The 55,450-nt window shown below is 32.1% G+C and overlaps 5 protein-coding genes, 1 long non-coding RNA gene, 1 other non-coding gene and 1 pseudogene across 10 annotated transcripts; 4 read left to right on the top strand and 4 right to left on the bottom strand.

The window, feature by feature from the left end:
• Window positions 1-7,461: 7,461 nt before the first annotated feature.
• LOC100812129 (dipeptidyl aminopeptidase BI-like) lies at window positions 7,462-15,506 on the bottom strand (annotated as a pseudogene).
• A 2,670-nt stretch (window positions 15,507-18,176) lies between these two features.
• On the top strand, window positions 18,177-29,797 carry LOC100811943 (phytochrome-associated serine/threonine-protein phosphatase). Of its 2 annotated transcripts, XM_041006024.1 has the most exons (11): window positions 18,177-18,437; window positions 18,960-19,106; window positions 19,192-19,259; window positions 20,641-20,698; window positions 21,364-21,474; window positions 21,632-21,682; window positions 22,318-22,461; window positions 22,540-22,635; window positions 22,738-22,809; window positions 23,564-23,618; window positions 29,676-29,797. In XM_041006024.1, exons 1-11 carry the CDS (start codon window positions 18,357-18,359, stop codon window positions 29,702-29,704), a joined length of 912 nt encoding a protein of 303 aa, XP_040861958.1. In that variant the 5' UTR covers window positions 18,177-18,356; the 3' UTR covers window positions 29,705-29,797. The 2 variants fall into 2 exon arrangements, with proteins under 2 accessions (XP_040861958.1, XP_003536761.1); XM_003536713.3 differs by lacking the exon at window positions 29,676-29,797 and having other exon boundaries at window positions 23,564-23,771.
• On the top strand, window positions 25,312-29,797 carry LOC100811413 (phytochrome-associated serine/threonine-protein phosphatase). Of its 2 annotated transcripts, XM_003536712.4 has the most exons (10): window positions 25,312-25,532; window positions 25,968-26,114; window positions 26,200-26,267; window positions 26,683-26,740; window positions 27,346-27,456; window positions 27,614-27,664; window positions 28,305-28,448; window positions 28,524-28,619; window positions 28,730-28,801; window positions 29,621-29,797. In XM_003536712.4, the coding sequence occupies exons 1-10, from the start codon at window positions 25,452-25,454 to the stop codon at window positions 29,702-29,704; spliced, it is 912 nt and encodes a 303-aa protein (XP_003536760.1). In that variant the 5' UTR covers window positions 25,312-25,451; the 3' UTR covers window positions 29,705-29,797. The 2 variants fall into 2 exon arrangements, 1 of the variants encoding a protein (XP_003536760.1); XR_001383325.2 differs by lacking the exons at window positions 28,524-28,619; window positions 28,730-28,801; window positions 29,621-29,797 and having other exon boundaries at window positions 25,327-25,532; window positions 27,614-27,748; window positions 28,305-28,439.
• Window positions 29,798-32,807: 3,010 nt separating this feature from the next.
• On the top strand, window positions 32,808-35,052 carry LOC100812494 (G patch domain and ankyrin repeat-containing protein 1 homolog). The gene is made up of 5 exons (XM_003536714.5): window positions 32,808-32,925; window positions 33,163-33,236; window positions 33,332-33,385; window positions 34,097-34,225; window positions 34,790-35,052. The coding sequence occupies exons 2-5, from the start codon at window positions 33,180-33,182 to the stop codon at window positions 34,919-34,921; spliced, it is 372 nt and encodes a 123-aa protein (XP_003536762.1). The 5' UTR covers window positions 32,808-32,925; window positions 33,163-33,179; the 3' UTR covers window positions 34,922-35,052.
• A 1,731-nt stretch (window positions 35,053-36,783) lies between these two features.
• LOC100813218 (uncharacterized) lies at window positions 36,784-42,921 on the bottom strand. 2 transcript variants are annotated; one of them, XM_003535727.5, is made up of 10 exons: window positions 42,713-42,921; window positions 42,413-42,638; window positions 42,238-42,333; window positions 41,967-42,136; window positions 41,610-41,749; window positions 40,656-40,833; window positions 39,966-40,560; window positions 39,489-39,601; window positions 38,169-38,412; window positions 36,784-37,313 (listed from the first exon to the last, which is right to left on the bottom strand). In XM_003535727.5, exons 1-10 carry the CDS (start codon window positions 42,886-42,888, stop codon window positions 37,068-37,070), a joined length of 2,184 nt encoding a protein of 727 aa, XP_003535775.1. In that variant the 5' UTR covers window positions 42,889-42,921; the 3' UTR covers window positions 36,784-37,067. The 2 variants fall into 2 exon arrangements, with proteins under 2 accessions (XP_003535775.1, XP_006589747.1); XM_006589684.3 differs by having other exon boundaries at window positions 42,413-42,616; window positions 42,713-42,853.
• A 4,945-nt stretch (window positions 42,922-47,866) lies between these two features.
• Window positions 47,867-49,150, top strand: LOC100813033 (CASP-like protein 4C1). Its single transcript, XM_003536715.5, has 3 exons — window positions 47,867-48,404; window positions 48,486-48,621; window positions 48,693-49,150. The coding sequence occupies exons 1-3, from the start codon at window positions 48,178-48,180 to the stop codon at window positions 48,912-48,914; spliced, it is 585 nt and encodes a 194-aa protein (XP_003536763.1). The 5' UTR covers window positions 47,867-48,177; the 3' UTR covers window positions 48,915-49,150.
• Window positions 49,151-52,206: 3,056 nt separating this feature from the next.
• LOC106795010 (uncharacterized) lies at window positions 52,207-54,620 on the bottom strand. The gene is made up of 2 exons (XR_001383326.3): window positions 54,304-54,620; window positions 52,207-54,160 (listed from the first exon to the last, which is right to left on the bottom strand). It is a non-coding gene; the product is annotated as an uncharacterized lncRNA (long non-coding RNA).
• On the bottom strand, window positions 53,935-54,007 carry TRNAR-CCG (transfer RNA arginine (anticodon CCG)). The gene has a single exon. It is a non-coding gene; the product is annotated as a tRNA-Arg (tRNA).
• Window positions 54,621-55,450: the final 830 nt, after the last annotated feature.

Raw genomic sequence — 55,450 nt, forward strand, 5'->3', positions numbered from 1 at the left:
GAAAAAGAAATAGAATGCGTTAATCGTTTTTATCACTCATCTACTACACGCTTTACTTGGATGATGAATGAGGCATACACTAATGTTTTCATTACGACTGAGCCTTGATGTCATTTTCATCCAATCCAACAACACATTCGATTTGTTTTACGGCCTCTTTTAAGTCTTAACAAGGGATTGGTTCTTTTATTCTTTACTTGGAGTTTGTTTTTTCTTTGGATTTTTCTGGACTTTTATTTTTGTTGTACTTGAAGAAATTCAAAAAAAAGGATTTGAATTTTTTTAAATGAGAAAACATAACAGATAAAATACAATTATAACTTTTAATTAAAATAATAATAATAATAATAATAATTAAGCTTTTAATAATTCTGTAATTTATTATCTATATTGTTATACTTTAAATAATTTATTTTAATCAATAGTTATAATTAAATTAGAATTTATTGATAACATCGTCTAATCACATATTCACAAGTTTTTTTTTAGAGGACACATATTCACAAGTTAAAAGTTTATTGATTTTTATAATGAATATTTTAAAAATCATAATCTTTTTATTGATTGATATTATATTTTTTTATCTTTCTAATATATAAAGATTAAACTCTTGTCTCATTTTTTTTATTGTGTTTATTATCACTCTTATTTTAAGAAAAAATAGTGGAAAAGTATAATAACTCTTATAAGAAGAAAGAGATAAATAAATAGTCAAATATATTATAAAATTAAACTCTAATATTTATAATTCATGTTTCACTTCTTAATTCATTTAGACTAAAGACACCTTACAATGATATCAATATTAAATTTATTAGAGTAAAACTTCTTGATCCTTGGATTGGCTTACATATAGCATATTCATGTTGCTATTGTAAAGCTTCAAAAATTAGTTCAAAGTAAAAGTTAAAAAAAATATTTTTTTTAAAAGTACGCTTGACATGTAAGAAATGGTAACCAAACATGTTAGTGGTAAGGTTATATAATTTGTAACTTACTAATATTAATAAAAATTAATAATCTCATCGTTACTAATTTTGTTTTTCAATAATTTTCTGCAGTAGAAGTACTACTAATAGACTCTTTAATACACATTTATTATTAATTAAAAATCATTAAAAACTATGAGTAAAACTTAACTAATAAAAAAATATAATTCATAAAATTTTATAACTTTTAATAAATTTCAACTCATACTAAATAGTATTCCAAACAGTGTATTAAAAATGTATATTACTGTCATTTATATCATGATGTGACAGAAAAAGGAATTATGTATACTATTTGGTGTGGATTCCTTTTCAATAAATAGTAATAGATGGAGCAACTATCACTATTTATTTTTCTGGAAGTAGGATGAATATTGAGTTTTCCCTATCAGTGAGCATGCTTAGCTTGCTTTCTTTACAGCAATGCAATCACCACTGTTTAGCATTTTAAAAAGCATTAAAATGGTCTATTTTTTTGTGGTTCCACATTTGGTCTTTCAATCCGGAATTTGTCACGCATTGACTATTATGTTTTTAATTATTATTATTAGTTTGGCTAATGCTCTCGCCGAGCAGCTTAGTGTATTTTTAGTTTTATTTTGTATAGTAAAAATTAATGGATGTTAGTTCAACTTGTATGATTAATCATGTTCAGATAATATGTATCTTTTACTAAAGATAATAACTTAAACAATAATTAAGATGAATTCATGTTTGAATATATTCGAAACTTGTAATTATGCAAAATCTTTACAAGTATCATTAGTCACGACTCGTTGTTAAAGATTTTAGCTTGCATATGAATACTTTTACCCACTACCTTTGGTGATTAAGAACTTTTTCTTTTTCCTTTTTTAAACATGTTAATGTTAATTTTTTTAGCCATTTATTTTCGGGATCTTAATTAGCATTCATCTCCTCTCATAGATATATTCATAGTCACCACCGTAATGTTGAAGATGATATTCGTTCCGTGACGAGCTTTTAATATATTTTTGTTGTCAAGAGGGTTGTATGTGTGTCTTTTAATATAATTTTCATTTTCTTTAAAATATGCATTTTTTTTAATACCACTCTTCCCGAGTGTTGTTAGCACTTAACAGAGTCCCCACCTCTTGTTGAATTTTTAGTAAAGTTTGAAATCTAAATATCAATAATTGAATATAGAAGTAGTAAGTAACTATTAGAAATGAAGACAAATACTTGGATAGTGTTCTTTTTCTTTTCTTTTCCCGTCTTTTGATGCAGAGTATGTGCACGAATCATCTACCAAACCTTAATTACCCTGTCACTACACAAATATGAGTTATAATGATATAAATTATTTATACCCATGAAATAGGATTTTGCATGATCTAACAATCTCTTTCATTTTGTCAAACAAAAAAATTATCTTCCATTATGAAACAAACCTTAAGATGATATGTACGTAACATGTGGGATTGAGAGACTAAATTTAAACAACAACTCAGGTAACTTAGGGCGTTGTTTAGTTTCATGGTGGGAACAATTAAATTTAGATGTTTAGTTATTATTAAATAAATTTGATTTTTGTTTCAAAATCTCAATTTCATCAAAAGTGATAAAAAAAATAACTATTTTGTTGGATTGATTTTTTTAAATTTTTTTATAGTAAACATGCTTTTAATATATAAACATCTAAATATAAGTAACTTTATTTGAAAACCAATTTTTATCGAAATCAATTTTACATGCGGTTTGACATCTTTCAAAATTGGATTCACAATGTTTGGTTTAACTGGTGCGAGTATTTTTTTTACCAACATAAGTAAACAGAAACAAAGATAGCAAATGAAATGATACAAATATTCTCCAGTAAAACAAAAAAAGAAGCAAAGATACTGAAAATCAAATTCATTAAAAATGTAAATGCTGATCTAAGCACGCACTTAATAATATAGACCCTCCATTTTGCGTAAAGCCATGTCTTGCGTTGCGACCATATACTAATTAACTTGCGTTCCCGAAAATGGATGAAGCACCTTTTACAGCCAAAATTGCCAGACAAGAGCAATTAGAGATACGATTCTTTGTCCACTTTCCTGTGCATTTAGTAAAACCAATTCCATGTTCAAAATGAGCAAGTGGTGGTTGGTTATGGTTAGGGTGGGGATGATTAATATATGAAATTGAAAACTAAATTCCGTATCTAATTTCAGCTAATGACTGCTTAATCACAATATTGAATTGTCTTATTAACCGTCTAATCACAAACACCATGGAGGCACTCAGCCACGTAGGTCCCCTCTGGCCAGTGGGAGTGATGTTTGATTTGGTGAATGAATGGTCAAGTTGTAGGCTAAAGCTTCACCAATTACCGATTTTTGTGTTTTTTTAAACATCCTAATTAAGACATTTTGTTATTCCATTAAACTTCGAGGTATTTCAACAAGTTTCAATTAATTGAGTTATTTATGACACTAATCTTTTATCTAAGTTTAGTCATATTAATTTAAAGATTTTCACTCCTCTCTCTCTAATGATGTATTTTTTTTAATCAAATTCATATTTTTTTCACTAACTCAATATGTCTTGATAACTAAATTATACCAAATGAATAAATTTTAGATTTGATTTAGATTTTTTTTTACAAATAGTTATAAAAATTTATTTAAAAGCAACATTTTTTTTTCTGAATGAAAGCAACATTTGATTATTTTTACCAATTTTTGAACAGGTGTTTAAAAAAAAACAATATCATTAAGAATAAATAATCATGTGGGTTACGGCTAGATTTGAGAGTGCGGGAGGTCAAAGTAACCTGCAGTATTATACATAGCTGATATTGTAATATTATATCATGTTTATTTTATATATCTTGATGTAACCCTATTTACCTATTCGATAATAAAAACAAATGTTTCAATCTCAAAGACATAAATACATTTATTGAATCTCAATAAATCAATGTTTTTGAAAGCATAATATGATTAAATAATGATAGTATTAATACCATCGAAAGCATGAATGAACTTGCATACAATTATTTTAGTTTAATTAGTGATTTTAAATCTTTGTACTTTTTGTATATAAAAAAAATTACACTTTACGTACATTATAATTAAATTCATGTTAACTATCCACTTGGTGATGAGAGAGGCGAAAAGGCGTTATGGCATTAAGAAGTGGCAGTGGATATGTTCATGTGCTGTAGTCTCTTCAAGTCTTGTGTGCGATATGTGACAATGAATGATATAGTTAGTAATAGCAGTGTTTGTTTTTTGTTTTGGGTTGGGTTATGTTTTTCCCGTAACTGATTGAAAATGGTGTTAGATTGCGCTGATTGCGCCATCAAAGACATTGGTCCATATGGGATGATTGTTGTTGAACTGAAATTTGGATTTTGGAGACTTTAAAGACAGACACCGTCCCAAATTTCTTAAAAGCTAAAATTATAGTCCAAACGGGTAAGGGGTCCTACACGTCATTCTCATCCACTCATTTACGTCGTTGGTTATAAAATGATGTTTGGAAATCTTGTCTAGAACAGACAGATTAGTTGCAGGTAGGGAACATGGGAAATAAGTTTAAGAACAAAAATATGATTTCTTATATTTCTGAGTTGTTTCAATTTCAAATGGTACTTGATAATGCCGTTGGTTTAGGTGTGTCTCCAGGTTCATTGATTTTATTTATTTGAATCTTTGACTCACTTCTTAAAAAAGGTATTTTCATTTTTTAATAAATAATATTATATGAATCGATTTTATATTGTTATCCAATATGATTTTTTCATCTATAATAAGTTATTTGACTTTCATTATAATTATATTAAGTAAGGATAATTTTTAAGGAATTTAGTTTTGGAAATACGAAAATAATAATGTTAGATTTGGATAGCCAAGTTGTTTCTTGTTCAATGAATAGTAAATGTTTTATCTTTTGTTTTGTCTAAAATTCATGTATGAAAATCTTGTCTAAAACACGCACAAATGCATCAACCTTAATTGCCACATCCTCCATTAGTAGGTATATTATAATTGCACCAATAACATGCTTTCTGAATTGCAAAGGTAATTTCAGATTTTACTCTGAAATTGTTGGCAATGTAATTCCAAAGATGATGATGGTATTTACGCAGATGATCCGAGTCAACCTGACTTGTCCCGTTTAGAGTCTTCATGATGAATGCATAAGTGAAGGCTTCTTTCTGGAGCTACTCAAATCTACATTCACATACAGCACATGAACAAAATAACGAACAAGAAATTACAGTACTCTGATTATATTTGAGAAAAAACTTTTTTTTTTCTCTTTAGTAAGATTATCTTTAAAGTGAGCAAGAGTATAATCATTCTTAAGTTTTAACGAGTTAAGATTACTATACATTTTAAATTGAGCAAACAGTGAATATCCTCATATTCCTCACTGTAGAGATAAAATTGAAGAAAACTCAACTTGGCTAAATGTCTCGATGATTACTTATTAAAAAAAATAAAATGAATCAATTTTTTATATAAATTAAAATCAATTTATGTACTTTAATAATTTTAGAAGTTTTCTCGTTTACTTTCTTCAAAAGTTAAAGGGCAGTTTGGATTTAGAAAATATTTTATGTTTTCTTTTTTATTTAAAAATGTCATCCTATATTTTCACTTTATTTCTTGTTTTCAAAATTTTGTTCAATATATAATGAAACAGCTTTTTATTGTTTTTATTACTGCCTGTTTATATTTTCAATTTTCAGTTTTTCTTATGAAATTTTTTAAAAATAGGAAATAAAGTGAACAGAAGATGATGTTTTTGTCATTAAAAATGGAAATATAAAACATTTTTGAACAAAATGGCCCTTGTGGTTCACAAGTTGATTCATTTTTACTTTCTGTATACAAATGTTTATTGAACAGTTTATTATTATTTAATGATGATGAACTGATGATGATACTTTATATATATATATATATATATATATATATATATATATATATATATAAATATATTATTCTTGCTATTTATATTTTAAAATTTGACTTACATTTAACAATACCGATAAAATACACCAGAAACTTGAGAGAAATTACCTTTCCGACTTAGAAGAATGCCCAGCACCAAACTCGCATTTAAACAGCAGTATGTTATCATCAATCTTCGATTTCCTGAGTTTTGCCACAAACTTGGCAGGTTCAGAATACAAAACCCGTGTGTCTACAAGCACATAATAAGAGATGCACATGCATGGATGATAGATTTGTGAACGCTACACATTTTTAAGATAAAACTAATCATTTACCCTTAAAAATTAATATCAAATCCAAACACGCAGAAATGCAACATCCTTAATTGCCGCATTCTCCATTAGTCAGATATATTACTATTGAATTAAAAAAAATATATATTACCAATAGAATTGCAGCAATGACATGCTTTCTGAATTCCAAAGATAATTTCAGATTTTCTTCTGAAGTTGTTTGCAATGTAATTCCTAATTAAGAGGACCCAAACGTCTGACAATATAAGCTCTCACTCAAAACCATGATGGTATTTACGCAGTTGATCTCACTCAAGCCATGGATGATAATAGATTTAGAGCCTTCATGATGAAGGCAAAAGTGAAGGCATCTTCCCGGAGCTTCTCAAATCTACATCCACAATGCATACAACATATGAAAGAAAAATTACAGTAGGCTTATATACTTGAGTTTTTTCTTTCTTTTAACTAAGAATATCTTTAAAGTTAGGAAGAGTATAATCATTCTTAAATAATCACACAAATTTAAACTATTACAAACCACATCAAATTTTAAAACAACGTTAAATTATCAAATTTTATATATTAAATTTAAGATCATGTTTTTTTGAGAGTAACCTCTTAATTCACACATAAACACAATGCTTCACATAATTTACCTTTATAATTTTCTTACTAATTTTAAAAGCTTTATTTTTATATTTTATCTTTAAATTTAATAAATATTTAATATAACCTTTAAGTAATTATTATCAAAGTGAATAAATTAACTATCCATGATAGTTTAGTTTAAAAACACAATATACCCTCCGTACATATCATATTTACACAATAAAATCATGTATCTTAAAAAAATATATAATAAAAGATTCCATTGTTAATAATATTTTTACACAACCATTTTAACTTATCACATTTTTTCTCTCCAAAGGGTGTCTTATTTTTTATTTATTTCAAACTACATTTTTTATAAAAAAAAAATGCTCATAATCCATATAAGAGAAACGTATTAATTTTTTAATTCAGAATACTATTTTAATTGATAAAAAAATATTGTGACATAGAACAATGTTTATCCAAGTCATAAACAAAAAGTTAAACTCTTCTTAGGATTTCTAATTTTTTTGGGTCTCCAGATTTCTAAATTTAATATTGTTAATAAAAAATGAGCAATGAAAAGTTGTCCTCTTAAACGGATTCACCCAATTCAACATGAATTAGTTTAAGATCTAATGTGACTCCAAATACCAAGGATCTAAGATAAAACGAAAATACTGTGGCGTATAGAAAATCATATTGCTAACCCGAATCCAGTTTAACACTAATTCAGACATTTTTTTGAAAGATAAGCAATTATACCAAATCCAAACACGCACAAATTCAACATCCTTAATTGTCACATCTTTCATTAGTAATTGCACCAATGACATGCTGAGATTTTATTCTGAAGTTGTTGGCAATGTAATTCCTGAGATGATGGTTTTTACGCAGTTGATCTGACTCAAGCCATGGATGCAACAATCGGTCTAAAGCCGACTAGTCATGTTTAGAGTCTTCATGATGTATGCATAAGTGAAGGCATCTTCCTGGGGCTTCTCAAATCTGCATCCACATACAACACATGAACATAAAAAATAAATTACAGTAGTCTGATTATATTTGAGAAAAAAAAATCTTTTACGTAACATTATCTTTTAAGTTATGCAAACACACACTTAATCATTTTGAATTTTGCCAGATCATATTAAATTAATAAAAATTGTTTTGATTCACATAATTTATCTTTATAATTTTCTTTTTCTTAGTTTTAAAAGTTTTATCTCTATAATTTATTTTTACCTTATAAAATAATTTTAACATTATTAACAATGAAATCTTCTATTATATTTTCTTTCTTTTAGGAAAAGTGATTTTAGCATTGTTCAATAACAATGATACTTTTTATTAATATATATATATATATATTTTAAAATTTGACTTCAATTTTAAAATACCGCAGAAAATACGAGAAATCTGAGGGTGAAAAATGTCCAGCACCAAGCTCGCATTTAAACAGCAGTATGTCTTCATATCCCTCAGTTTTGCCACAAACTTCGCAGGTTCAGAATAGAAAACCCGAGGGTCTACAGCATGCGCAAGCAGATAACATCATAATAATTAAGGTGCACATGTCACGTGTAAAATCAAAGTATATCTTTCCAACTAAATTATCAGTAATCACCACACAGAAAGAATGCCTTGGCTTTAAATATAAAGTTCAAAACAGGAACAGTTTCGTTACATGAATCACATGTGCCTACCATTTAATCCTTCTGTAACAAGAATGTTTGGATAATTCTGTGCCTTCGCCTGCATAAAATGAGGATTTAAAAAATTGATTCCTAAAACTCATTTCATACAGAAGAAAATAAAAAAATAATAGCCAATGAAAGAATACAAGGCATCAAGCACAGCAGCCATAAGGTTCTCACGTTATCAACGGGGGAATATGATTTCATGTAGAAGTAGAATTCCTCCTTTCTAGGATCATCCCATTCCTGCAGTAACACAAGAAAACAATCTCATGTAAAAATGAAAAACAAGAGAAATCATATCATAGACATTCTGTGGACTAGCTTGGATAATGAAATTCAAGAATTTTGATAGCACATATGAAGCCAAGACCTGCAGAATTATAATAATCTTTGAAGAATATTGATGGCTATATAATGCCTCTTATTACTATCAGTTTAAAAGGCAAATGAATGGTATGAGAATTAAAAAAAAAAAAGAAAAAGAACCTTCTTATTCATAATCTGAGACATTTTATGACAAATAATATGAAAAAGAAAGTTAAAACAATTTCCCTGGCTTAAGGTACCAGAAAAAAAAAAAAGTTAAAAACAGAAAAAACACACAGGGACTGAGGGACATCATGCAATGACCATGCATAAATCAAATTAGGAACACAGTATTTCAAAGATAAAAGTAAAAGCCAGGGTCCGGTTAAAGCCACAAAAAAATGGAAAAACGATAGGGTGCACAACATGGTTGAACAAGATTAGAGTATACTATTAAAAACAAATATGTAGAAGTAATTTCTCTAAACACATGGCTTGGCCAGACAAATTCATCCATTTTAGCAAGGAAACATTTCCAGCTAAAACACATTTCCAGAATCCAATTAACCTGTATTCAAACGTTTTCAGATATCCATATGGAAAGAGAGAATAAATGAAATAAAATTACCTCCCATTCTGAGGTAGTGAGAGGAATAGTTGGATCAAGCATTGTTGTCACAACATCCACAAAAGGTACCCCAGCAACAGCAGCCTTGCATAAATCTGGTCTCATATTAAGAACTGCACCAATTAGCAAACCACCAGCACTTCTTCCTTCGATGCAGTCTTTCCTTAGAACAGAATTTTTTTCAATCAAATACTCAGCACATGCAATAAAATCAGTGAAAGTGTTCTTTTTCTTCAACAGCTTTCCATTTTCATACCACTGCCTCCCCATTTCACCACCACCACTTATGAGCTATTGCATACATAAAACCCCAATCTAACAATGAAAGCCTTGCTGATTTGAAACTGGGATCTATGCATATCTGTTGACAATGTGAGGTCCACTAAATTATAAATTCTAGAAGAAATAGAAGAAGTTCAAAGGTGTAAAGACCAAAGGAACAAACAGGATAACAAATAGTGCCCACTGCTCATATACAAGGGGGAACATAAAAAGTAAACAGATAACTATATGCAATTCAGTACAAGTAGTAAGCATTAAATACTGATTGAGAAACAGCAGCAACTTTCATCCATCATCCAATACAAATCAAAGCATTGGATTCAGCATTGTTATTGTTGTATGCAATTCAATTTATATAAATTTCTATTCTTTTACCTCATACAATCCATATCCATAGAGTAATAATGGGTCTGATCCATCAAGTTTCACAAGATCTTTTCGGTAAACAATCAATATGGGAATCAAATAGTGCCCACTGCCTTTCAGTGACATAACGCGTTACAACAACAACAACAACAATAGAGGCATGATTACCTTAACTATTCCCATTAGTACCAAACACCTTTTCAGACCTAGATTTACATGTTCACCCGACTTATCACATGATTCATTTTATTAACAAATAAATATTATGATAAACATCAGATCCCTCTTACATCAGATGGAATTTGGAACTAGTTTGCACATTCCTAATACCATGAAATGAATATTACATCAGATCCGTCTTAAAAATGTTGAGTTAAACATCAATTTTGCCCCTTAAATTGACACTGAATTAATATGATCCCTAATATTATAGAAAAATAAATTTAGTTTCCAACTTTTGCAATTATCTATCTATTTGATCCGGGGAATTGGTGTTACTGGTCAATTTGGCTTCTTAAGTCTTAACATTACCAAATCAATCAATCAATTTAGTCCCCGAATTTGGCAACTTTAGTCCTTGAGAGTGAACCCTAGTGCAATGGTAAAATTGCACCTTGGTGAACCAGTTAGTCATGGATTCGAATCCAGAAATAGCATCTTTGCATACAAGGGTAAGGTTACGTACAGTGACCATCCCCCATACCCTCGCATACCGAGGAGCCTTTTTGCTCCAGGATACGTTAGTTTTGTTACTTTAATCCTTATTTCACAGTCATTAGGCAATTTGGTCCTTAACATTGTGGACCAATTTGACTTACGTATACCAAGTTAGGAACCAAATTGACTAATATGCACCAAAGTCAGAAACCAAAATGACTGATAGATGCCAACGTTAAGGATTAAAAGGATGGAATCTAATGTTAGGGACTGAAACGAATGATCATTGCCAATTTAAAGGACTGGAATTTCTTTTTTGTAATTTTAGTGTTTAGGGACTAGAATAAATGTTGATCATAATTTTAGGAACTAATTTGATGTATTATTCCAAAATATTGGTAGGTCAACCCTCATCATAGCTTTCTCCAAGACTTTCATTCCATTTTTCAAAACTTAAATTTTATGTCAAAATTCAAATTCTTTCTCCAAAACTTAGAATTTCATATGCTGTCTTTCAAAATCCGTCAAAGATCAGTAAATTCTTTGAGAAAAAACCAGAAGACAATAACAACTAAATATGAAATAGAATAGTCGCTTGTGAAATTATGGATGCCAGTCAGCAGAAAAAAATGAAGGAATTAATCCAGACAACATAAAACATTTTAGAAGCATGGGTCATGCATAGCATAGCAAAGGTAAAATTTATATGATACCAGAAAGAAGCACTTCAAAAAAAGAGAATAGTAAGGCTTGCATATAAAACCAAGAAATTTCCGTCACAAATTATTAAGACAGAAGAAAGACCAGATGCAAAATTGAGACATTGTGGAAGTTTAACTGTCCATTTAACTTACTGAGTCAATCTTCTTCAAAACAGAAATGCCTGCCTTCATATTATCATCATATACTGAGGAAGGAGTCCTCAATGAGCTATACAAAAACCCTAAAATACTTGATGGAAACTCTGAACCTGAGGATTCTGCTGAGTATACAGGATCAACAAAACTAACTGCCTGACCACTTTCAAGGCTCCTTAGTGGTTCACTAATTGGTGGAAGGTGATAAACTATTATTTTTGGTAGACCATTTTCTCTCTCATATACTACTAGATGATCACTAAAAAGTTGTATCTCCTGAATTTTAACACTAAAGAAAATTCTGTAAGTTTTGATGAAATAGAAAGACACAAGCTTCGAGAATTTCTCTTGTTTACATTTTATTCATTAATAATTTTAAATGTTGAGAGATGATAAGAATCATCACATAAATATATTGTGAGAGCAAATTAGTTCAATATAAACAGCAATGGAATCTAATATCGTGTCAATGAACAGCTCATCAAAGTTTATTTGAAAGGTGGCCTAAGACAGGTTTTTACATATCAAATAGTAATTAAGAGAACAAAGACCAGAGAGGCAGAGAAAGAAAATTGCATGAGCAGCAAACGATTACATACAAAGCATCTTAGAAAATATGCCTTCTATTAGAAATTTAGAATGCAGTCTTGACTATAACTAATATATGGCTTTTATTTAAAAATGAAACACTATACCTAGCATAAGAACAATTCATCGTGTTCTAGTAACCAAACCAAAAAGCTGGAAATCAGCGATAAATGACCGCATTGTTCAGAAAGCTTTTCACTGATATTTAATATACACTACCCAGTAGCTGACACATTCACAAGCCAAGTCATTATATAATTTATTCAAGATTATGGCCCAAAATAAACAAAACAACTGAGCAATGATACAGAGATTGTGTTACCTTTCCCTGTGAGGAATAAGAACTGTAGTTGAAGAGGTGTTATTGACAGCACAAGCTACAGCCTCAGAATTAAAAAACTGATCACTTCTCCTCTAAATAAAGAACTGACCTCCAATATGGCTGACAGTTGTGTCAATACCATCAACACTTGGTGTCAGAACTTTAAGACCCTCTTCAAGCTTAGAAACATCCAGATAGAAATTGAACCTTGTATTTTTACTCTCTGATGCAACAAACAAATATTTCTTACTCTCAAAAGCTTCAAGATCAAGAGAAAACATATCATCTTTTTCCACATAAAGACAAGTATCCTTTGATTGTTCTGTTCCCAGCACATGAAACCATGCCTGTATTACTTGAGATGTTAGCATAACAAGTAGACAATTAACAAGTGTAATAATGATTTAGAGATGTGACCAACAAAAAAAGGAAATTGATTATGGCACAAAATGTCAAAGTAAACATTGTAAATATATTCAAATACCATCTTGGAGCAAGGATTGGACAAACTTGTTTCAGATTTGAAAAAAACAACGATTTTGTGGTATGGTTCTTCTGATTTGTTGAGTTTTTAGCTCTGTTTTCTAAACTTATCTAGTTACTATAACTATTATTATTTTTATTTATTTTTTAAAACATTTTTCCCCTATTAAAGCACAAACAATTGAGCCCTTAATCAATCAGAACTTAGCGTCTAGCTATGAATTTAGCAGAAAACATTCAGTAACACTGCCAATTGAATCACAATGTCACACAGTAAACCATAAATCTCATATTCCTGTTTTCAGCATCTTTATCTGGCTAAACTTCAAATTCAATTTGGTCAATTTCGCTCCTAGTCAGATTGAAATTCAAAATGCCCATCCAATGGGAATGAGTTTGGAATTTGGTTGAGTTGGAGCTAAGATGGTCTAAATATGTGAGAATAAGACCAATAGAGGCTCCAGTTATAAGTGTCGATAAGATGTAGGATTGCTTAACAATTAAAGGTAAAGGTAGACCAAGAAAGATTGAGTGAAATCATTAACAGCTATCATGACTTAAATGGTCTTGCTGAAGAAGTGGGGGAAAGGTTTTGGTTGTTGCTGCCGCTGTTGAAAAAAGAAGTATCATTAGAACCAAATAGGTCAATAATGAGTCCAGAGGAGTATTTCCCACCTTGTCAGGCCTGAGAATCTCATCCATCATGACGTAAACTAGAGCATTGTCACCAGCCCATTCAAAGTATGATGTTACACCAACAAGAGGCTCTCCAATAGTAGCTTGAGTCTCAGCATCAATGACATACAGTATATATTTCATCTCCTTTGGTGTCTTCGGCGTATGCTACCAACTTGTTATTTGGGCTGACCTGAAAAGAAGTGAAGTTTGGAATAAAATAAAAGCAGGTCAGAACTTGGAAGTCAGGAAACAAGCCAGAAAAAAGTGAGAAAAAAATGCCATAATAATGATATGATCTAACCTTAAAGCCACCAATACTGTAGTATTGGTGCAGTATTGGTGATGTTGTGCCTTAACATTCACATCCAAAATAACATGCTCCGGAGGAGCTTCAGGTCCTGTGGGCATGATGTCATGCACATATGGCACCTTTTGGTTATCAGATATAAGGCGCCTGCAATATTGAACATACTCCTTCCCTTCCAAAGTTCTCTTATAATAGTAACAAGGCCCTTTGCGTAAAGGTGCAGAGACATCCTCCTCCTTAATCCTTCCTCTTATCTCAGCAAAAAGCTTTTATTCAAATTCCTTAGTTCCTAGAATTTTCAAAAAAAAAAATGAGTATAATTTTCGCTGATAATCTAAAGAGTGGGGGGTGGGTGTGGGGGGCTGGGGGTGGGTGTATATATATACAACAATAGTCTTTTGAATACAGTCGCTAGTCTCTACTATTAGTATAAATTTATTAGAAATAAAAAAACTCACAATGGGTCTTAAGGAGACCTACTGTGATTTTGTAGTTGTCAATCAATAGTAGCTCGCCTGTTGTTAGCACTCCTCAAGTTACCCTACACATCAACCTCCAGCTTGACAAGAAAGTAGAAACTATAGAAGGCCTGGGTGCATCTGATGGTGACGTAGTTTCTATAGCCATTAGGATCTACTGTCTGGGAGGCGTTTTGTCTTGTGCACGAATAAATTTAAGAAAACGTTTATAAATTTGCTACAAACTTAGAGCAAAGTAAGTACATTAGTTGTAATTAGTAATAGATAATCGCTAGGTCAGACTTGGTAATCATGTAGATGAGTGCATGCATTCAATTACTCAAATTAAGCCAACAATGCATTTTTTTTGCCACTGTAAGTTGTAGCCAAGGCTCTTAAGTAAATTAACACTTCCACAGTCTTTCTTACGGTGCGCTATACTTACATGCTCATGCGGATAGTATTTTCATAAGAACAAATAAAATTCAAAAGTGAGAAGAAAGAAAAATGGCGGTGAAAGCGAAAGAGGATAAGAAAAATAGGATTCGCACCGGACATAATGGAATCGGTGTACGCATTCTCCTCGTGGAGGTACGAGAGCACTTCGGGATCGGTGCGGGAATCGTCACGGAGCCAATAGTAGTTGCCGATTCTCACGTCGCCGAACATTTCCATCGCATGCTCTACCTTCTTCGCCACCGGAGGAGGCGGAGACTGAGACTGCGTTGACGGGTCCATCGGTGATGCGGAGGCGACGAGACGGCGGCGGCAGAAGGAAAGGGGACAGCGGAAGAGAGAAGACGGTAACGGTTAGGGGAATGCAGAAAATGCGAGCAAAGTTTAAGCGAAGATTTTGAAGTACCATTTGTTGTATTTTTCTTTATCGATCTTTATCTTTATTTATTTTTCTTGTACTTTTCTTTTTTAGTATTTTACTATTGTCTTGGAATCTGGAACGAGTGAAGTGTTGAGTTGAGTGTTTTCATACTTGTTTCTTTCTGTTCTTCTTTCTTCCTATATATGGATGGATAATTAATTGGATATGCTTCTTTGGGTGTTTTTTCAGTGCCGATGGAGTTGTAACACGCGCGTCCTCAATTACAAGTGCAAGAACTGTCATTGTGCAAGATATTATTTAAGTGATGCATTGGAATATGACTTCAACGGATTTTAAAACATATATAAATTGATTATAGATTTATATATGTTTTTATCTCTTAAGTTTAAAATGATCCTTTTTAGTCTTTCAAATTTAAATTTGTAATTTTATATTCCTTTCAAATTATTAAATATTTTTTTAGTCAATCTTGACTCTTTTCGGATGTTTTAATACACAATTTGTCACAATTTTTGTATGGCAAGAGGAGATAAAAATATATTTCACAAATTTAAAAGACTAAAAATACAAATTTAAATACGTATACTAAAAAAATAACCCACAAATTCAAGAGATTAAAAACATATTAAGTCTTGATTATTTACCAACATTTGTCTTGTTGCATCTTTTTTCCATGCCTTTTATTTGTATGAATTAATAAAAAAGTGTTTTTCTTAGAGAAAAATACTAGGCTTAATTTTATTTTTTGCTTCCAAAGTTTCATAATGTTGCGAATTTTATACTCCAAATTTTTTCCCGTGAATTTCGCTCTCTCGTAAAAAATTGCCATAATGGTTTATCTGTTTGAGAAAAAAAAAATACAAGTGATAAAGAAGAGTAAAATAAAAGTGTCTAATATTCTGATAAAAAAATATTTAATTATAAAGACAAATGAAGTAAATAGAAACAAAATTTTATCAAAATTCCGGCAATTTAAAAAAAAAAAAAACAGACGAAGTAAACAACAGGTTACATCACTATTTCATTAATAGAATTTGGATTTTTTTTTGTCCGTGAAAGAATTGGGATTTAAATTAAAAAGAAGACATTAACCTGGAATAAATTATGCAAATTCAAGGATTAATCGGTCAATAAAAGAGTAATCAATAGGATAGTTTTAAAACTAACTGACTTTGTGGGATTGAATGTGAATTTGTGATATAATTGGATTGGATTAGATATTAGATCGAATATGCAGTCAATCCAATGTGATTTCCTGACCTAGTGAGTTTGGATTGGTGACCCGAGTCAAATCATACAGTTTTTAAAATTATTCAAAATGATGTCATTTTGACATTAATTATAGAAACAAAGAAAAAAAAAGTGAGACTTGAGTATGATTGTATGACTCCTTCACAAATGATAAAGGTCCTCGATTCACAATTTTTGTCGATAACAATATTTCCTCCCATCACCATCGCCTCTGTCACACTGTCCATCCTTTGCTATTTTCATCTCTTTTTGTTTAAGAGTTTATGAACTATGATGTTTTCTCATAAATATGTTGTTAACCATATTTTTTTTCTTTGAGATCTCTTCGGTTGCACATTTCGCTTTATTTTTAAATGTAGTTATTGATTTGATTATGATATTACTTGTTCAATGTATTGTATTTAAGGAGCATTCATGTTTAATTATTTGGATAAATAATCATTTTATCGTTAAATGTGTAATTTGTTCATAAATACATCCCTACAAGATAAAAATATAAAATTTAGTCTCCAAAAATTTAAAATGTGCGACAAATACGCTAATAATATAGTTTATGTGACACAGAAGGACGAATTTGTTACTGAAATGATTGCCAACGTGACTATGCTTACTAGATTGGATGAAAATGTCAATAAAATATTTTTTAACGTAAATGTCAATAATTTTTTATTAGACAAAAAATGTCAATATTTTTTATTGGAAAAAAAATGTCAGTAATTTGTTTTGGACATAAATGTCAATACGTTTCATTTGATCAAAATGTCAATAAGTTATCATTATTTGTCAAAAATATCAATAATTTTTTATTGGACCTAAATATTAATATGTTTTTATTGAAATTTTGTTTCATTTAAGGATAAATATATAATTTTAGGGTAAATTTTCACCGTTTTTTACATAAGATTATAATAATCACTTAAAAAATATATTGGCAAACATAATTTAAAACAAAACATAATAATAACAATAATATTAATTATTAATCATGATTTGTCTGTCGCAATAGAAATGATCCAAAATAAGCATTGTAATAGTGTACCAATTATTATAAAATTTTCCAAATTATAATAATTAATCACAATTTACTATAAATAAAAAATAAATATATCTCATATTTCATTTATTCGAATTTTAACTATTTTATTAACGGTGACAAACAAAAGTTAACGTTCGGATATATTTGTCACACTTTTTACACTTTTGGAAATTAATTTTATATTTTTATCGTTCGAGACCCATTTGTGAGGTGAGTGGAAAGACGAAAAACCAAGAAAATATTATATAACAAATATGTTCCTAGGTTGACAATTAGATAGGATCACGTTGACAATCATTCCAATAACAAATTTGTCTCTATGTGCCACTATTTTATCCCGGAAGTTAATGATTTGGTATATTTTTTCCATTTTCGGGGAGTAAATTTTATATTATTTATCAATGAATTATATATTAAGAGACAAAAATGACTATTTATAATAATTATTTTAGGTACTTAAAACTATACTTTTGTTTATGAGTAATATTTTTTTTGAAGATTTTTTTTGAAGATAATATAAAATTTTCATATTTTTTTAATACATATCAAATTACACGGCTCAATTAATAATTTATTGGTTCGATAGTGACCCAATTTCTTCACCAAATCGGGTGAAGGGAATGATTTTTAAAACTTTGATCTGTACCAAAATCCCTATACTAATAAAGCAAAAGGCAGGTTCATACATGTATTTGTTAGTTTGTTGACTCCTTTCAACCTAACCCATCATCGTTCACACCCGTGGTTCTGGCTCTGCCCTATTTTCGGTTCCTCTCGTTATCGAAACAGAAACCATTTGTGGTGAACATGGATTTGGACCAGTGGATCTCGAAGGTCAAAGATGGCCAGCATCTTCTCGAAGACGAGCTTCAACTTCTCTGCGAATATGTACTCTTCTTTCTTCGATTCCTCGCTGTTACTCCAAAACCCCCTCTTGCCCAGCCTTTGTTTATTTTACCCCTTTTTTTGTTTATTAAATAGGAATCTGATTATGCATTTTGTTCCCATCGCATTTTCGATCCAAGCCTTTGTTCTTCTCACGGTTTTCTCCCTTTTTCTTGGGATTTTATTGAGGAAACAAAATTCTTAATGCTCTCTTTGCTTCTTAACTTCGTATTGTGTCTAGAGATTTTTTTTTTCTTTCACAGTTTTGCCCTTTGTCTTCCTTCATTCGGGATGGTGTTTTCTAAATTCAATTGCAACCTGTGCTCACTGAACAAATCATTATCTCATTATTAATTATTAAACATGAAGTAATTCAGTTACTTTTGCTTTAGTTCTAGTGATAGGTTCGTGTTTGTCATTTGTGCACCTTGGTGTTATTAAAATGTTTTATGCTAACTTGCACATTCTTTTATTTTAATTGAATCCGTAACAAACGTTTTATTTTTGAATTTTGCAATACCTCAGGTAAAAGAGATCCTTATTGAGGAGTCCAATGTGCAGCCTGTCAATAGTCCAGTGACTGTTTGTGGTGATATTCATGGTCAATTCCATGATCTAATGAAACTTTTCCAGACTGGGGGTCATGTGCCTGAAACAAATTATATTTTTATGGTATTTGCTACCCTTTTTTTTTCCTATTAACTTTGATGATTTAATATCTGTTTGGGAGTTCTATATTTTCCTAAATGCATTGCAGGGAGACTTTGTTGATCGAGGTTACAATAGTCTTGAAGTTTTCACCATCCTTTTACTTCTAAAAGCTAGGTATGCTCTTTTAATTCATGCTTGCATCTGTCTTGACTCTCGACTTGTTGTTGTTGTCTTTGCATGTATTGTTAATAAGACTATCACTTGGAATTTGTCCTAGCTTTGCAGGAATTTAAGAAGAGTTTTGAGATTAATTTGGTTTATTCCCCACAGTCAGTGTGATGGATTTTTACACTGTCAGCCAATTAGAAATTGTGCTTGATATGATTTTTTAAAACAATTATTATAAAAGTCAACTATCTCACCATAAATGACAATCCATGATTTGATGACAGGATAAAAAACATTTACACTGTCAGCATATTCTAATTAACTTCTAAGTTTTAATATCAAAATGCTTATGATAATGATACTTTCAAACAGTCTTTCATTGCTAGCATATTTGACTTTGGACAACATCCATTTGCAAATGGTGCAATTTTGTGAATTATCACATCATTCATTCAGCATTAGTTTTAAATTGTTTACTTCTATTTAGTTTTTTCTATGGAGCCTGTCCTTCCCATACGAACTACAAATTCATTTATTCTTCACTTCTTGTACTCAACTTCAGCATAGGAGCAATGATTGTGGTGCAAAGTAGGAAGAAAAGAAGGGTAACAGTGGATTAGTGTCATTTAGGAAAGGACGAAAGGTATGAAATACGGATGACTCATGTTGGGAATCTGAATTGTAACCAACCAGCCATCCAGCACACATGTTAAGTGGCGTGGGGAGTACTAGGCTAGGGGTCAGTTATAAAGGAGGTTATAAATAAGGGAGAGGCAGGAAAATTTTAAGTAAGGGGTTTTGGAACGAAGGAAGCAAACCCTTGAAGTGCTAGCAGTTTTTCTACATTTATTTTATGCTTTCTGTTTTGTGAGTGCCATTTAAGTATCTAATAAGATTTTGCAATGGACATGCAATTTTTTATTTCTTCTCCTTGGTGGAAGGAATAAAATTGATTTTTGAGACTTCCAAATATGTGCCAAGGCATTGTTTAAAGTTATCCTAAGTCTCAACACCATCCACTCCCCCGAAAATGATTTGGCCTTGTGAAATTTGTCAAAAGCTCTTCATAGATGGCCAAACATTAACATATTAATTAATTGGCTATTCTCTAAACATTTCGTTTACAGCTTAGCATGGCACCCAAAAACTGGTTGTTTTCAACCTCCTAGTGGTTGTAAACTTGTATATTTCATTGATCATGTTTGAAGCTCAAATGCTAGATCTGATGCAATGATAGTATTTTTCTGCACTTCATCTGTTTCACCTCCGTCTTTCATTTGCTCTATAATTTTTGGCTTTTGCTGAAAACAACTACTGGTGTGATTCTTATAGTTTTTTTTTTCCTTTGAAAATTTACATATCCTTTTATTTTTCTGTAATTTCATAGATACCCAGCTAATATTACCCTTTTACGTGGAAATCATGAAAGTAGACAATTAACCCAGGTACGCTTATTGAATGGAATCATCACATGAATCATTCTGAACTTGTAGAATTTTATATTTTTTTATTCAAACAGATTGTGCAACTGAGGAGTGGTCTAAAAAATATTTCTAATCCTGTCAGTCTAGCATGCTAGTTATAATCTTCTGAAATGTTAGTAGTGCAATTATGTGCCTCACTTTATTTCTTGCTAATTAGTAATTGCAGTGATGCCACCTTAAGTAATTTTTCAATATTGCTAGTATTGTTGAGTTCACTGAGGCAGGTTTATTTTCAGGGTCTAATAATTTCTGATGTCCAAAGAAAAGTTAACCAAGTCATTGACAATTTTAAATTTGGCCCTTTTGAAATTTTTAAGCATGAATTGGCTAAGCTAGAGGAGTTTCGTTGCTTTGAATTTTTTGAAGCTGTAATCAATGTTTCGGGATGGTTGTTTAGGTTGAAATTTTGAAATGGCTAGGAAAACTAATGTAGTTTTTGACTCATTAGGGATCTCATCTACCATGGATGTGAGACTGAAAAGTAAGGTCAGTAGTAGTCAGGTTGTGGTGCGGAATGCTAGATTTCATAATTCATAATGGAGATATGAATTGTGGTAATACTAAAACTAGAAATGCCCAAGTATCATACTGATTTATGTTAATTTTGTAATTTACTGTTTTGCTAGGTCTATGGATTTTATGATGAATGCCAGAGGAAGTATGGCAATGCCAATGCTTGGCGGTATTGTACAGATGTGTTTGACTACCTAACTCTTTCTGCAATTATTGATGGAACTGTAAATATCTTTCACTCCCTCCTCTTCAAGTATCTATCCCCCATGTGCCTCTGTGCATCTTGGTGGGTAGCTTACTGGATTTATTTTGACTTTTTATAGTTCTGTTTGAATGGTTCTTGTTCAAAATTAAGTTTTATATATGTTATGTTTGACCCAGGTGCTTTGTGTTCATGGCGGCCTATCTCCTGACATTCGAACAATTGATCAGGTCCTCTAGCCTCCTTCTTAGTTGTTGGCCAAAAACAATATTTTTATAGCTTAGACTATCTTCTCGTACATGTGTATTTTGTTCAGGTGTCTGATTATATCTTCTCAATTAGGATTGTGTAATTTTCAACATTCACATTGCACCATGGTGTCATCCTTATAAATGCCCATCCATGCCCTGTCTGTTTGTGGATACATCATATGAACAGTCAAGTTATATATTTGTTTCCATGATGTGAAATGTCTCTTTAAATTAAGATTGATGGTTCCCCATGATTTTCCCCATGATTCTCATGCTATTTAGACTTTAGACAGAAAAATGAACAGCTGGACATGGACACTTGCATATTTCCTTTTCTTTATTTTTTACTGGTAACTTAATAATGTGGCCCTTTTTGTTCGACTTCAGAAAGCCTTCAATGCTTGCCATTTTGATATTTTGGGTAAATTACTTCTTAAATTTAAACATGTTTGGAGCACAGAAATTACCTTTATTTTTTAATAATTACAGTAAACAAACACTTTGTTCTTAATTATTTGGATCATTTTTAAGTTAAATGAATTATTGTTTTCAGAGAGAGAATTATTTTCTATCTTGGTTATGGTTAAAAGTTAGAAATGAATTTTTTATTGCAGATAAGGGTCATTGATCGGAACTGTGAAATTCCTCATGAGGGTCCTTTCTGTGATCTAATGTGGAGTGATCCTGAAGATATTGAAACATGGGCAGTCAGTCCCCGTGGAGCAGGTTGGCTTTTTGGATCGAGGGTTACTTCAGAGGTAATATAATTTATTTGTTAATTGCTTTTAGATTTGAATATTATGCTTTAATCTTACCAGTGCATTCTTTTCATGCAGTTCAATCACATAAATAATCTGGATCTTGTTTGTCGAGCACACCAACTCGTTCAAGAAGGCCTTAAGTATATGTTCCAAGATAAAGGCCTTGTAACTGTATGTTTCTTATATGAATTACATAATTTTTCTGTTCCCTAAATTTTTAAAATATAATTTTGGGCTCTTGGATATTAAGTGATCGCCTTTGGAAATTTGCAGGTATGGTCTGCACCTAATTACTGTTACCGATGTGGAAATGTAGCTTCTATTCTGAGTTTCAATGAAAATATGGTGAGTCATCTGAAGCTTTTTGCTGTGTTTTAATCTATTTCCATGATAATGATGGTTTCTTCATTATTTGGTCTTGTGATATCATGGTGCTTTTCTTTTCCCTTGATGCATCAAATGGTACTTATTTCTTTAATGATTCTGTATGTGACGAGATGGAGAGCGCCTTGATGTCATGAGTGTTTTATACTGTGTTTGCCTCACTGTTTTATATGCTATCCAGTGCTAACTACTGAATTTACAGTATATCATGATGAAATTTCATCTTTTATCTTACCTGGCATTAAATTTTCAATCGAGTATTTTGCTAAATTAGATTTGATTTGATGGATGTGCCCAGGGATAGATTGTAAATGCAATCTTGGATGTCTCTCAATTTCACTCCAATTTAGCTAATTTTTGAATTAGCAAATGGATGGGGACTATTACAATATGCGTATTTGTTCTTAATGGGAGTTGCTTATGGGGCTCTTATGCAGGTTTACTAATAAGCAATTGACCTGATAATTGATATAAGAATTGTTGCTTATGTAAGCAATTGTTCCTAATAGTTTTGAAGATTTGTGAGACAGTTGTAGGATCTATTTTAAGTTTTTAAGGATTGCATCAGCAGAGCGAAAATTTGTTGTACTAGTAGTTCTTAAATCTCGTTATATATAGACAGAAAGTGAGTTAAGCAACTTTGCCATGGTTGTACTGGTGAAGTTGTACTATCGGAGATGATCTTAGTAAATAACTTATAATTTCTCTGTGACAGGAAAGAGAAGTTAAATTTTTCACCGAAACAGAGGAGAACAATCAGATGAGAGGACCCAGGACAGGCGTTCCATATTTCTTATAAGTTGGTGCAAATTTTTGTTTGAATTTATTGTAAAATTATAGCAATACAGTAAATGCATTTATGAATTGGGCATTGATAATCGTGTATTGGTGCTTTACCTTTTAAAGGCTGATTTTATTGATCATAAGATTAGCAACCCAGTTAAAATTTTCACTGATAATTTAGTAGTTAAATTTTGATTGAAAAATATATATTTTTTGCTTAATTATTACTACAAATTATCTTTATTTGAATAGAATTGTTAAAATTTCTTGGCATATTGTAAAAGTAATTTGCAATGTACTAATTGTGGGAATCAAACAAAATTTGATAATTGAAATAAATTTAAATGACACTTTACTCCAATATTTTAATGCATCTTTAGCTTATTTTCTAAATTACCAAAGAATTTTAGTTCAGTTGATTGGGTACGATATTATAAGTATTGTAAATTTTATGGTATTATGTTCAATTTTTATGAATTAAAAAAAAAACTTATTTTGTAAACTTTTGTGCCCGACAAATTTTCTACTGCCGAGTTTTTTGTTAATTTCTACGTGACGTCTGAAAAAAAAAATTTGTAGGGAAGTGGTTCATTAACAATAATTAAAGGCTGATTCTGAATTCGAACTAATGATGAATCAGTAATCAAGACACAACTTTACTACTCTATTAGGGTTTGCCCTCATTTAACCACAATATGATTTATTTATTTTAATGTAACATTTGTATTGTCAATCTTGAGAGTAACATTTTGCTCGAATTAAGGTTTCTTTCTTTTTCTTTTTTTTTAAGTTAGGAGTGTGCTTTAGAAGATAGAATACTTTTGTTGTTGATTAAAAATTAACTGTTAAAATTTCAATAATTTCATGATTTAATATGCATTTATATATATATATATATATATATATATATATATATATATATATTGTCTTTTATCCTTTGTTTGAAATGATTATTGAATACCAAAACCATATTTTGTTTGGAGCAGAGAAATATAAATTATAAATTATAAATTACCAATATTAAAATAAATATAAATTGTAAATATACTAAAAAATAGAAAAAGTTAAATATCATTGTAATCATTAAAAAATTATAAAAGAATTTATCAAAATCAAAAAATGCAATTATAACTAATAAAAATTAATAACCATAAAGCATAAATAAAATAATATTATAAAATGAAAACAAAAAGTTAAACAATATTTTATAGTTTTATAATATTAAATAAGTTTTTTAATACAATTTTTTTTAAAAGGCTCATTTCATATTGAATAAATCTTCAAAAGATAAAATTGATGTGAAATGAATTATAAAAAAAAGTGATAATCAAGTTTTTGTTAAAAGATTTTCATTAATTTCATTTTATGATATAATTATACAAATGACATATTTTTCCGATGTTCTTTTAAAAAATTTGAAACATTTTACTTTCTGTGAAATCAATATTCAGATTTCATTTTCTTATAACTACAACAATATAATTTATAAATTTTAAATCAGATACAAATTTTTAAGATTATAATTTTTTTTATTAATAATCTTTATATAATTATACAACTATTTTATTCTGATTTTATAAATTTAATCATACTAAAAAAAAAACCCTCAAATAACTTTTGTGACAATTATCACGTGTATGGCACGGACACTCCTTTTAGTTAGTAGCAAAAGCAAAAGGCAGTTTGATATGTAATATGTGTTAGTTTGTTGACTCCTTTGAACCTAACGTAACCTGATCCGTGGCTCTGGTTCTGGCTCTGGCTCTGCCCTTTTTGGTTTTCTCTCGTTACCGAAACCAGAAGAACCATTTGTGGTGGACATGGATCTGGACCAGTGGATCTCCAAGGTCAAAGATGGCCAGCATCTTCTTGAAGACGAGCTTCAACTTCTCTGCGAATTTGTATCTCCTATTCCTCCAAAACCCTCTCATGCCCAGCCTTTTCTTTCTTTCTTTCTTTTAATTTTATTATAAAATAGGAATCTGATTATGCATTTTATTCCCATCGCCTTTTCGATCCCAGTCTGAATGCTCTCTTTGCTTCTTAACCTCGTATTGTGTCTACATATTTTTTTCTTTCACAGTTTTTTGCCCTTTGTCTTCATCCAGGATCGTAGTTTTTAAATTCAATTGCAACCTGTGCTCACTGAACAAATATTATCTCATTATTAATTATTAAATATGAAGTAATAATTCAGTTACTTTTGTTTTAGTTCTAGTGATAGCTTTGTCATTTGTGCATCTTGGTGTTATCAAAATATGTTTTATGCTGACTTGCATATTCTTTTATTTCTATTGAACCAATAACAAACGTTTTAGATTTTTGAAATATCTCAGGTAAAAGAGATCCTTATTGAGGAGTCCAATGTGCAGCCTGTCAATAGTCCAGTGACTGTTTGTGGTGATATTCATGGTCAATTCCATGATCTAATGAAACTTTTCCAGACTGGGGGTCATGTGCCCGAGACAAATTATATTTTTATGGTATTTGCTACACTTTTTTTTTCTCTATTAACTTCGATGATTTAATATCTGTTTTGGAGTTCTATATTTTCCTAAATGATTGCAGGGAGACTTTGTTGATCGAGGTTACAATAGTCTTGAAGTTTTCACCATCCTTTTACTTCTTAAAGCTAGGTATGTTCTTTTAATGCATGCTTGCGTTGCATCTGTCTTGATTCTTGACTTGTTGGCTTTACATGTATTGTTAATAAGATTATCACTTGGAATTTGTCCTAGCTTTGGAGGCATTTAAGAAGAGTTTTAAGATTAATTTGGTTTGTATCCCATGGTATCAAAGTGTATAAGTTTGCTAAACGGTCAGTGTGAAGATTTTTACACTGTCAGCCCATTAGAAATTGTGCTTGATATAACTTTAAAAGTAAGTATTATAAAAGTCAACAATCTTACAATAAATGCTTATGATACTTCCAAACAGTCTTTCATTGCTAGCATATTTGACTTTGGAAAGTTTACACCCATTTGCAGTGGTGCTTTTCTTTTTTTTCTTTTGAAAACTTACATATCCTTTTATTTTTCTGTAATTTCACAGATACCCAGCTAATATTACCCTTTTACGTGGAAATCATGAAAGCAGGCAATTAACTCAGGTAAGCTTTGTGAATGAAATCATTACATGAATCATTCTAAACTTGCAGAATTTTATATTTTTTTTATTCACACAGATTGTGCAACTGAGGAGGGGTCCAAAAATATTTCTAATCCTGTCAGTCTAGCATGCTAGTTATAATCTTATAAAGTGTTGGTAGTGTAATTATGTGCATGACTTTATTTTTTGCTTATGGCAGTGATGCCACCTTAAGTAATTTTTCAATATTGCTAGTATTGTTGAGTTCACTGAGGCAGGTTTATTTGCAGGGTCCTATAATTTCTGATGTCCAAAGAAAATTTGAACCAAGTCATTGGCAATTTTAAATATGGTCCTTTTGAAATTTTTAAGCATGAATTGGCTAAGGTAGAGGAGTTTAGTTGCTTTGAATTTTTGAAGTTGTAATCAATGTTTGGAGATGGTTGTTTAGGTTGAAATTTTGAAATGGCTAGGAAAACTAATGTAGTTTTTGACTCATTAGGGATCTCATCTTCCATGGATGTGAGATTCAAAAGTAAGGTAATATTAATTGTGGAAATACTAAAACCAGAAATGCAAAAGTATCATGCTGATTTATGTTAATTATGTAATTTACTGTTTTGCTAGGTCTATGGATTTTATGATGAATGCCAGAGGAAGTATGGCAATGCCAATGCTTGGCGCTATTGTACAGATGTGTTTGACTATCTAACACTTTCTGCAATTATTGATGGAACTGTAAATATCTTTCACTCTCTCCTCTTCAAGTATCTATCCCCCATGTGCCTCTGTGCATCTTGGCGGGTAGCTTACTGGATTTATTTTGACTTTATATAGTTCTGTTTGAATGGTTCTTGTTCAAAATTAAGTTTTATATATGTTATGTTTGATCCAGGTGCTTTGTGTTCATGGTGGCCTTTCTCCTGACATTCGAACAATTGATCAGGTCCTCTAGCCTCCTTCTTAATTGTTGGCCAAAAACAATATTTCTATAGCTTAGACTATCTCCTCGCACGTGTATTTTGTTCAGGTGTATAATTATATCTTCTCAATTAAGATTGTGCAGTTTTCAACATTCACATTGCACCATGGTGTCATCCTTATAAATGCCCATCCATGCCCTGTCTGTTTGTAGATACACCATATGAACAGTCAAGTTATATATTTGTTTCCATGATGTGAAATGTCTCTTTAAGTTACGATTGATTGTCCTTCTTCCCCATGATTCTCATGCTATTTAGACTTTAGACACAAAAATGAACAGCTGGAGGTGGACACTTGCATATTTCCTTTTCTTTATTTTTTACTGGTAACTTAATAATGTGGCCCTTTTTGTTTGACTTCAGAAAGCCTTCAATGCTTGCCGTTTTGATATTTTGTTTGAATTAGTTCTTAAATTTGTCAAACATGTTTGGAGCACAGAAATTACCTTTGTTTTTTAATAATCACAGTAAACAAACACTTTGTTCTTAATTTTTTGGATCATTTTTAAGTTAAATGAACTATTGTTTTTGTTAGTCTTCAGAGAGAGAATTATTTTCTATCTTGGTTATGGTTAAAAGTTGGAAATGAACTTTTTATTGCAGATAAGGGTCATTGATCGAAACTGTGAAATTCCTCATGAGGGTCCTTTCTGTGATCTTATGTGGAGTGATCCTGAAGATATTGAAACATGGGCAGTCAGTCCCCGAGGAGCAGGTTGGCTTTTTGGATCCAGGGTCACTTCGGAGGTAATGTAATTTATTTGTTAATTGCTTTTAGAATTGAATATGTTTTAATCTTACCATTGCATTCTTTTCATACAGTTCAATCACATAAATAACCTTGATCTTGTTTGTCGAGCACACCAACTCGTTCAGGAAGGCCTTAAGTATATGTTCCAAGATAAAGGCCTTGTAACTGTATGTTTTTTATATGAATTACAATAATCATTTTGTACCCTAAAGTTTTAAAATATAATTTTGGGCTTGTATAGATATGAAGTTGTCAATTCCCCTTTGAAAATTTGCAGGTATGGTCTGCACCTAATTACTGTTACCGATGTGGAAATGTAGCTTCTATTCTGAGTTTCAATGAAAATATGGTGAGTCAACTGAAACTTTTTGCTGTGTTTAAATCTATATCGATGATAATGATGATTTCTTCATCATTTGGTCTTGTGATATCATGGTGCTTTTCTTTTCCCTTGATGCATCAAATAGTACTTATTCTTTAACGATTCTGTATGTGATGAGATGGAGAGCGCAGTGATGGCATAAGTGTTGTATGCTTTGTGTTTGCTTCGCTGTTTTATATGCTATCCAGTGGTAACTACTGAATTCACAGTGAAATCATGATGAAATTTCATCTGCTATTTTACCTGGCACGAAATTTTCAATTGAGTATTTTGCCAAGTTTGCTCTGATTTGATGGGTGTGCTCAGGGATAAATAGTAAATGCAATCTTGTATGTCTCTCAATTGGACTCGAATGTAGCTAAGTTTGGAATTAGTAAATGGATGGGGCTATTAGCCTATTACAATATGCCTATTTATATTCATTTTTTTTCATTTAACTTTTCAATTATACTCTTATTACGTTTTACTTTAAAAAAAAAATCAAAGTCAATAAGCATATTCTGATATTCACATTTCTGTGTTTTTTTTTCTCCCTTTGTGTATATGTTAAATAAATACTATTAACTTTTGTTTTAATAAGTGTTTGTTGGTTATACTTGACAATATAATGATATTCATAAAAGTCATGAATTATGTTATACTTATTTCTATGTAGTTAGAAAACGAGAATAAATTATTTCAATTTTATTAATATACATAAAAAACAAATTATTTTGCAATATACCAACTTCATTTGTTGTACTGTTGGAGATGATCTTAGTAAATAACTTATAATTTCTGTGACAGGAAAGAGAAGTTAAATTTTTCACCGAAACAGAGGAGAACAATCAGATGAGAGGACCCAGGACAGGCGTTCCATATTTCTTATAAGTTGGTGCAAATTTTTGTTTGAATTTATTGTAAAATTATAGCAATACAGTCATGTATTTATGCTTTGCCTTTTAAAGGTGGATTTTATGGTCACAAGATTATCAATCCAACGATATCTTAGCACTGGGTCGCACGGATAATTTTATATTTAAATTTTATTGAAAAAGATTTTTTTGTGCTGAATTATTACTACAAAATATCCTTATTTGAATAGAATGGTTAGAATGTCTTGGTATGTTTTTAAAATAATTTGCAATGTGTTAATATTATGGGAATCATACAATTTTGATAATTAAAATTAATTTAAATTATACTTCACTCCAATAAAATGCGAATTCCGTTTTAGTGTGTTTTCTAAAACTTTTGTGCTGCCAAATTTTCTACTGTTGAGATAAAGTACAAATATACAAATTTGATCATTTCAACGTGACGTCTGAAAAGAAAATTTGTTGGAGGGTAGCTCATTAACGACACTTGAAATTGTGATTATTTAACATTTTTTGTATTCTCAAATTAAGTTTTTTTAGGAATGTAAAATAGAATTTTCTATAGTTGTCGATTAATAAATAAACAGTTAAAATTTTAAGAATTTATTTATTTAATATACATCTGTATATATTTTATCACAATAATAGTTATATATTTTCTAAGGATAGTGGCTCATTAACGACCACCAACACGAATGAAAGGTAAAACCATATTTCTGTCGCACATTCTATTGATTTTGGGTATATTAAACTTGTATTTGTTTTCAAGAACCATAGTTCTCAAACTCTACTCTAATCCCATTACATTGAAAATAGCCAAATTAAAATTTCACAGAAAATGAATTATGAAAACAAACACGTACGATTGACTTCTTACCTCGATCTATTGTCTTGTCTATAACAGTCTCTGACTATCAACCTGTCAGAGCCTTCTTAATCTATGCAAATGTATTATCAATCTCACATAGTAATGTATGCCAATACTACTTCATACGCATAGCACGATCTAATGACTATTACAAAATAATCTTTTATTTCTACAAAAAAGTGACTCAATGTACCTTCTAAGTTCTAAATATACACATGGCCCCAAGGATACATTAAGTGGAGTTTTGACTTCTAGTAGCTAACTAGCAATCTGGTCACAAGCTTCATCTTCCACGTTCAATTTTTCTTTCATCCCAACAGCCAAGTCTGATGCCCATTTCCTCTGATGGCTTCCACGGGCACAAATCAAACAAGCCAACTCTAGCAATTTTCTTGCATCTTTTATGCAAGCTATTTTATCATATTATATGCAGTCAATAGAGCTATACATTCCCCTTGCATTTATTATACAAAGGCAGAATGTGAGAGGCATCTTTATATGGAAATATTTCAGCAGCATGGATGGATTCAAAATTTGGACCCTTAATTTTTCAGGACACTGGATTATCAGTGACAATAGAAGGAATATTTTCTTGGGAATATGTCATACTATTCAAACAGGATGGTTTTGCTGCACCATAGTAAAAGTAAGCCATGACTTTTGACCATTCTTCTGCACTGCGAATGACTGAGAGACCACCAAATGGAAGTTAAGTAAAGTCAGAAGGAAAGGGACTAAGAAATGGAATATATATATATATATATATTTATTTTTTTTGGGGGGGGGGGGGGGGGGGGGAAAGATAGACCAATCGCAGAATAAAATCTTGCCAGCTTTAGTAAAGATAATTTCTGGGAATACAGATACTTGAAGTGCAGCAACCAGTTCAGTCTCAACAACAGCATCAATTGCAACACACTTTCACATGATATGCAGAAGGATGTGAAACAAAACAAAAAATTATCTCATGTTAAAGTAGCAGGAACCAAAGGCAATCTCTAATTCATCCCGAATTTTTTCATTCTCCTTGGGCCTAAAAATAAAAAATAAAATAAAAAACTTGTACTTTTATTTGATTGCTAATATATGCAGCACTACAACTTCATAAATATAATATTAAATGAGACCTAGCAGGGCGAATAAATTAAATTAACTTAAAGTACTTTAGCCACATTCTGAGGTTATTTGAACAAAAAGGTTGAAAGTTTGAGAAAGCCCCCATCAGAGGCCCATTCCCAAAGATAAAAAGGAAAATGGTCCTGCTATTGAGTGTCTTGAAAACACTGACTAAAGAACTGATAAGTAGAAGGATTATATTAGAAATCACAGTGGGGATATATTGGACAACTTTCCTTCAAGCTACTTAAGAATACTCAAGCAACTGTGTACTTATGTAAAGATTACATGATATAGAAAATGTATAAGAGAGATTAAATGTAGAAGTAGAACAAACCTTTTATATCGATTGTGCACAAGAATAATCAAGGAGCTTATGTCTTTGAACACAGTCTCCTCCCATTCCGCAGTCTTGATGTCTTTGATAGGACGAATATAATTATCGCCCTGCCACACTATCAGTCAGGATCATACTCCTCCATGCAACAAGAGGGTAATGCTCTGGAAGCTTCTGCAGTTTTTTCTTCTTTTCCAGAGTCATAAGGTAAGGGTCATTTATATCAAACCGAGGTGGTGCCATCAGATTTGAGTATTCTTATTGATCTGCTGCTATCACCATCCTGTTTAAGGGAAATAGAAGAGTGTTGTCGAACTGTATCAGAAAGAATTCTAAACTTAGGCCTTAATTGAATAAATTTCTCTATAAGCACTTTATAAGAGAGAGAAGAAGGAAAGGGAAAATGAATTGACCTTCTGTCCTTCTCTCATAAGTTAACTATTATAGAAAATCTATCTACTAACTTGTTCAAAAGCTAAGGACTAAGGTACATAGGTTGATATTAGCTTATGGGAGAAGTCTTGCTATTTTGTTCTCCTATTAGTGGTTGTAAGAAAGTTGATATACTTGCCAGCTTTAAGGGAAGACACCATGGATTAGAGATGCTGGGTGAAATGATAGACAACATGGAATGTGGCAGCGCCATTTCTTCCTTCAAAAGAATGGAGAATGTTATAAAATATGATTATGAGGTAAGTTAAGCAATTAAAAAATAGTAATATTGGGGTTGTGAAAAACAAGGCCCAAGTTTCTTTCCCAGTGGAATTTCCGGGCCCATGTCGGTGCTTTTTAATATAACTCAATACTAAAGATAAAATAAAAAAGATCAAAACAAAAATTGAGAGAACGAAAAAAATAAGAGAAAAACCAAAACGCAACGATTTTTTTTCTCCGAAATTCTTACCAATTCGAGGTAGGTAGCAGCTGCAGCGTGTTCCAAATTCATACTCTATCCTTTCGTTGTTTAGTTTTGTTGGTGTTTATCTACTGAGGATGCGATTTTCTTGAGGCTTGTAAAGTCGTGATTGAAACGGGCAAAAATTGGGGTTTCGGAATGAAATGACCAAAAGAATTTTTGGAATTTTAAATGCTTTGATTTGATTATGTTTTTACAGTATATGAATGTTGGTTGGTTTAATTGCGCATGCAGATTAAGGGGGAAAAGCCATGGAAGAGATGTCGGGTTTAGCAACAGCAATAAACTCTTCCAACATAGGATTTCAGGTACTATTTACTATGATTTTATTTTATTGTCTTATCAATCCTTTTCTTCTGGTTTTCATTCATGTAAATATAATTTGGGATGCTGTTTTCTGCAGCTATTGAAGAAGCATGGGTGGAAAGAAGGGACTGGTCTTGGAGTCTCTGAGCAGGTTTTCTTTTTTACTCCCTCTTTTTTCTCCTCCACTGAATGACGTATCTGCACTCAAAAACATATTTTTAAATAGACCATTTTCATAGTCAAGGTAAAAAATGACATACTTTGTGTTAAAGAATAAACCTTAAAGTATGGAATATCCATCAATTTAATCTCTAATTTGATATATTGAACTAACGTTCAGGGACCGAGTTGAAGGGTTTTTTTTCTTCAGTTTTTGGGATACTTAGCAAAGTTAGCACGATTTCTAATACCTGGGCGATTACTTTTATGTATTCTTTTACTTTAGGGATCATTAGAGAGAGAGTAATACTTCAAGAATGAAATTGAGGATCTTATTTGGGCATTAAACGATCTTAATTGGAAAGTTATGCTTGGTGGACAATTCTTTACTTAACACCTCATCACACTTTCATTGTTATGTTAGAGATTGTGACTTGTGAGGTTTATTTGCTTTACATTTTAAATTACTATGTTATACTTAAAACAGGATTCAAGATATAATAAATGATGGAATACTTGAGCATAATTGATGTTAGGATCAATTTAGGCTTGTTTTCTCATCCCAATTCCCAAAATAACTGTTAACCTCCTCTTTCAGTGCTACTCTCATCTGCATAATTGTAGTTTATTTTGATTTTGATTATAAAGTATGGGTATTTCGATCTTGTAATAATTCTGATGAATAAATTTGTTTTGGAAACAGGGTAGGTTAGAACCTGTGGAGACTCATGTAAAGAATAATAAACGAGGTTTGGGAGCAGATAAAGCGAAGAAAAAGGTTGTCAAAGCAAAACCTGATCAAAGCGATTCCTCTAAAGGGAACAATCAGCAGGTAATATTTTCTTTTGGATTTACTCTATTTCTTTGTTTCCATCGATGTAAAAATCAAATCATCTAAACAAATTTACAATGGTAGAAAGGACTTTGGCTTAAAGACATATCTAGAAACATAACATAACCATGCAAATTGGTACCTTTTTTTCCTGTTTTGGAGTTGGAAGGTTATGATGGTCAGCGAAGGTTTTCTTATTTAAGGAATGCTGTTTGCCAAGTTTAATTGGTTGAAATAGATTGATTCTTCAAGTTCCTTGTTTTATTTTATTTTTTGAAAATTTGTTGGGGGAGTTTAAGAAAAAAACATGAAGGACTGCTAATGAAATGAGATTTATTCGAACAGAGTGGCAAGATTCGTGTACTACAGTGTAGAGAGTTGAGTCAGTGAAGCAAGATCATTTTGAACAGTTTTTTTTTGCTTTTTTTTTTTTTAACCTTTTTGACATCAATACAAGTTACTGTGGAATCTTTACATTTTTATGTAACTCACCATTCTCTCTCCTTTTTTTTTTTTTTTACTGTAAATGATTTCCTGCTTATCATTAACTTCAAATAATTTCAGGATCATTTACCTCAAAAGAAAAGCAAAACACTTTCTAAACGGATGAGAAAGATGCAGGAATTTGAAAAGAAGATGCGAGAGAAGGAATTTGAGCGTGCTTTCTTCAGAGAGTTCTGGCCTGAAAATGTGTAAACGAGAATCAAATGATCCATATTGTGTCAGCATTTCCTCTTGCATTACTTTCGTTGTACTGGTGATGATTTCAGAAATTGTGCAAGGTGGATCTTCAGGGATATAGGAAATTGTGAAAGGCGTTTTGCAAACAGAAGGAATTCGAACACCTTTATGTGCAAATTTTCTTCACCTACTATTTCGTTTAGTGGGGGAAAACCTCCTTAACCTGGGTTCCCTAAACAATATATTATTTTTGGGCACCTTGGTAGAAATACTGTAGCTCTGCCGTACACATGTAAAGCCATGAACATTTTTTTATGGAAGTGTCCAATTTGTTCCTGAAAAAAGCACTCAAGCTTATTTGATTCTTAAAGAAATAAAAATCACCAAATAATTTTTCAAGATTATAAATATGAAATACTTAAATCCGTCAGTTATTTTCTTTGTAATTTTAGTATAACATCAGTTCTTGAAAAATGGGTGTTAAATTATTCTCTTAAAAAAAGCATTAACGACCTCAATTGATCCTTGAAAATATTAAAAATTGTACAAGAAAGGTTAAAATGTCTCATTTATATTTTTTAGAATTATTTGTTGTTTTTTCATGAACTAAATGGGGTACTTTTTTAGGATCAAATTATGGGTATTTACTCATTTTGTTTTTCATGAACTAAATGGGGTAATCATTTTCTAGGAGAATGGATGGAAGGAGGATGGAGTACCATTTAAGTAGAAATATCCTACTCTTTTCTCAATCTCGAAGCAGCAAAATCAGGTTATCTAGTGTATGGGCAGATCTTTAGACGTAGTGTGGAAATGGGATTTCAAATGGAGATGCCAATTTTTTGACACCGAGTTGGATTTGGCTGTGAGGTTCCTAGAAGGTACCATCATTCATCCAAAACGACCAAATAAGTGGATTTGGAAGGAGGATGCCTCGGGATTATATATGGCTAGGAACGGGTATAGGCTGCTCCTGCCAGACCAGATTAATGACAATCAAGATGGTGTATTACAGAGCTGTGGAAGGTCAAGGTCCTCAGTAAAGTCACATTCTTTGTGTGAAGACTAATCAACGATAGATTACCAACTAAAAGCAATTTGCACAAGAGGAATATGGAAATACATGATTCTACTTGTCCATTTTGCAAAAATAAAGAAGAGGATGCATAGAAGAGGTAAGAGAATATGTGCAGCAAAATCATGCCGCTCTAGTGGGAATCATTAATGTGGACAAATACTTCAAAATCACTTCCAAAGAGTCCTCGCATGCACTTCCTCCAGCATGAGGTTGGAAATGGAAATCATACTAGTTCTCAAAATTGGCAGTGCTGGTGGATTTGTTTGACATGGAGTACTTGGCAACATAGGAATAAGATTGTTTTTGTAGAGGAAAGGTTTAATGGTACTAAGATCTTGGAGGATGCCATATTCCTATGCTGAACTTGGCTAAAAAATTTGGTTAAAGGTTTTAATATGCCTTTTTATCATTGGTCCAGCAATATGAAAGAGGCCTTCATGGGATGAGGGGGGATATAAATAGGAGTGGGGGTAATAGTGTATTTAGCATACGGTAGGTACCATGGTATCTTAATTCATGTTGCGACATATGTATTAGGACTCCATAGTCTACCTAAAATGGACCCTCTATAATCATTCAGTACAACTTATGCTGTTATATATATAATACAATTCTACTTTTGCTGATTAAAAAAAAAAAAAGAAGCTATTTGGACATGCCTAGAGTGAATTCTATTACATAAAAGATCATATTTACTAAATTTTGAAGAGTCGCTGTATAGTTCAAGGAAATGACATTGAAAATAAGCTTGTTTTGTTGGAATTCTCTTTAATCTTGTCAAAATTCACCGGTCATATTCCCATAACATAACTCATAAGGATTTTCTACACAGTAATTCCTTCTATTACATTAGATTTAGAAATCGGTACATGTTAATATGAAACCGCATGATGCCGTACAAAACTTCCAATCTAACTCGAGTTTAATATAAGGAGGAAGCATAGAAGAGGTAAGAGAATATACAAGTTTGCTGCCAAATACGAAAAGGATTCATACTTGAAGAATAGACAAAAGAAAGAATAACAAATGAATAATGTCAACCTTTGCCGGTATGAAATTATAATTGACTCGCGTAAGGCAATATCATTTTTTTTTCTTGGACTCATTTTTCTTGGATTCATGAACAGGCTTAACGAGCTGGACAGGAGCAGCTGGTATTCTGTCCCACCATTCTCTAATCCTCCTTATCCATCTATCACTGCTCTCTTTCCTATATGGCATCTCCCTTGTGTAAAACTCAACGAATACCACCAAAAATATGTATTTTGGAGGAACAAAAGCAAACACTGCTGCTAGGAATACAAGTAATAGTGCAACCTTCTCTGTAGCCTGCAGGCAAAATGTTAAACTTCAGAAAAACATTATTGAAGAAACTTGAAGTGACAAAATCCAAGGCTCCAACTATGCTTTAGTCATCATTTGGACAATGGCACTCAATAAGATTAAGATTAATAACTCAGAACCCACAAAGTCTTCTCTCTTGATATGTGGATTTCGTATGTTTATATTTTGGGAACTGTTTTCTATTTACATTTACCTTGTAACGTGGACCTATAGGAATAGATTTATGGAGTTTAAGGTGATGAATGACCATGAAGTTTGGGGTGGAAGGAGTTTTGATTTGTTAGCTCCGATGTTGGCACCAGTAATGCAGTAAAAAGCTGTGGCAATGTGTTTGTTATGCTGTTATTTGTGTTTTTGGAATTTGGTGTAGCAGAATACCATATCTCAAGGCAACTTGTGGTTGCCTTTCAATTTTTCAAAGATTGTTTCTTTAGCTTCTCTTTGGTACCCGGCCCACGGATTTTTAAGAAACTTTGCTGTGCAGAGGAATTGTAGTGCTATTTTGTCCTGACGAGCTGTTTAATTTTTCAGTGTTTATTTGCATTTGTTCAAATCAAAGCATTCCTTATCCTCCTACTCAGTGTCTTCCTAGAACTCCATTCCTCTATAAATTTTGTAGAATGAAAAAATGCCAACAGATAATCAAGTGCTTTTCATTTATGTTTAATAACATATCTACTTCATTCACAGTGAATTAATGAAATGCAGCACAAACCTCATTATATTACCCCACTGGTCCCCACAAGTTAATGTATGCATAGTAAAAGATGTTTTCGACCAACAACATGCACAACATTTTATTTTTTCTTTGTAGAAATAGAGCATGACTTGGATACTCACCTGTGGTAATATAGCAAGTAGAAGAGCTCTCAATTTTAGGAGAATAATATTTGCAGCTTGAATAAGCGATTCAAACTGTGTAATGGCCTCTTGTAATGTCAGCAGTTGTTCTACAGCATTTCGATTTGGGGGAGGAGTTACTATAAAGGCTTCTAATGGTCTTCCCTTTCTGAAATGCCTTCGCCAGAGCATGAGAATTGCCATAAACATAAAAATGGATGGCAGAAAGTACTGGATCCACCCCCTGTACATCAGTGTTAATCAACTGCTTTATTCATCCAATCCATGGAAGCCAGTTTTTAAACAATAATATCATTTATTAACAGTCATCAGTGTCTGATCCTGGTGGCAATCATTTTGTTCAATAAAACAAAAGTAACACAGCTTATTAAACCATTAATTCTAGCTTTTAGAATTGACATCCTCAACTTGTTGAAGTACAGATTGACAAAAGTATGAACTATGCAGAATGGTGCCAAAAACATGATGGATCTTTGAATGAAATGAGCTTAGAAACAAAAAAAAACAAATAGTAAAGACAGGATCGGTGGTGATTTGATGTACACGAGCCTTGACAAAGAGTATCTCAAGCATTGTAGAGAAGGACGTGCAATACATGTCAAACAATATAAAAACTACTTTTTGGTCTTTTGTTTCTTTCCTTTTCTTTTTCTTGAATCTCTTAGACTGTGATCTTGTGTAATTTACAGTTATTTCTCAATAATCAATACATGTTGAAATTCAACACCGAGTACTGATGAACTTGAGTTTTGTCCATTTATATGTGTGGGGAAAATGCTAAGAAACTAAGGAAATCATTGTTGGGCACTTGGGCCTTACACGATATCTTAGGGATTGAGATTATAAGTGTATACTGTACCTCAAGTATTTTTACTTACTACAGTTAGGTGTTGTTAGTTTGTTAACTGTTGTTAGTTGTCAGATAGTCGGTTATGTTTATTAAATTTATACAAAATTGAGACTATAAGTGTATACTGTAGTATAAGAGATCAATTGGTTATGATTATTAAATTTATACAAAATTAGTGGGACAAGAGTAAGAACTAAGAACCAATATAAAAGCCTTTTAAATGTTCAAAATTAAAGAAATTCATGTATAAATCAGAATGTGATAGGGTTGAGAATCAAAGACACCTATTAATGTGGAAAGTTTCTCAACAGCATAAAGTTTTGCTAAATGAGAGTGGCACCGACATTTATGTGGAAAGCAACCAATTTGAAACAGCAGATATAAAATGAACCAACAGATATTAATGTGGGTCACCTAGATATCTGCTGATTTTACAATAAAACAATTACCTTATAATCATATAACAGGAGAGTAGCAAAAAGGCTGCTGATTTGTAAAAGTCTTTCCATGAGGCCAAAAGCTGTAGTTGGTTAGCAGATACAATGACTGGGAATAGTAGTTCCTACAAGGAGTTAAAAGAATTATCCATACCATATATATTAAAAATATATAGTCCTTTTATTTTTTTCCTCATCCTCTTGGGAAACCTTATAATTCATGTTTGAGAGGCCAAGTCATTCAATGGATATCCTAACCCAGCTTTCAGGTTCAAAATTGAAATGCATTTCAAGTATGAAGCAAAATATTTAGTGAGCAGAAGGAGCATTTGAAATATTATTAGTCACAGCATATTAGAACAATTTATTTTTTTACTTTCCTTTTTAATTAATACTCTTCCCCCATTTACTATAATTTCCATGATCAAAATGAATTAAGATTTAATCTTTCAAGAAAAAAGAGATTATGGAATGTAAATAATAGTGAACCTTCATTACTGCAACATTCGTATCAATTCCTTCAACCTTCACTTGGTCCACGGTTGCCTGCGCAGCTTCCGCTTTTCCAGTGTCCAGAAGGGACTTTTTCACTGCCACTTCCAAGGGATGTATCTCACCAACTCGGATATCACTGACAAAAGTTGCTTCCTCACAAATATCAGTCACCTTTTTTGATTTGTATCCAAGATAGAAAAGTGCCATAACTGCTACCGGAGACACTGCCGGTTGCCTTTTTGTATCTACAGTCGCAGGAATATCATGTTTACCAGAAACAACAGTCAAATTTGTTAAGCTATTTGACATGGTTTGCAAGATTATGTCTCCCCGCGGAAGAGTTTCAGCTAGGTTAAACGAAAGTAAAGTTTTATAGTGGGATGAAAAAAACTGGAAAGCTTCTCTGACTGCACGGTAGCGGAAAATGCCCAGAATAGCCCTGGCAAGCACTTCTGTTTTTTGTACCTCCTTAAGGTAGTATTTCCTGATAAACTTGTGTGCACGCAAGATCTCCAGACTAATGTCCAACCAATAGTCACGACGCAAGTTTGCTTTAAATTCAGGGAATTCAAAATAAACAGGCTCTGCTCTGTCAATACATTTTGAAAAATTCATAAAACTCGAAAGGGAAAGCAAGTGCAATATATATACAAGTCAGATAATATTTGTCAACAGATAACATACACAGAAGTTGACTTATACATCACAGCTTTATCAAAAAGGCGAGCACCGAGGGGTCCAGTTAGATCAGGCTTTATGACCTGTTTCATGTCTGTGCCCAGATCATATCGAACAGCTTTCTCATATACACCAACTCCCAGTGACTCAAAGTACAGAGCATAATTGGTGAGGGTCAACCGCCCTATAAAGGTCAGAAAATTGACATACTACTGAGTAAAGTGGAAAATAAGTATGCATCATTAGTCAGCTTCCTGAAAATGGGTTCCTAGGCTGTTTGTTACTACATTGCTCAGGTGATCCACAACACTTTATTTCATTCCACATAATCCAATTTGCTGTATGCATTAACTTAGCTTCTAATTAGGGTCCTAAAAACACTTAACTAAGTTCCTAGACTTCCCTTGAGCAACAAATGCAGGAGATTATTTCATGCATTTTTTATGCAAACAAAATTTCTTTATAACTAACCAGCATAAAGGTTGCCCTTTAATTACAGCAAAGAAGCAACTAAAAAGGAATGTTCAAGAAATAACAAATATTTGAGTGCAGCCCTTGATGACCAATTGGGCTCCCAGTTGCTCAACGATTCCAGAAGGATAGTGTTAAATAGTGAGTACTCCATCTACAACCAAAAGCTTAATGTGATATTTAGCTTGCATGTGCATTTGTAGTGCAGCAAAAGGCTTGGTGAAACAGAAATTTAAGTTATACTCTGTAAATAACAATAAAAATAACAAAAAGAAAAGAACAATTGTGCAGCAGAGCAAATTAATTTCATGACTTTATCCTACCCGAGAAATAGAAAAACGGGAGCTGCTAACCACCTATGCAAGCTATTGGAATCTGGCATCATCCTAGTAGTATCTCAGCCACTCAATGTGCAACTATAATCAACAGGGACAACTAGACCTTTTCAATGTACACAATCTGTTTTGGGCATTAGAATGAACGACTCACCAGGCCATGCAGTGATTCCAATATGTTGAAGAACTGGTTGAGTTGGAATTGTCCCGTCAACATCAAGGATGATCTCTCCTTCTGCAAGCTGAAGATTTCCAGCAGATGTGGCCATTACATTCTTAGAATTCTTGATAACCCTGGCATGCAACTCAGTGTCAGGAAGTACACAAACAACAACAACAACAACAGCAACAACAAAAAAATCTTATTCCACCAAGTAAAGTCAGCTACATGAATTACACAACACCATTAAACTCAGTTAAAGACTAAAGTTTCAGCAATATAGGAAGTACAAAAACAATGCAACTATATAAGTAAGTAACAACGTGGAAGGAAAAGAAACAAGAATCGTACTTGTCAAGGAATCTTAGGTATTTGTCATAAACAAGAAAATGAAGGCGGTGCGCGGAGGTACTAGTGAGTGCATGGAAGATATTGTGGACAGTTACAACATCGGCAATGGGAATACACACAGGAGCAATCCGCGAGAAAGCCTCTAAACCAACCGTCTTCTTGTCATCGACCTAAATAAAATCCATTGCAATTGCATCATCAACACTAACATTGATTCGAACAGTTATTCAAGTTTAATTGCATAGGATCATGGGATAGGTGGAGGTGGAACCTGAAGAGCCATATTGGTGGAACTCGAATAGAACAAGGAGGCCTCATCCTCGTCCCCTGCGGTTTCCTCTTTACTTGAACTTGAAGTAGGGGTATCCTGCAATGCAATAATGCAGCAAAGAGATACATTACATGATGATGATGAATGAAAGTGGAAAAGATAGAATGGACTGAACTGGGAGGGTGTGGACGCTGGGAGCCTCCCAAGCGAGCATCATGTCGAAGGTTAAACGATGAAAATCCTTGTCGTTTAAGAAATCGGAGATTTGAATGAGTTTGTGAAGCGCTTTGTAGGAACAGAACTCGAGGAGGTGTCTGGCGTAGGTGAGAAGCTCTTTGACGCCCATGGGGAGTTCCGAATCGAAGCAGTGTTGCAATTCCTGTGTCGACATTCCAAGGATCCTATATATATATATGTAAATGTAAATGTAAATGAAAGTGAGAAATGGAAATGAAGAAGAAAGTGAGAAATTGACTTGGAACAGCGAGAGACGACGGAGTTGGCGAGAGGAGAGAGCTGAGGGATGGGTTTGGGGGAATTGGCATAGTCATCGGCGGCGTCGGCGTTGGGGGAAGAAGGCTTGCTTCGGAGGAATAGGGATTTCAGCGACTGCTGATGCTTTCCAAGAATGTTCTCCCACATTCCCTCCATTTCGCCAGATTTGCTCAGCCAAATTTATTAATATAGAATTAAAATTAAACTATATTAGTGGGACAAAAAGGATTATAAACACTCACTAGTCCCATTATTTTTCTTGCTTAACAACCATTCAAATTAAAGTACCTATAACTATTAATAAAGATAATTATCCCATTTTACTCTTAAATTACTTCTTAAATTTTAAAATTTTCTTTTAACTTACATTAAATTTCCATTACTTTTATATTATTAATTTTATTTATTCCATCTTTTTTTTATTAACTGTATTTAACTTCTATTTGTACTTGTTATTTTAAAAAAATTAGAAAGGCACCAAGTGTCTCTCTTCCCGTAATAATTAAGAATGATAATAACAAAAGCATTTATATCAATTTTTTGTTCTCTCCCTGTGTAAAGGGAATCACATGCGCTGTTGTAACTTGTGACTACAGTATGCCAAAATTGCCTTCATTTTCACGATATTCTACAAAATCAATAATCCCACTAACGAACAATAACAACCTCAAGGATCTGTGATATAAGCACGAGCCTGAGCTCCCATTAATTTGGTTTTCACCTTAACAAAAAAAGTATAGGTTCTAATTATATGACTAAATCAATTAATGTAGACACATTTTAATATAATTCTGTCTTGTGATTAAAATTAACTCTACTGAATTTTACAACACAGGCTCAAAGACAGACCAGTTTCCTCTAACAAAATAAAATTACAAAAAAACAGAACTATTTCTAATTCTGGGTATGTACATGTACATGTACATGATGAGAAAACAAAAAGGACCTACAAAGTGGGCATGAGAATTGATTGCGTAGTATCCATTGCTCAATGCAATTGAGATGGAACACGTGCCCACACCTTCCCAGCTTGCTCACTGCATCTTCTCCCTCATACTCTACCAAGCAAATGGAACAAATCTCTTCTTTCTCTTCATCACAGTTATGACCCTTCAAATCCTCGAACCTTGCCACAGGCAGGGAAGGAATTTCTGGGAACTCCATCTCCTTGGCCATGCCTTTGGTCTCACAAGAGAACAAAACCATGCTTGCAAGTGCCTTCTTTAGTTGCATCAATGGGATCAAAATGCATGTGTAGAACACAATGGTCACTACCCACAAACGAGACTTACACACCACAAAGCGGTTCATCCTGCAATTAATCCAATACCTCAAATGAAACCTTCTCTCTCTAATGATTTTGGTGTGTAGATATATGTTCTTATCAATGACAATGATGCTTAACAGAAGGTGTGTGTCCATATATATATATACTAACACTATTTATGTTGACACCGGCCCTCTAAATAAAATAATATATATCCTAAGCCTAGATTCTTGATTTATAAGAATAACTTGTTGTATTAATTCTGACTTTGGAGGCTGCCAATGTGTATAATTACTTGTTTATTACATAGGTTAGCAGCAACTATTCAAGTTTTTTTTTTTTTTTTTGGTATAGCATAGGTTTGGGGCTGCGCTTATTCTATTAACAATATAAAGTCGTCTCAAGATTAAATAAGTAGTCTCTGTTAAGGAAGTTGCTAACTAAGTTATTTTATTAAGAAAACAATAATAAATCCATATTGGAATGATGAGCCGGCTAAATCTCCGTTTGATTAATGCACACTGGTAGTAATAGATACGCTCTTCCTTAACCTGGAGATTATCCTAATTAATTAAAGTATATAAGTATAAATAGCCGGTGTGGTGCGGTGCTTTTGCTTCAGTTGCATTTTATATTAATGACCGACCGCGTGTCGTATGCACAACGAGTGCAGCGGTTAGCGGAGGTGTAAAGGAAAACCATCCATCTTTCTTTGTTAGTTTTGGGTTAAGAGTTTGCAAGATTTGGATTATAAAATAACATTTTAAAGCATCTTTACCCGATGTTACTTTGACTTCTTCTTTTTTTAATTTAATTTAAACATACCGATAGTATAACACTTTCATTTAATTAAAGACTGTCAAATTTTTTTTTAGTATTAAAGATTGTCATATACTACCATATGAAAAAATTGTTAGTAACTTATAATTACTATCTTCAAAGACATACTTCTTTTTTTTAAAAAAAAAAAAAAAACACCTTCAAAGACATATTTAGAGTGATTTTTATTATCACAATTTTCACTATATAGGGCCAAAGAGACCCCACCTCATATTATTATTTATCACATTTTTCTGTTTCTCTCTTTCTCTTGCTTTTATTTATTTTATCTCCTGTTTTCCTTCTACATGTTTATAGGATCACAAATATTATTATTTGAAAATTTAGATTGACTTTCCTCCCAATATTGAATAACTTATAAAATTATCTCAATTTTTTGGTCTTTGCTTTTGATTCCCATACCACTGTCTGGTTATGTAATTATATTATTTTTGTTCCCTGCATTACTAAATTAGTCCTATAATGCAGTGCTTCCAATAAGTAACATAATGGTTTAGAATAGAATGCCAAAACTGTCACTCTTTTTTTCTTTTCTTCTTTTAACCAAGTTGTCTTAAAAATTATTTTGGAATCATTCATCTGCCAGGCCCACATGGTGGGTCCTTAGCCTTGCTGAAAATACAGAGTACATGATAAAAACTTTAAGAAAACCTCGGAGGATTTGTTTAAATATTACCTGCACAGTGGGCGTTTCAAGTATATTAATCTTTATATTATAAATTTGAATTTAAATTATATTAATTTTTTATATAATCACGTTTCTTTCCATTTTATGACACGTCTTGTAATTTTCTAGAGATAAAAGGTTTAATTTGTATAGATGAGATCATAAATTTAAAATCAGCAATATTTAATTATTTATTTGATTAAAGATTATTTTTATTATGCTTAGTTATTCCAACTCTCGTAATTATTATTCAATATTAAGTATAATAAAATATTTATCTAATATAATTAAAATAATATTCTATCAATTAAATAAAATTTGAAGTTTTTTCAAAGTTTAAAAATTTAATACATAATTTTTTTTACCATTAGTGAAACATATATATGAATTATGTATTTACAAATGCCTATATAAAGTACAAGCATTCATTAGTTTTATTAAATTATTTAGACCAATATGTTCACAAAAACACGTGTACCGAACTTGCGATCAAGACAGATTTCACTATGCTGGTTATTTACACATGCTGATTATTATTCGGGCCCTTCACAGTAAGACTGTAAATGAAATGAGAAATTAATTTGCAAATCACTCAAACTCAAGTTATTAAAAGCTTGTGAATACTGTGCGTACATGACGATAAAAAAATGATAATTTTATACAAAGAGAAGAGATATGTTTCAATATTTGGTATTTATAAAATAAAATAAAAAAGAGATATATTTGGTAAATTGCAATTTTATAAATTATTTAATAAATTTAAGTTTAAAACTTTAAATATTTTGTCTCTCAAGTTGAAGACCATAGCAGTCGGTGAATAACTGTGTCCATGGACTATGGTGAAGGCCAGGCTGGGTTCATACTTGGATTTGTGGTTCGAATGTAGACTTGTGAATTTTGTACAAATGTACTTTCATAATTCGTTTGTATAAAAAACATTTATAAAATATAGCATCACTAATTTTATCAAGCAACTGTTATTGAAGCAAGCAAGCATTCACGTTATATTGTTATATTATTTGCTCCAACGGTGCAACTGACTATGATACTGTTTCTACTTAGCTAAAATAGAATAAAAAAACTACGATTGAAGTTGCTCTTGTCACACCTAATTAAGATGGAGTGGCTTCATCTGAAGATTTATTGCCAGAGTATAATTTATTTATTTATTTATTTATTTGAACGAAGAGTATGATGTTTATAAACATAAATAAAAGACGTAATAAAATAATAAAAAAGATAATTATTTTACAAAAATTATACATAAAAGACGTAGTTTTTATAATTTGTTAATTATAAATTATATTCACTAATAAGGTTTAATATAATTAAAAGTTTACGTTATTCCTTAGTATTAATTTGATTCTTTAAACATGTTAACTCTGAAGAGATTTTTTTGGTACATTAACTATGAAGAGATTATATCTATTTTGATAATTTATCCATTTCAAATAAAAAAACAGTCTCTTTTTTTATGGAGAATAAAAAAAATATATTTAGTACATAATTTACAAATGCATATTTCTATTTGTTGACATGTTACCAAAAGTCAAAGCAGATTGTTTTGTTCGGAATAGAAAATGACGTCTGGATACCAGTTAGGGTCAATGGGAATTGGACAGAACTCAGAAGGGTCGAAATAATCGACATATTAGAAAATTAATGGTAAGAAATAGGAATTTGGACAGGCTGTCTCCTCTTCAATGATAGAAACACCTTAAATCTATTCATAACAGAATAAAAATTAAATGTTTTTTTTTTCTCAAAGTAAACAAGTAAAATTACATTTTATAATAAGTAATAATATATTTTACAAAATTAAAAACCACTCTACATCTCAATTAATTGGCACAATGTTATTCTTGCTTAATCATGGAGTGTTTAGTAATCTCAAAAGTTCAAATTCTAAATTTACAACTTTAATCAATTTTATGGATGATTCCTTTGACAATCTTAAGTTAGATCTTCACTTCCAATAACATTTAACACCCGGTCCATTCATACGAATATTTTTGTGAAAAATATCGTGGTAAAAAAACATTATATTTATTAACCATAAAAATATTATTGAAAAAATTAGTTAGGAGGAAAAGTGCTTGTGAAACAATTGGCAGAAGTAGCCCAATCCCAGAGTTTCACGTGTTAAGGTATATATAGATTATTCCAATTGGCAACCCCACTGAAATGAGCATAGACTCAATAATGATTCTTTACGAGAAGATAAGGATGCCAACAGGAAGAAGTAATGAGATTTAGCATTTCACAATTTGGTGTGACATAACTCTAGAAAAACAATAAATATATAAATAAATAAAGCTCACATGTTGTGTTAGTAAATTTATGTAAAATCACTTTATCATTATTATAATTCTAGAAAAAGAAAAAAAGAAGGAAGAAGAAGAAAATGAAAGGAGAGTAGATTAGGAGCGACCACACCTTTGTCACGGCCATGCTTGCTGTTAGCACGCTTTCTGTCTCGAACAACTTTTATCGAACACATTCCACGCAGTTTCTTTTCTAACCAAAAGTTAAATTAAAAGTAACACACACACAAATCTCTCTCTCTCTCTCTCCCGTGACTCCTTCCTCCTTCTTCGCCATAATAATAAACAAAATGAAAATCAAAACAAGGAAATAGTGCGTTCGAACTTCGAAGCTTAGTAATTGAAGCATGAGATCACCCCAGCCTCTTCGCAACGGCGGCGATAACAGTTGTTCGCCGTCGCATAACCCCCGTTTCCACTCCACGGTGGCGGAACACAAACTACGGCGTTTCAACTTGCTTATTCTCGTGTTCCGCCTCAGCTCCTTCTCCTTCTCCCTCGCCTCCTCCGTTTTCATGCTCACCAACACTCGTGGCTCCTATTCTCCTCACTGGAACCACTACGATACCTTCAGGTACTCTTACTAGTTACTATTTCAGACCTAATTTATGAATTCGTGTTGAAATTAGAAAGTAAGTCAGCGAAATCGGTTCAGATTCTTTCTGGCGGCTAATGCGATAGTGGCGGTGTACTCTGTGTTCGAAATGGGCGCGTCGGTGTGGGAAATTTCACGAGGCGTAACACTGTTTCCCGAAGTGTTGCAAATATGGTTCGACTTCGGGCATGACCAGGTCAGAAACTAAGAATTGATGAGTAATAATTGTTTGATGAGTGGCTGATGTGTGTGAGGGTGGTGGTGCAGGTATTCGCGTACCTGCTGTTGTCGGCGAGCGCGGCGGGGACGTCGATGGCGAGGACGCTGAAGGAGATGGAGACGTGTAGGGCGAGCAATGCGTTCTGCGTGCAAACGGACATAGCCATAGCTTTGGGATACGCGGCGTTTCTGTTCCTAGGCTTCACCTCGCTCCTAACGGGCTTCCGCGTCGTCTCTTTCATAATCAACGGTTCCCGTTTTCATCTCTGAGGTTTCGCGTGGGAACGACACACACACAAACGAATGTTTTGGGTGGGGTCGGGCTTTTCCTTTTTTCACTGTACTCCAAACACCTCTCGCTCAAATCAAAATTATTTGTCTAAACCTAATTAGAACGGAGTATCTACAAAGCTGCTAACTCCCCTATTATGTGGTCAACAGATAAGATCTTGTTTGCATTTTTATTCAATTTTAAGAAATCCTAATAAGATTTTGATTATGACTTATTTTAAATAGGTTAATTTTTTTAACCACCTAAATAGCATTATTGAATTTTATGATATTTTTACAAGTTTGATTCGTATATTGCTAGTTGAGTTACATTTATCGGCTAAATAGATTAATTTTAAGCATTAACGCGAACACAAATTTGGTTATTTTATATTTATACAGTATAAAATGTTAAATTTTGTTTAAAAATTAGAGTAAATGACTTTCATTAGTGTTGGTATAAAGTGAGATAGAAAAGTTATGTAGCATTTGAATCCAAGTTATACAAATTACAAGAAAAGAAAATTAACTAAGTATCTTTGGGCCGCATAATTTTAATCAGAGGAATTAATTTTTTAAGAATAATTAATATTTATATTGTGAGCAGTGTAAAATATTTTGCAGTATACATTATTATTTATTCATAAATTTATTGAGTTTAATTATAATTATTTAAAAATCATACAGAAAATAATTTCAGATTGATTAACCCTATAATAACTCCCATAATAACTCTATGTTATAAATTAGAGACTAAAATTTATTCCTTCAAGCGTATCTTATGATCAGACATGTTTTTCGGTTAAAACAAGTAAACTAAAACAACTAAAGATTTTGATTACAACATCCTAAAAAACAAATAAACTTGACCATATACATTTCTTCTGTAGGTCATTTCATCCACATTTGTTTTCCATTTGACTAAAGAACTGTACAAATTTAGTCTGTGATATTTCCATATTTTATTTTCCATAATTATTAAAGACTTTTGAGATATTATTTAGTCTGTTATAGATTTTAAAAAAAAGTTACTCGTTAATTTTGTATAAATGACTTTTATCTTTCATTTCATTTTTATTAGATCTTTTATTGAGTTTTATTTTATGCTCATGCGACAATTAAAAAAAAAAAAACAAATATGCTCATGCGGTTAAAACAAAACAAGGGATATTTCATATTCAAGGAAATATTTAACAACAGTCGGATTTCAATTTAAAAAACATCAGCCGTTCATATCAAACTTAGGAAGCCTGTACAAATTTCGAATTCAATTTGTGAATGGTATCTCTGAATGTGCTTTTGAGTGAATTGACATTTTTGCCCTTAATTAAAAAAATGTTTTGTATTTTTTAATTCATCCTCACCAACACCAGTATGCTCTTCTCTGCTCATCACTCACCGTTAAACACCAGACACAAAAAATACACAAACAAAGAAGGATGAAATAACAAGTTTGTAGAGATTAACAATTTTCTTAGTTTTTATTTAATTTCATCAATTTATCCCCACCAACACCACGGCATTCACCCAAGTTTTTATTTATTTTCAATCTCATTTCAAATTCTAAATCTCAATTCATTCCAAATATTAAACCAACAAAATAAATACAACAAATTAAAAAAAAAGGAAAAAAAAGAACATCAAGCGTTGCAGTTGATGAAGATTTGGGTCATAGAGAGGAGGAAGGATCACTCAGTGCCAATGAGCTCCTCATTGACCGCCTTTTCTCCCTTTCCTTCGTCTATCTCTCCTTTCTTGTTGACGTCTCGTTGGCACCAGTCAACCAGGGATTTGCACCAAAGGCAACTCCAGTTATGTGGCCTTGAACGGAAAGTCAAGTTGAGCCTTTCACGAATCAAGAAACACAGAACACACTATCTCATTATTTTTGCCCCTTTCACATGTCGATGCAATGAGGCTAGAACTCTGTTTGGGTCGGATTAGGATGCGGATGAGGTGGAGGAAGGGACAGTAGTGGCAGATGGTAGGCCTGTTCATCAGGCTTGTTTCATCCAGATTCGAGCCCAAAAGGCTCAAACCATTAGCTTGCAATACAGGTCCGTTTCTGCCCTAATGGACTGTCAGCTTGAGCGGATATGGCAAGTTTGAGCCGTTCAGTAAAAGTAGAGATCTTTTAAGTAACAAGTAGAAGAAGTAGAAAGAAGGAAATGGAGTAGCTCAATCATATTTAAAGACATCCTCTATGGTTTGGATCTAACGCTAGTAGTGATCGTCTCGTGTTTTCATGGATGAGTTGTGGCTACAGGAGAAAATCACCCATGAAGACATGCTTCGTTATTCTGAAACCGCATAGCTTCGTGTTAATGAAAATAACAAACTAAATAAGCTAATACAACACAACAGACGAAAAAACATATCCTCCTCCGGTGCCTCTTTTTGTGTCAACAACAGTTCCATCCTTCAATGTAAAAGTAAGACTTCCTTTTCAAATATATTATTAGTTTATAAAACATGGGAGTTGCATTGCATCGATTGGTATTATAATAGTACAAAAATGGAGACATGAGGGGACGGGACTGCTACAACTCACTTTCTGAAATTCTGACGTTCACTTGAACTTTTTAATATTTTATTACAGGCGGGTTTGGTTTTCGACGGAAACAAATGTCCAAACCGAGCCCGCCCAATGTAACCCGATCAACCGACCGAACTCACCCGATTGTTATTTTGCTCAGCCATAGCGGATGGTGTGTTTTAGCAAAGGGAAGTCAAGGCGACAGATTTGAAAAGATGAAAGAGCAAGATCTATAAAAATAAACAGAAAAGAAGTCATCATAATCGGGAATTGGATCTGTACAAAACCCTAAAGAAGGAGGAAGAGAATTACAGATTAAAAACAAATTAAAACTTTTAATAAAAAGAGTTTCCTGCAATTGGGGTATTATAGATATTTTATTGTTTTCAATTGACCTGTTCAAAGGCTAAATTGTGTCTACTTGTGGACAACCTATTCAATTTGTCCACCCTAGAATCGTCCATGATGGATACCAAACAAATACAATTAGGGGGGAAAAGACATCGTATCTTACAATTAATTGTCAACATCAACATAGCATAGTTACAATCACTATACCGAACAAATTATTGACTTGGATTGCATCATATTCTCCCACTAACTCATTAGTGGTTGTACATTAATATGCCAATAGACGAGGTTAAAGTTGTTAATTCTCATATTATACTCCCTCGATGAAGTACAGGTAGGCATTAAAACGAAACTCCTCTTAATATTATTTTCTTACAGATAAATTTTGAAATCAACCAAAAGTCATAAAAGTTCAAACCCCTTCCACTTGAGTATTATGCAAGGCATACCGAATCTTTTTCAAAGATTGTGATCAAAGCTGACACAAAATTAACATAATGTAAAAATGAATAAAAACTCAAATCTTGCCTAACATGTAATAATGACAAACAACATATCATGAAAAATTATACGTAAAATTATGTTAAATTACAAATGGATTGAAGTTCTTTACAGCAAGGAAAGGTGAGAATTATCGATGGCATGCAAATATATCCATGCCATGAGATGGGCGTGCGCATTTTTCCCAAAAAGCATGTTGAGTACTTCAACAGTGCAAACTTCACTTCACAATGATATCCAAAACAGGACAAGAACCCTGTTTAATGCATTTATAATCATATATATTATAATTAAAGCTAGGAGAAGACAGCAACTTTAGTTTCACATCACGGCAAATTACTAAGGATCCACATAAACACCACCTGTTTCTTTCACGCCAGAGTAGACATGGCAACATGGTTCCAAGAAGATAACACATGATGAAATAGCCCAAATCAGAAGATAACAACAAGGTCTGTAAGCACCGGAACTCACAAAAGTGAAGGAGCATTTTCAACCATTCATTCTAGTTCTCTAAAACTACAATTTCATTAAAACAACTCTGCTCATGTTCCAACATTAGAAAACATCTGACTAATAAGCCATGGTTGTTGCTCACTTCTGACATTCTTTGAATCTTATCTATCACAATGCAAATGCACGAATGAGCAACTGTCATTGCAACTGAGTTACCTCATATAAGAGCAACTTTACAAAAAGACAAGAAGGGTCTAGAAGATAGGCAGACAGTGGACAGAAAAGAGTATCACACCTATGCCTTTAGCTAAACTATATACCAAACTTCACAACCTAAAGTTTTTATCATATGCCAACGAGGACACACATGATCATGAAGACATCAACTAGCTGTATATTCCCACCATTTTCGTATTTTAGCATGTTTGGTACAAGCTTAAATCTAGATAAATAATAGAATATTTTTAGAAGACTCAACATTTAACAAAAATAAACGATTATTGCTTCAAAATAAATTAAGCCAAACACACACAAACTATAACTTTAAGGGCAACATCATCAAGTGAAGCACAAAAACATTTACTTACATTACATGTTATTAAAAGTGCAAATCTTGAGGTCAGTTTGAATAAACAAACTTATCAAAACAAAAAGTACTCTGTAGAAGAAAATAAAAACAAAATGAATGAAACTTCTTTTATTTGTAAGTTAAAATCAACTTACGTACCTCAATTTTTAGAGAAGTTAAATAAGAAAGTTTCTACAAAAGTTAAAGTGTATAAATTGATTTTAACTTATAAGAGAAGTTTAATTCATTTCATTTTGCAACTCCGCAATGCATAGGGGCGAATATAGAAGATTTATAAACCAGCCAAATAATAAGCTGACATTTAAAAGAGGGTAAACCTGCCAACACAAATAAACCATTGCTCAAATTCAACAAGTCCGATCGGCTCCAATTAGATTATTGATCAATTAACTTTACTGCTTCAATTTGACAGAAGGCAAAAACATCAGTTGTGAGAAAAGATTTGGACATCAAAACCACGCAATTCCAAATAAATAAGGTGAATCATTTCAGAATTAATGGGAACAAATCAAATACAGACGGAAGAAGAAGAAAAAAGGCAAAAAAAATGAAAAATCAGCATTTTCGAAAAGAAAGAAAGAAAGAAGCGATCGCAGTGGGATTCGAACCCACGACCTTTAGATCCGGAGTCTAACGCGATATCCACTCCGCTATGCGATCATTATATTAATAGCTATCAGATAAAAATATCATGAACATGTTGGAACGGAACCCGGAAATTCACCTTGCATTAGCATAGGGGTATGTATGGGTATCGTCGTGTAGATCCAAAAACTGAAAGCGAAAGGAAATCCTTCGAGTACTTCCATTCTTCTAATGAAATTAAAAGAAAAACTAGATAGTATCTGAAACCCACACTCGGGATCGTGAAGATCAACAACATATACACTTACAAATTGATGTAACCAGAAATCTACAATAAGTAGCGCGCGCGAGAAAGAGAGAGAGAGAGTTACCTGTCAGTTTTCTCCGACGGAGAGAGAGTTGCCTGCTTGATCTAGTTCTGATTTGAGTGCTTCTTGTAGCTTTGTGTTTATGGCGTGGGCCTAACAATGCATCCATGCGGCCCACTTCAGCACGCTCTTAATTCTTTTGTCCACGCACACGTCACATTCGCCGGGTCTACTACATTGGTCATTGTATAGACAAAACAAATAAATTGAACGTTTTATATTGGCTTTTTATAAAAAAAAATAGCTAAGCAGTGTTGTATCAAATTTATTTTTTTACTATTTTGGTCAATGATTAACATTTGTTCCTCAATATATGTATGCAAAATTGAAGATTGGACAAAAATTATAATTTTTTTTAAAATAGAGATAAAAAAAATATGAGAAAAATAAATAAAATCAAAATCACATATTAAAAATTATCAAGGAATCAAAATTGTAATTTAACCAAAATATAATTATTGACCCTACTTGCTAGGTCAGAGCATATTTATGAAATTTAAAAATAAAATAAAAATGAGTTTACATTATTGACTTGTTTGATTACTAGATATTCCAAGCATTTTATATTCCAAAAGTAAATTGTTCTCAAACTTCCCGAGAAGTTTAAGTACATAAAAAAGCACCCGGTATCAATTTATTTCATTACAAATTGGATGACATTTGAATTTAGAAAAGAAAAAATATTTTAGGGTTAATGATGTTTTTAGTCTCTAAATTTTTGTAAAATTTAATTTTTTGTTCTGAACAAAAATTTGATTGATTTTAGTTCATCAATTTTTGTCTCATTTTAGTCTTTGTTGCTAACTATCATAGTTAAGTGATGGTGTGGAATTAATTTAATTATTATTTTATTATATTTTGTGACAACTTTAAACCACCTTAAATTGCTTAACAGTAATGTTTAATACGTAACAACCCTTTTCTGGGGGGTTTGAACTCTCAGAAACCGCCAAGTCAAATCCTAGATTAAATTTATTCGACCTCGTGTTCTCAAATACTCTTTATGACTTTACGTATTTCTCCTTTCTTTTTTACTTACATAGTAGTAATAATTTTCATATTGGCTTATTAACTTGAACAAAATTCGATAAAATATTAGTCACTAATGGAAATGGAATGTTGCGCGTGGTGCTTTGGGCACTAACTTGGC

The sequence above is a fragment of the Glycine max genome, chromosome 10 (assembly GCF_000004515.6).
Source record: "Glycine max cultivar Williams 82 chromosome 10, Glycine_max_v4.0, whole genome shotgun sequence".
Lineage (NCBI taxonomy): Eukaryota > Viridiplantae > Streptophyta > Magnoliopsida > Fabales > Fabaceae > Glycine > Glycine max.

Bases quoted from the DNA above. Each gene is read 5' to 3' on its own strand.
- LOC100811413 (XM_003536712.4), top strand. From the start codon at position 25,452: ATGGATCTGGACCAGTGGATCTCCAAGGTCAAAGATGGCCAGCATCTT. The intron at 27,665-28,304 runs GTCCTCTAGCCT...TTTTTATTGCAG, and splicing joins ACATTCGAACAATTGATCAG to ATAAGGGTCATTGATCGAAA. The intron at 28,802-29,620 runs GTGAGTCAACTG...TTTCTGTGACAG, and splicing joins TGAGTTTCAATGAAAATATG to GAAAGAGAAGTTAAATTTTT.
- LOC100813033 (XM_003536715.5), top strand. From the start codon at position 48,178: ATGAGATCACCCCAGCCTCTTCGCAACGGCGGCGATAACAGTTGTTCG. The intron at 48,405-48,485 runs GTACTCTTACTA...AAATCGGTTCAG, and splicing joins AACCACTACGATACCTTCAG to ATTCTTTCTGGCGGCTAATG. The intron at 48,622-48,692 runs GTCAGAAACTAA...GTGGTGGTGCAG, and splicing joins TCGACTTCGGGCATGACCAG to GTATTCGCGTACCTGCTGTT.
- LOC100811943 (XM_041006024.1), top strand. From the start codon at position 18,357: ATGGATTTGGACCAGTGGATCTCGAAGGTCAAAGATGGCCAGCATCTT. The intron at 21,683-22,317 runs GTCCTCTAGCCT...TTTTTATTGCAG, and splicing joins ACATTCGAACAATTGATCAG to ATAAGGGTCATTGATCGGAA. The intron at 22,462-22,539 runs GTAATATAATTT...CTTTTCATGCAG, and splicing joins GATCGAGGGTTACTTCAGAG to TTCAATCACATAAATAATCT.
- LOC100813218 (XM_003535727.5), bottom strand. From the start codon at position 42,888: ATGGAGGGAATGTGGGAGAACATTCTTGGAAAGCATCAGCAGTCGCTG. The intron at 42,334-42,412 runs GTTCAGTCCATT...ATTGCATTGCAG, and splicing joins CCAGCGTCCACACCCTCCCA to GATACCCCTACTTCAAGTTC. The intron at 38,413-39,488 runs GTAATTGTTTTA...ACTGATGTACAG, and splicing joins TCCTGTTATATGATTATAAG to GGGGTGGATCCAGTACTTTC.
- LOC100812494 (XM_003536714.5), top strand. From the start codon at position 33,180: ATGGAAGAGATGTCGGGTTTAGCAACAGCAATAAACTCTTCCAACATA. The intron at 33,237-33,331 runs GTACTATTTACT...TGTTTTCTGCAG, and splicing joins CTTCCAACATAGGATTTCAG to CTATTGAAGAAGCATGGGTG. The intron at 33,386-34,096 runs GTTTTCTTTTTT...TTTTGGAAACAG, and splicing joins GTCTTGGAGTCTCTGAGCAG to GGTAGGTTAGAACCTGTGGA.